The sequence below is a fragment of the Myzus persicae genome, unplaced genomic scaffold (genome assembly GCF_001856785.1).
Source record: "Myzus persicae strain clone G006 unplaced genomic scaffold, MPER_G0061.0, whole genome shotgun sequence".
Lineage (NCBI taxonomy): Eukaryota > Metazoa > Arthropoda > Insecta > Hemiptera > Aphididae > Myzus > Myzus persicae.
The window spans coordinates 160,940-224,627 of NW_019103918.1; the positions used below are offsets into that span (position 1 = coordinate 160,940).

At 29.3% G+C, this 63,688-nt stretch overlaps 6 protein-coding genes and 1 pseudogene across 6 annotated transcripts; 2 read left to right on the forward strand and 5 right to left on the reverse strand.

The window, feature by feature from the left end:
- Positions 1 to 11,669: 11,669 nt before the first annotated feature.
- Positions 11,670 to 15,805, reverse strand: LOC111036323. Its single transcript, XM_022318318.1, has 4 exons — positions 15,651 to 15,805; positions 15,355 to 15,513; positions 12,419 to 12,586; positions 11,670 to 11,924 (listed from the first exon to the last, which is right to left on the reverse strand). Exons 1-4 carry the CDS (start codon positions 15,738 to 15,740, stop codon positions 11,754 to 11,756), a joined length of 588 nt encoding a protein of 195 aa, XP_022174010.1. The 5' UTR covers positions 15,741 to 15,805; the 3' UTR covers positions 11,670 to 11,753.
- Positions 15,806 to 19,778: 3,973 nt separating this feature from the next.
- Positions 19,779 to 22,649, reverse strand: LOC111036316. The gene is made up of 4 exons (XM_022318310.1): positions 22,513 to 22,649; positions 22,235 to 22,396; positions 21,791 to 21,958; positions 19,779 to 20,193 (listed from the first exon to the last, which is right to left on the reverse strand). The coding sequence occupies exons 1-4, from the start codon at positions 22,603 to 22,605 to the stop codon at positions 20,020 to 20,022; spliced, it is 597 nt and encodes a 198-aa protein (XP_022174002.1). The 5' UTR covers positions 22,606 to 22,649; the 3' UTR covers positions 19,779 to 20,019.
- Positions 22,650 to 26,151: 3,502 nt separating this feature from the next.
- On the forward strand, positions 26,152 to 28,753 carry LOC111036318. The gene is made up of 4 exons (XM_022318313.1): positions 26,152 to 26,294; positions 27,172 to 27,330; positions 27,581 to 27,748; positions 28,430 to 28,753. Exons 1-4 carry the CDS (start codon positions 26,205 to 26,207, stop codon positions 28,598 to 28,600), a joined length of 588 nt encoding a protein of 195 aa, XP_022174005.1. The 5' UTR covers positions 26,152 to 26,204; the 3' UTR covers positions 28,601 to 28,753.
- Positions 28,754 to 38,651: 9,898 nt separating this feature from the next.
- LOC111036317 lies at positions 38,652 to 39,945 on the forward strand. Its single transcript, XM_022318312.1, has 4 exons — positions 38,652 to 38,791; positions 38,953 to 39,111; positions 39,317 to 39,484; positions 39,630 to 39,945. The coding sequence occupies exons 1-4, from the start codon at positions 38,702 to 38,704 to the stop codon at positions 39,801 to 39,803; spliced, it is 591 nt and encodes a 196-aa protein (XP_022174004.1). The 5' UTR covers positions 38,652 to 38,701; the 3' UTR covers positions 39,804 to 39,945.
- Positions 39,946 to 42,975: 3,030 nt separating this feature from the next.
- LOC111036319 lies at positions 42,976 to 44,628 on the reverse strand. Its single transcript, XM_022318314.1, has 4 exons — positions 44,531 to 44,628; positions 44,227 to 44,385; positions 43,799 to 43,969; positions 42,976 to 43,186 (listed from the first exon to the last, which is right to left on the reverse strand). The coding sequence occupies exons 1-4, from the start codon at positions 44,621 to 44,623 to the stop codon at positions 43,019 to 43,021; spliced, it is 591 nt and encodes a 196-aa protein (XP_022174006.1). The 5' UTR covers positions 44,624 to 44,628; the 3' UTR covers positions 42,976 to 43,018.
- A 6,418-nt stretch (positions 44,629 to 51,046) lies between these two features.
- On the reverse strand, positions 51,047 to 52,519 carry LOC111036322 (annotated as a pseudogene).
- Positions 52,520 to 59,107: 6,588 nt separating this feature from the next.
- On the reverse strand, positions 59,108 to 60,723 carry LOC111036313. The gene is made up of 4 exons (XM_022318308.1): positions 60,634 to 60,723; positions 60,366 to 60,524; positions 59,929 to 60,099; positions 59,108 to 59,278 (listed from the first exon to the last, which is right to left on the reverse strand). The coding sequence occupies exons 1-4, from the start codon at positions 60,721 to 60,723 to the stop codon at positions 59,108 to 59,110; spliced, it is 591 nt and encodes a 196-aa protein (XP_022174000.1).
- Positions 60,724 to 63,688: the final 2,965 nt, after the last annotated feature.

Here is a 63,688-nt window from a genome sequence, read left to right on the forward strand (position 1 = left end):
ATATAATATTCTTATATCGATCTAGTATTAGTAACTTCTAACATTATTACCTATTTTTTCAGTCGTCAACTTACACAAATTATACCATTGATTATTCTTTCGTAATACGATTGATTTTAATTAATAACAATTAACAATTACTCATAAAGTAGGTATAAGTACTTCATAATATAATCATATAGATTATTGTAGATTATTGATTGATACCCAATACCTTCCTTTTTTTTTTGTAAATTTTAAAATCAATGACGCACGCTCCATTTCGAATTGTTATATTAATATATAATAACATATTGTTCCTTGAATTATTTATTTGTAAAACATTTATCAATCAGTACCTATCCACTTATAATACTAAAATAGTAATATGCGTTATTAAAATAAAATAAAAATGATGTATATGGTCCGCGCACGTCGTTCGAACGTTATGTGATCTGTGGAAACGCGACCAACGTCCGCAGCGTTTTTCCGATATTCAACCACAATAATTATAATTTCGATAATATTTATACGAATACAATATAGTAAGATGATATTATAATATACTATATACAAATATACAGAATTAATATGAGTTTATAAGCTTTTATTATTATGTAACACAGCCTTTGGCTTTTGAGGAGACGTTTTTTTTGTATCAAATTTTTAAAGGGTGTCATTTTATCTATAATGTCCAGGGCTCGGAACTGAACTAAAAAAAGGCTTAAATATGCAATATTATACAGAACAATACATATTATGCAGTTATTTTTTAAATAAACATGTAGGTATTTATGCATTTTAATAATCCTAAAAAGTAAAAAGTGAATAATTATTATTTAATAAGATTCCTACACATTTTTATTTTTGGTTTGTAGAATTTGTTAGTAGAGTTTGTTTGTAGAAAAACTCTTTGATCATTCACAGTCCTACATTTAAAAATATAAATCTATCAATTAATACAGCAAATATAAAATCATGTTACTATGATGCATTGGATCTTCTTTTCGAATCGACTGTCGTTTCACAATATTTGCAAAACAATACTTCAGAATCAACACTTCTTTTTAGGCATATTAACTTACTTTTCAAATATCGATGAAAATTAAATCACAATAATTAATTATTATTGTTTAATGGATATGTGTAAGCAGTGATTGTGTAAGCGTACACAGCCCACTTTTAACCTTGAATAATGTTCAAATTTCCCTTACGAATAATTTGTTAAAGGGGACGCTTTTTAACCACCGTCAGTCATCACTTAGCCCCTTGACCTCCCCCCCCCCCGCATAAACCCAGGGATCGGACATGCAGATATACTTCTCTAAATACTTATTCTGTAACATCATCTTTGGAAGAGCAAGTTAAACTTCCACATGTTGTTTTTATTAAATGTCAAATAATAATCGATTCACTGAATATCACCGATGGGTGATTTCTCCATACATGTTCCCATCACGATAATATTATTTTTTATTAGCTTATCACCTAAGAACTTAAATATTTAATGTTCGAATTTACAGATGGTATTTTACTATTTATATTGACTACGAAAGTGTGAAACAAAAATTATAATATTAATTATTGCGCAGTGTTGTCATATACCTGAATAGTAAATAGGTCGCTATAAAATCATCGTGACTGCATGTACTAACGTTAAATAGTCGATAAAATATTATACGTTTCAACTTTCGACGTGTTATAAAATGCAACAGTTGAACGGATTTATAATATGTAAATTTACCACCTGAACAAAATAATATCGATTGCGACGGAATTATACGGAAAGCTTATGAGTAGAGTATAACTTATAAGTACCTAGGACTTATATACACAAACGAAACTAAGTATAAGATACAATACATGTACCTACCTATTTACCTATATTATTTAAGACTTTAGAGTTTAGATATATTAATATTTTACATGTATCGTAATATAATCGTCACGGTATCGTTGTACAATATAATATTATTTTATATAATGTCGGTGGACATTTTTTGTTTTTTATTTTTAAATGTAAGCTCAAATAAAACGGCTGCCTCAGTCGCAAATTTGTTCTTTTTTGGTCAAACACCGGTCGACGTCTCTAGTCCCCCGATGGGTGACCAGTGACCACCCCAGTTGGTTTTAGTGACGAATCCTCGCTCCACTACGTACACGTGTTTCTCAATCAACCGTAACCTCCCTACGAAAAACGAATTGCCATAGTTGCCGATGCCTGAGGTCAATAATAATAATAATAACTAGGTTATTTGTGATTCGAACACAATTTGATATTGTTGTACAAGATCATTGATCATATATTATTATGTTATATGGTAATTGGTTAGACGCATAATATAGATATTAAGCGCACCAATAATATACCCGACAGTTTGAAACCCGACTAAAATGTGTAGGTATATTGTTCGTTTTCTGCAGGTGCGGGATGATAAAGAAATCGACCGCACAGCTCCGCACCACCACCCGTAAGGTTACCTTTTTTAGTAATTCGCATTTTAATTATACGTATTATGGTATTTTCTTCCTTTTATTATTTTAATTAATTTTTTCTCGTATACTTTTTTTGAAATTAATTTTCCCTTTATATTATTTTCATTAACAACTCGAGTATTATATAGTTTTACATAATGACTTATTAGGGTGTTTATTAAAGAATAATTTCACGTTAATTAAATTAAATTTTTGTTTTTTTTTTCGAAAGCAACGAATTTTGATTACATTATTTAAATTTCGAGTCATCGTTGTAAACGCTGCGGCCGTATGACAATCTTTGTACTTTTATTTCTTCGATCAATATACGTATAAGCACATCTACAGTTTCGTTTTATCGCTGTAGTGTTTTCGTTTTTCAACTATAATCAACAAAGGCATAATAATAATAATATTATATTCTTTAATGGGAAAATATTTTATGTTGCTACCTATAAATAATTTTAATCACGGCGCGTGACGTATGACCAGCGAGATTTACGAGCAGACGTTTATTTTATTTTTCAAGCCTTTTTTATGGGTAAGATACGGTGCATTTGCATCTATTGTTTTTACGAATTAAAAAAAATAAAATAAAACTCATTAAATTTTAATCAATTATACCGTTTTTCATACTTAAATAAATTATAATCAATTGCATAACTTATCGTTTGTACACGAAGAGCATCTTTTGAATCCTCGACCTGACCTGACCCAGCGAATAGCTGGTTTGTAGCAATACCATTGTATTACAATTAGGTGTAGGTATATATATCATGTTTTTTTTTCTAATAATTCTTACAAATACATAATAGGTATTATTTTAATTGTATAATTGTTCAGTTCATGAAATATGCATAGGAAGTATATTTTACGTATTACGTTACTTATTGCATTTACATAATATCAATTCGTTATTATATTTCTCAGCGATTAGGTACTTACGTTACCTCAGCATTTCTATTACACATATTTTAATATATGCTTAATATTTATTAGTGTTGATGAGGTAAATGGGCACTCGAAAGTCGAGTATATTTTGTATATATTTTGTTTTAGGATGTCGTGTTTATAGAAGAGAGATTTTTCTGTTTATCTTTTTCTTCCCAAACGGAGGGGTGAGAATTTCGAAAAAGCGACCGATGATTAATGGACGATAGAGTAAAAATAATAATTAAAATAATCATCATATCATACCGCTCCTCCGGGGTGTTGTAAAAATCGTTAATTACGCCAATGTCATCGCAGCCCACTAAAATAATATCAACTGCAGCAGTGTACAATATCATCACCAAGCGCACCCTTATTCCAACTATTATATACAATATACATACACAACCAAGGGACACGGGGTGATATTATTATATTATAACTATTATTATAATATTATGGTTAAGAAGAAGAGCCGCCCCGAGAATCACTGTTATTATAATTATACGCGGAAGCACTCCGCACAAAAGACGACCCCCGCCGATCGGTTTATTAAAAAACTACTTAAAAATATGATAATATTATGCCTCGGAATACAAACTGGTCGCGGCACACGCGAGTGTTGTTATTTTAATATCATTTTAATAACAATATTATAATACACGCCATTCGTGTGGTATTATACATCTTACGACAATATTATTACACTTTTTTACGCTTGGACAAAAAATCGAGTCGTATAAAAGTGTATACAATTACGAATCGGTCGAAATCTGGTATAATAATGCGGCGTCACTATATATGCCACAACGCCACGTAATATTACAATGTCGTTATAGGTAGGTACAGTAAAATTGAATACATTCTTACACATATTAAGTACCAATTTCAAATATGTCAGGAAAAAAGTATTTAAGCAACGACAAAATATAGTATTTTTTTCTCCTTTAACTTGTTTGTAAAATCGGTTTTTTTTTGAAAAATATAATCTAACCTTTTCAGAGCAATTCAAAATCGATAATTATTAATACTGAAAAAAATCCAAGGTGTATTGCTGCATATTGAAGTGCAAATTTAAAAAAATTGTTTGAAATAATATTTTGTCAAACAATTTAATGATATATTTTTTGGGCACTAATAGTGATCATTAATATTATAATAATATCAAATTATAAGTTTTTTATCATATTAAATAATGTATTGTTTTTTCTTGCATATTTGTTGCATATTTTCCACGATTTCAACTGCATATTATATGGCATATTTCGACACTTTTCGGTAAATAAAAGTATGCAGTCTAAAATCCTCGCCCTTCATATATGAATAATGTTATACAGTTTCGTCGCGCGTAGGTACTATGTTAATATAATGTGATAATATTTCCTCTCTCGAACATCGTTTATAACCACAATTATAATGACGACGACTATTCGACATTGACATTGACACCAGATTTGCACAAGCAGACGGGGTTTTCACCTTTGCTCTATATACGGCGTACACTGCTGCTAAACAATAACAACGAGAGTGAATGCGCGCGTCATTGGCGTCATCGGTGCAGTGTTGCACTCGTCGAGCTGCATTAAATTATTAAATATTACATGAAGGTATTATTAAATTATTTTCCACCATCGAAAAAATATTCAACACGAGTGTTGAGTGTAATTATCACTTGAATTTATTATTTTTTTAATGTGATTTTCTTAAATTATGAAGTTGTTGTTCTCGAGTCCGGCGGGGGTTTTTCTTTTTAATAAAATATTATATTTTGGCTATAAAACGGCGGGACAGCGTTATTATTATGTGTCGGGCTTAAAAACATTACAATTATATTGTTTTGTAATTGATATAGTAAAACAATTTAATTCCAAGAAACCGAAAGTATATTAATTGGATTTTATCGATTCTAAGAATTCATTTGTACATTTTTAATTAATAGAAGCTCTAATTTAAAAATGTAAATTATTACACAAATATTACAATCCATGACGATTTCTTGTAATATAACTAGAATCTAAATGGCCAATTCTATATGGCGGGTTTCATTTGAAAAAAAAAAAAACACAACAATTCACTCCTTTCTGTTCAGCAACTATTATCCACTCAGATTCGATAAGTGTCAAGTTTTTTCACACATCATATGCGAAGAATTAAACAAATTAATAATTATATAATATTGCGTATTATGAATTAACCTATTCATAGTTTATACTAGACAAGTGCCGACTGCCGACCTAAAGAAACTTTATAGAATAAAGAAAACAGCGACCAAATCAACAGATATATATCGTAATCACCATCATATTATATAATTAATTCTAAAAACCCATTTTAAAACATGTTTCGACTAGAATTCAATGAAATGTAATGCACTGTTGTGGTAAAAAAATGTAGACGTTTGTTTAACATGATCTGGCTAATAAGCTGAGGGATTGAAGTCCAAAAATATGAAATACAAAAACAAAAAATAGAACCAAATTGTGGGGATTGAAATATTAAAAAAAGTCTGCGTCGCCACGTTGATGATTTATAACTACAAAAACTAGAAAACTGCTGGAAAGTGTCAGATAATCGAGAATGAAAAAAGCGTGGGCGGGGGATATATCTTACGTTTCTTTTAATTTTTTAAGTATATATAGGTGCTTTCGGCGGGCTCTTAAATTACGAATCTATCCGCGTCATTAGCGCAGTCGGGTCAGTGCACGGATTGTATACGAGTGGAAAATATTACTATTACCCAAACCAATTATACACACACATATATATATATATTCAAGCGACGATGACGGGGATACGCAAAAAAAAAAATAAAAAAATCGCAGTCGTAGAGATAACGAAAAATGAAAACTTTTTTCTCCAAATTTTATTTCGTATTTCGCGTTGTTCGCGGCTTTTTTTTATAACCGTCGTCGCCGTAGCGATATTTTAATTAAAAAATATAATACAACGACAACACTACGCTGTGCAAAACGACAAAAGAACATAAAAAGAAAGAAAAGGAAACATAATAATATTTTTATACGCCGCGCGAGGAGATGAAGGACGAAAATAATGTACGTAATTTAATGGGGGAGCAGACTGTGTACCTAATAGGACAAAATATAATATTATTATAATATAATATTTCGCAGCGATAAACCGTCGCCGGTTATGTCTGCGGGGATTGCGGGGGCTGGGGGAGACCCGCCCACCCTGTACAATATTATGCCCTTAAAACGGTATACATAATAGGTATATACATACAGAGGAACTTGGGACAAGGAAAACTCGGCGACTTTTCGAGTGCTCGGAATATAAGACACGCGCGCGCGTGAAATGCAAATAAGGGATGACCGGAAAGAGGGGCGTTATAAAATATCCGTTCCTCGGAGTTATTATTTTCGGCGGTAATTGAAAATCCACCCTCGCCGCCGCCATTCCGGCCAGGAATTTATTTATTTATTATTATTATTATTATAACCATATCTCGCATCGTAGCCGCCTTCGCGTCTCCCGCGTTATTATATTATATATATATTAATATCGTCGTGCTCTCCGAATAACGGCAATAAACCTCTCCCGATATATTATTATATTATTATTATACTTTGTATTTTATAGGGCGGCCATTTAATGTCCGTTAAACCAATTCGAGGACTTAAATACGGCCGCGCGGGGACCGAGTAAATCTCGCCCCGAGGTCTTTTATTATCGCGTATTGTTTATTATATACATAAACTGCCTATACCTATATATAGTATATGTATTATGTATATACACAACTTCCTTCCGCCCCGACGCTTATATACGATATTATTGGTTTATTACCCATATATATACAGGTACAGATACATTTGACGCGTTTTCCAGGCAGTCTTTTGTCGTTTTGATTTTTAACGGTTTTAACAAAACACCTATGCAACTAACACTCAACACCATACTTTTTTGAAACTCTACGTTTTAAACTTATTTTTTTTTCAAACGAAAAGTTTACAAATTTGCGTATACAAATATACAATTACCGCGAGCTCAAATCATTTTCAAAAATACAACAAAGTACCTACCTATGAAAAAGAAATTTCGAAGTATTTTATCACAAAATCATAATGTAATATGCGAACTGCAGTAGGTGGGTATAAAAATACGACAGTATGATAAACACTACGAAAACATAATAATATTACAGTTTCGGTTATAACACGGCGGGAGGAAGTACGCGTCACTTTTTTCCCCGTTATATACGCGCATTACGAAAAAATATCGTACACACACATACAGGTATAGTAAAATAACAACAGTAATATATTGTGTATACAACATTATCATTATTGTGACGATGGAGCCTTTCGGAATTAGCATAGAAATGGAATGCGCTCGACGCGCACTTTTGATGTTCAAAATAAACATAATACACAACATATAACATTATATAATATACGCGGGAGAGGCTATATTATTATTATATAATATGCAAATGTCATATTATGTGCACGCACTCGCGTAACGATCAACGTCAGACAACGAATCGTGAAACAAAATACTATATTATATTATATATATATTGTATATTATAATATTATACCTACGTGGCTGATGGTAAGGGATGGATGGATGGTTTTTGTTTTTATTTTTTGATTTAATGCGATGCGGTTTTTCTTCGTTGTGGTGACGAGCCCCGACTGCAGCTGCGGAGGGTGACCAATGATGCACACAGGTTATAAAAACAATAGATAGGCCATTAGCCCTTATCATTCGTCCTCAAATAAATTCATGTGGGTGCTTTTTTTTTTCTGTCGTGTTATGGGCGGCTATGATATCTATTACATCAGCGGTTCTCAAACTGTGGTAAAAGACTACATGTTGGTATACGGAACTTCCGTGACGGAATGATGAAACCAGATGTTTCATCGCTAATATAAAATCTATAAATCCATGGTTCTCATTGAACATTTGTTATTTAATTCGTACCATAAAATAAATGTATTTAACTATGTAAAGTTTGTATCTTTCTATTTTTAATCATCAGTGGTACGTGACTGATTGATAATATACTTAAGTGGTACGCGAACAAAAAAAGTTTGAGAACCGCTGTATTATATGACAGGCACCTATTTATGAGACGGAAAATAATAGAAGGAGAATTTAAAAATCTTATGGAAAATATTGCGAAGGTACCGAAGATTTAACTTACTTATTGATTAGGATATAATTAGAATAGGCTTGACAAGCTTAGGTATTTTTAAAAATAATGGCGGCTTCGTCCCCTGCCCGTCTTGCCCTCTTGAAATTAAAGCGCTGCCTGTAATATTCCTGTGATATACTTGGAGTAAGTCCACAATATACGATATTGCAGTCATAACAACAAAACAATTATATTTGACACCATCGCCAATCTGACCAGAGATATAGGATAGGTTTATATTATGTATGTAGGCTGGCGAGTGCAAAACTGTGTAAACCATGTACTTACATACACAATAATAATAATTGTTTTTTTTTTTGTAGGTAAGCAAAAGTTTCGACATCACAGGTCATTTGTTTTCCATGTGATGATTGTCATTATTAAAATAACCAAAAGAAACTTATAATGAGCCATAATAAATAATGTGCTGACTACATGCTCGCACTAATGTGAGAAATGACAAAACTGCATAAATCTAGTGTATTGTGGTCCAATAGGGAGAAAATATGGTATATCTATGAAGTAGGCATCAATAAAAAAATGTGATGACAATAGTGTAATTATTCTATTCGATATGAACATTGAACATGAATAATACTATTATAGACTATGGTCTTATTGTAATTAAATGTTTAATTGGTGTCCCAAGGCCGTTTCACCTCTAGAACTGCAATACAAGGCTTCATGATTTTTTGATAAAATGAGCACGAAATCGGTATTTTCTAAAAACAAATGTCTTAGGAAAATTGATTGACATGAAAACAGAACTCAGAAGTATCTATGCCAGGTGCTTTATACAATTCTTGGAAACATAAATAAATCATATTATTTTTTATTTTTAGTGAAGCAGACACATACTTTTCCTGTAGAAGAAATGAGAGAGATTTGGTGTACCTACAGATTGACAAGGTTTTATTTTAATTTAATTTATTTTGATAAGAGCACATAATTTTATAGTCCGCTTAAAAATAAAATTGTTTGTAACCAATACATTAATTGCTTATAATTATATGTGAAATTCAATGTAAAAATATTAGGTAGTATCTTTAACAAAAAAAAGGTCCATGCAATATAATTATATTCAGAATCGACCGCCGAGGATTAGTTTTAAAAATTCAAAAATTTAATGGTGCGATTGTCCATAATAATTCGTGGTGTTGTAATGGAGACTAAAGTCTCTCAATATATGTACAATAAAATTAACCATACCATTTTTAAGTTTATTATAATGTTTTAATTAATATGCCATTTCCATACCACAGGAAGAGGACAAAAGGTGTTGTAGATTCTTATAGCATCCATGATTAGAGGAGGCCAAGTACCTCCAAAGAACATTTTAAGCGACTAGCAAGCTTCGAAAAAAAGCATTCTCTTTTCAACCTCCAATATAATCTTTTACCTAAAAATCGAATTCCGACTATAAAGAGCACTATTTATCAATTTTGAACTGAATTAGATCAGTTATGGCACGATAAAACCAAATTCCACAATTCAGTTTCAATTTTTATAAGCCATAGAAAATCTTTGATGTATAATAAGTTCGATAATCATAACAGTAACTATCCTTACATCGAGGAAATCATCCAATGATACTCCATGTGGTATGTTTCCTTTATTTCTATGGTATTGACAGACTTTTATTTTAATAATTGACGAGATAGAAGGACAACTCAATATTTCTAAGAAATTTAGTCAATATTTTCCCTGAAGAAAAATATATAATCGTATATTAGTCAATATCATATAGTACCTATTAGAGAACATTTTTTTTTGTTACAATGTGATGATATTGCTAATGGAATGGGTAAGACTGCAATTAACACATAAAAAATATATTACTAGGCTAGTCGAGCAAGTTAATGATAATTTTTAATTGAGTTTTTAGAAAACATTTTGAATAGATTAAAATTATTCTATTTTTATTTGAACTCATTTAAATTAAAGGTTAAGTTAAAAAGTTAAAATTAACTTAACTTTAAATTGTTAACTAGTTTATACTCAGGATTGTTATTATGTCGGTAGGTACTATTACCATTGATAATTTTGGTAAAAACAAATGTTTTCTTGTATCTGAATTAACGGCAGTTACAAAAACAACAAGATTAATAATTGGTAAACACTTCATTTTTATTATTTATATATTTATATAATAAGCACTAAGTGTCAAATATCAACGCAGTTTATTGTTCGTCTGTTCTTCAAAGTCAAATGAACGATTTAAACGAATTGTAACTAATAATTTTTCATCTGTAATTAAATACATTTTTTATAATATTGTTTTTGTTTATTAACCTTGCTTTCAGTTGCAGTAAACACTAGTAACATATTGTTATAATACAGATTACAGAGTTTAGATGTTATCTAAACATAAATAATCTACAATCACACAATATTTACAATTTTGTAAAAAAAATGATATTTATCGTTAGGCTTAACTAAGCCTAACGATTATGTTCTATTCATACGTAAGTAAAATATTATAATTATCAAAGTTGAATTTAATTTAAATTAAATGGTCGTTAGCTAGATTTCCATTCTACCGTAATCGTTGGTTGGTTGAAAATTGAAACTTTTAGTTTTATTTCCCCAAAAAGCCGGCTGACATTGTATAGCATTTTAATTATTTTCAATGTATAAAAATATATACATATATATAAGCAACTCATTTTCAAAACATTTAAATGAATTTAATTCTTTTTCCTATTGATATCATGAGCCTATTAACTCATTTCTACGATGAGTTGGTATTAACTTAAAAGTTAATAACAAAATCATAAATTATATAAAATATATTATACCAATATACCATTAAACATTATAATAATTTAGTAAATTAAATGTTTTCAACATATGTTAATTAATTCCGGCCGTATTATTGCTAGTAGTAAACTGTATTACTATGATAACAGCAATGAATATTTTATATCATAAAATATACTTGATGTAATATGTTGACTTGATAGGTCTCCATCTTTTTTCAGTTCATTTTTGGTACTCATTAAATTTGAATTTAACACACATACTAAAATATGAAATGACAAAACTATATAATTCTATTGTATTCTGGTACAATAGTAAAAAAAATTGCATATCTAAGTCAAATCAAAAGAATAAATTTAATGACAATCGTGTAGCTAATAATTTTTTGTTTTTTTGTAATTTTATTGGATATGAATTATACTATCATAGTTTTACTGTAATTTAATGTTTAATCAGTTTCCCAAGGCCGCTTCACCTCTAAAACTGCACCAAAACAACCATTTTCTTCTTGATTTTTGGTAAAATGAGCACGAAATCTGTATGTTCCGTAAAAAAATGTCTTGGGAAAATTGCTTGACATAAAAAGAGCAGTATCGAAGCCAGGCCCTTTATAAAAACCCTGTAAACATAAACAAACCATATTATTTTATTTTTAGTGAAACAGAGATGCTTATTATTGAATGAATTGAGATGAATTTGGTTTTGCCTACAGACTGTCAAGGTTTTCTTTTAATTTCATTGATTTTGATACAAGCATATCATTATATTATGCTCACTTAAAACATCCCTTTTCATTTTTTTGGGGGGAGATTTTTTTAACATAAAAATACTTCCTGGATGTAAAAATACATTAATTTTAAAGTTCTATATCAAATTCAATGTAAAAATGTTAGGTATCTTTAGCGAATGAACTCAAGTTTTTAACAAAAAAAAAGCACCAGGCATATAATTACATCCAGAGTCGACCACCGAGGATCAGTTTTTAAAAATTAAAAAATGTAATGGTTCAATCATCCAGAATAATTCAAGGTGTAATTAATGACACTAAAGCCTTAACAATACATGTACAATAATATCAACCACAATATTTTAATTCATATAACAATTCCATGCCTCTTTAATAGGACAAGTGGCGTTGTAGATTCCTACACCGTCCATGATTGGAGTCCAAGCATTTCCAAAGAACATTTTGAGTGCCAAGCATGCTTTGGGAAGCTTATAAAAAAAAGCATTCTCTTTCCAACCTCCAATGGAATCTTTCACCGCGAAATCGAATTCGAACTATAAAGAAAACAATTAATAAATTTTGAACTAAATCAAATCGATTATGGAACGATTAAATCAAATTCCACAATTCAGTAGGTATTTAATGTATCAGATAATTTCTTATAACATATTTCGAATTATATTATACTATATTTGAATTGTATTATATAATTATTACTCTCATGACAAAATGTAGACATATGATTTTTTTGTATTATTTTGAATATTATACCCATTATACTTATTACGTATACTTTTATATTATAAATTAAAATAAACATTAATTGGTTTTTTTTGTATTAACATTTTGATATCGATTTTATCTGTATTTCTAGGAAGCAAATAAGGGTATAAAAAAATTCGGCGCATCCGAGTTGGGTCCCGAGTATTAGGGTTAAATCGCAGGTACTACACTAGTTGGGTCCAGGATATTGTTAGGTACTATACTAGTTGGGTCCGGGATTTTTTTAGATACTACACTAGCTGGGTCCGTAATTTTTAGAGGTACTATACTAGTTGGGTCCTGGATTATTATTTAAAATATTATACAATAATATTAATACAATTTTATTAAATTGAAAAGTAAATGAAAAGTACTTATACGTATATAATAATGTGACTATTATCGGATATTTCTCTCATGGATTTTTCGAACATTCGTGTAATAATATCAGTGTTATCGGTAATATCTGATAATTTTTGACATATCTTATAATAAACTATCTGGAACAGCGATAAATGCCGGTTAAACCTCGACGAGTTATCTATCAACATAGCTTACACGGTGCACACCTATAGTTACATATTGGTAGTAAGTGTTCTGCATTCTAACCACTAGCACTATGGAAGATTCTAACGTTATGTTCAGTGAAAAGGGCAAAAAAATATATATTATAGAAGGATATAAATTTTCATTTCACAAACTTCTGAAAAATGATATTGAAAGATGGAGATGTATTCATAGATCATGTAAGTCATTTTTTAAATATAACGAAAATCAATTTATTGATCAAAATTTGACACATAATCATAATTGTGATTCCGAAAAAATATTAAATAGGCAGATATTAAATAATAATTTAAAGAGAAAAGCTCAAGAAGATATATGTGAGAAACCTTCTAAATTATTACATTCCGAAATAAAAAACAATGATATAGATACATTAACACGTTACGATTGTACACTTATTAAAAAAAATATTCATAACGCGAGAAAAAATATTCTACCAAACATTCCACAAAGTTATGACGAGGTTCACAAAGTATTGAACGATTTAAATATAAAAACTAACAGACAAGAAAATTTTTTATTAATTAATGATAATCAATATAACATAGTTATTTTTTGCACAGTCGAAAATTTAAATTTTTTAAGTAACATGAACACATTTTACGTAGATGGCACATTCAAAAGTTGCCCAAAAATATTTATGCAAATGTTTACAATACATACAATACATAATAATCATTATATTCCACTTATTTTTTGTCTACTCCCAAATAAACAAAAAGAAATTTATACTCAAACTTTTAGGATGTTATGTAATGAATGCGAAAAACTTAATTTGAAATTTTTACCTCAAACAATATATGTAGACTTTGAAGAAGCTATTCATAATTCTATTTTATCAGTATGGCCGGAAATAAATATTAAAGGGTGTAGATTCCATTTAGGACAGAGCTGGTGGCGGAAAATTCAAAATTTGGGACTAACAAACGAGTATAAAAGTGATTCTGAATTAAGTAAATATCTCAAATATTTTTTTGGCTTACCATTTTTACACCCAGAAGAGGTGGAAAATTGTTTTATTGAAGATATAATGAGTATCCAACCGAACGACAGTAAAATTCGAGAATTCACTGATTATGTTTTTGATAATTATATTAATGAAGAATCGAGATTTCCACCAAAAATTTGGTCAGAATTTAATGCCTCTACAATGCGAACCACAAATTCCTGCGAATCATTCCATTCTCATTTTAATTCTATGTTCTACACAGCACACCCAAATATTTATCAGTTCCTAGAAATTTTAAAAAACGTACAAATGGATACTTATATCAAAATGAGAAGTGTAGAAGTAATGAAAAAAAGAAACTACATTTTGCTAAAAGAAAAATTTATAGCTGACAATATGAATAAAAAAATTGCAGGAATAATCAATCGATTTGATTTTGTAAAATTAATGTCGTATAAATTTTTACCAACACACATGTGATTTTTAATATTTTTTAATTTACACCTATATGGCTATATTTATATTATGTAATATGTATTTTTATACTTTGTTTTTAACCTTTTAAATATTTTTACCAACACAAAAGTGATTTTTTTTTTTATAAAATTCTAATAACTTATATTTTAATGGAAAAGAAACAAAACAAAAAAAAAAAAACTGTAAAAAACATTTTTAACCATACCTGTGGTCTAAATAGATCATAGACAGTCCTAAGTCTGTTGAAATGGGAAGGAAAATGTTAGTATAGTGTAGTACTTAAATCCGGGACCGAACTAGTGTAGTACCTATAAAAATCCGGGACCCAACTAGTGTAGTATCTAAAAAAATCCCGGACCCAACTAGTATAGTACCTAAAATAATTCGGGACCCAACTAGTGTAGCAATTATAAATTTGGGACCCAACTCGGATGCAGCCAAAAAATTATACCGGGACACAAATAGGATATGACCCTTTATAAATATTTTTTGCGGAACGCAGCTCACCTATACTGATAAAAATGTTGGACGCAAGTAGTATGCACCGATAATAATTATTATACTTACATTGATTGAATCATCAACCTTTATCGATGTCGAAATATTTCCTTTGATTTCTGTAGTATTTACTGATTTTTTGCTTAGGTAAAAATTAAATTGAATTTTGTTATTCGACTTCACAGAATCGCAACGCGTCATTGCTAAGAAATTTAGTCGGTAATTTCCCTGAATAAAAATATAAAATCTTTTTAATTAGAATCATGTAGATAGAGATCATTCTTTTGTTACAATTTTATGTTTGCTAATAAAATATGTAAGACAATTGCCTCATCTAAAAATATCAAGTTAGGGTAAGTACTTACAACCGGCAATTTTGGCAAAAACAATGTTTTTCTTGTATCTGAATTAACAACAACTACAAAAACAATTAGATTGATTAGTAAACACTTCATTTTTGACTTAAAATGTTATAAACAAAGAAGTAGTAACGCAGTTTATTTTTCAATGGTTATTCCGAATCAAATGATGAATGGTCCAATGTTACCAAATATTTTTAAATTTGTAATTAATGTTACCATTATTTATTGACCTTGCTTTTAGCATTGTTACAGTTTTCACCTATAGGTAAATTACTATTAATTATAATATAGTATTATAATAGAGATTACTCAGAATTGATATTACCTACAAAGGTAATTAAGCATTATACATATTATTTTCAATTACTTAAAAACGATATTTTATAACCAATCTTAGTTTAAATGTACTATGTACATTATAGTCGTTAGCTAGATTTCTATTTCACTATAATCGTAATATTTCAAGTAATATAAATTATACAAAATAGTTTGCATGTTCCCTTTTACGTACTTTTACCTAAATTTGAATTTAAAACGATTAAAAAAAGTCGTGCATATTTTTTTAGTATTTTTAAATAGTTATATAAAATAATTTTGCTTTAGGATTCTGAATTAGGTATATTTTGATTTATGTTAATTTCGACTTGCAGTCCTTAAAGGTACTGTTAGTGTAGTTTCTACGATAAATAATTTATGAATAATCACGAAATAACAAGAAATGGATAAATCATTATAATACAAGTTTCAATACACAATTTCCTCAAAATTTGAATTTCTATATTCTAATGCTGGCTATCATTTTATGTTTAATTTCCAGTAGAAAAAAAAACAATGTGAAATCTTGTACTAGAAACACGTGGACACAAAAATAAACGATACACTTCATTCTAAAACCGATACATTCATCGCTCCTCTCAGAATTTGAAACTTTGAACAATTATTCTATGAGTATAGGAAAGATCAGCTATATTTGTAACACAGTCAATATTCACCTCCATGGCAAATAAAAAAACATTTATTAAAAACACTCCAGTTAGGTTCTATTTGGTTATACATTATAACACTGTATAATTGGTATAATGAACGAGAACAATATTATCTTTTTATCAATAAAATAATATTACTTTTATTTTACGAACAAAGTAATATAATGTGCTTATGACAACAAAAAGTGACAAACACTGGTGCGTGACGCTGGCACCCGGGTGTTTGAAATTCGGCTAGAAAACCACATCAGTAATTGTTACACAATTTGAACAAATTTTTAACCACAATTCCATACGTAGATTTTCTGCTGCCAGTCGTCATCTAAATATGAAGAAGTCACAAGAAGGGCAGTTTCGGGTTAATTTTTTAACTTTTGAAGGCATACCCAGCAGGGTTCAGGGTTTTATAATATTACCGCATGAGAATTTCTTCGTTTGATGATAAAATATTAATTTCTATTTCTGTCTGAATCGTCGCTCGTAATCAACGTCATCAATTACTTTCATGCTTTTAAGCTCAAATTTTTCAACTATATCCAACTTGATACCAGCATAATCCGCACTCGAAATTGGAGTTCGAAACATTTTTCTACCTTAAAATCTATACCCAGACAAAAAAAAAAACGTAAAATTCATGATCGACAAAAACTATATTAATCATATATATATATAAATATATATCATAAAACAATGAGTATTAACTATTAATAAATAAATGAATTGAATGACAACAATAACAATTATAAATGTGAATAATGTGCAATATTCTTCTGTTTACGAGAACATGAATAATACTATTATAGTATTATTTTAATTTAATGTTAAATGTTTATTATGTTACCCAAGGCCGCTTCACCTCTACAACTGCAGTCTGCAATAAAACAACCATAAACTTCATTATGTTAGGTAAAATGAGCACGAAATCTGTATGTTCCGTAAAAATATGACTTGGGAAAATTGGTTAACTTGAAAACAATTGTATCGATGGCCCTTTATAAAAACCCTGGAAACATCAATAAACGATTATTTTTTTAAAACTTTTTAGTTAACTAGAACATAATTTATAAAAAAAAATATATATCTATGATTTCAATATTTTATTTATTGATTACTTTTTATACATCATATTATATTAGGATTAAAACTAACTTACAAGCTAGGTACTAATTAACTAATTATTAGTAAGACTGAATATTATATGCTAATCGAGAAAAATTGATTGATTATTGTAGTATTGTTACTTTAACAATTTTAAGAGCGGTTTGGTTTATCTGAAAATTTAAAATTGTCTACATATTATCTTGATCATATTAATTTTGACAAGTGTAAATCATAATTTTATGGTCACGTATTCTAAAGTATTATTTGCGGATTTTAAGATTTTTTTAAACAGAGAAAATATTGTAGCTGTAACAATCCAATTTCCAATTCAATAATATATTATTTCATTTATTACTTGCAATAACTATATACTTACATTAGAGGAATGATCAAATTGTTCGATGAATGTGTCATGTTTTCCTAAATTTCGGTGGTGTTGACAGACTTTTTACTTAGGTAAAAATTAAGTTGATTTTTTTTATTCGTGGGGACAGAAGCGCAACGCATCATTGCTAAGAAATTCATTCGGCAATGCCCCGAAGAAAAACATTTAATAGTTTTTATTAATATCATATAGTAACAGCCATTAGAAAACATCATTTTGTTACATTGTCGTTATGCTGTGGTAGGTAGGTACTTACAACTGGCAATTGTGGAAAAAGAAAACGTTTACTAGTATCTGAATTAACAGCAATTACAAATAAAATAAGGTTGGTTATTAAACTCTTCATCTTTGGCTTAAACTTTAATATATTATAACCACGCAAGCATCAAACGCAATTTATTATTCTACGGTTATAGGCGTGTTACATTCAGAGTTCTAGGTTTATTGATTCAATATATCCCTTATCTTTTTTATTTTGTGATATAATAATTTTAGTAAATTATAATTAAAATTATTATTTCGACCTTGCTTTCAGTATTGTCCCATTAGATACTTTTGACAAATTATTGCCAATTACATATTTTTTGTTTTGATATTATGGTATATTTTTAGTTTAAGTACCTATTATTTTAATTTATGACGGTGAAGTTTTGGTGTTCTATACTGATTTCATTCATGAATCTGAAATTTTTTTTTTCATTACTGATACTAATTATTAGGAGCAATGCAATTTGATAACGATTAAAAAACTTAATTTTCATGTGTTTAAAACGTATGATAACATGTCTGTGGTTATTTTGAGGTGACAGACATCAAGGAAATTCAGAACCTGTAGAACCGAAATCTAAGTCTCCTGTATGGATTCTTGAAGGGATTTTTAGTCATTCTTCTCAGTCTTTGTTGAGTTGTACCGAGCAACCCATAAAGAAACTACCAGTATGGACGGTAGGCATCCGGTTTGGATAGACACAATCAGCAAAACTGAATATTTCAATTGAGAAAAATGATTAATCGATGTATATTAAACAACTTTGAGAGTTGATTTGCTTTTGTTTGTATTGTGTTTTAAGAGAGTGTAAGAAAATGTATTTGAGTGTATAATAAATTATAATAATATAGATTATAGATTAAAATGAGCATGCGCCGCCCACTCTAAAAAATTTAGAAGTTTAGACAGTTTAGAGTCTAAGTAACTAAACAGCATGCCTTTGGACGTGTCACTATTCAAAGCGCAGAAATTGACATGGAGAACGTCCTTTAAATCCATGGTCGTCGACGCAACCATTAATCGTAATTTTAGTAGAATGGACAGCTTCAGATGTTCCTTTCAGACTTCTGGGAGAGATTTCAGAGATTCTTCTAAGCTTTTGTTGCGATAGCAGAATTATAAAGCGATATCGAATGAAAAAACTCGTTCTGATGGACATACTTATAGACAGTCAGTCAGATAAAACGGGAGGGAAGCAAAACCAAAAAGAGATATAACAGGTGTATGTAAAATGCGGTTACTGACGACTTTGACAGCCAAAATAGACTTTATAAAAAACAATTTGTTTAATATTTTATGTTTAATTGTTGAATGTATAAAAACAATTCAATTTTGATAGCTGATAACAAAATAAAAGTAAACAAAATGATTTTAATAAGTTTGTACAGCCCAACTAAAATATGCTTGGGACAGAATCACTACAGATGATAATATTATGTCAAAAGTATAAAACATAAATAATGAAACATGAAAAACGTCATATTGAGTATTGTATCATAATCAATAATTGTACATACGTGGAGTAACATGAAAATAAATACAAAAACATCAAATATTTCAATGTTATTAATTAGGTGCACGGACATGGATAATATTAAATGATATTGTTACTGATTAATTGTAATTTAATTCTTAATTATCAGTTTCCCACGGTCGCTTGATCTCTATAACAATCATAAAACAGCCGTAGACTTCATTGTTTTTGGTATAATAAAAACGAAATCTATATGTTCCATAAAAAAATGTTTTGGGAAAATTGGAAATGTTGAATAGTTCAGAATCCACTCCTTTCATTTTATAAAAACCCTAGAAACATAAACCATATATTTTCATATTTACATTACAAGTCATAAAATATATACCTATTACGAGTATGCATTATCATGAGCAATTAGAAACCAACTTAACTAATATTAAATATAATATTTAAAACTTTCAGCAACATACTATTACCCACCACAATGAGAATGGTTTTCATAGCTCAGTCAATTTATTCATATGGTATTGGGAGTTGGAGTGGTGCCTGCAATATACACTTAAATTCACTTGAAACCACTATAAATTCTCTCATTAAAATATCTTTTAAAAAACCCTTTATGATGAGCAATGTATTGTTATATAAAGAATGTGACCCGTTAAATTTAACTCAATTATATGCACGACATATATTACCGAATATGTTTTTCCTTGATATTCAACAATTTGAATTTAAACATGAACATTGTACAAGACTACAAGAGTGAAACAAACCAATATGTATTTAATTCCTATGTGTAGAACGGAATTTGAAAAAAGAAACCCATTGAATTCTGGAATTAAAATGGCAATGGATTTAAATATTGACGTTGGTTTGTTAAAAATCTTTAGATTATATAATGTGTTAATTTAATTATTTAGTAAATGTACTGGATATTTTTAAGAACCTTGTCTCCACGACAAGCCTCGCTTACGGAGTCATTCATTTATGTATAATGCCATATTATAATAAGTATAAATATTTGTATAAATTTACATGTAAGTATACATTTCTATTTTTAAATGAAAATAAATAAATAAATAAGATAAATATTGGAAAAATATAGTGATACATGAATTTAGTGAAGGTAGGTTAGAAGATATATTTTACTGTTCGTATTAATTTTAGAGAGGTTTGTATTATCTTAAAATAGTCAAAATTATATTTTAATAAATGTGCCAGGTATGCTCACATTTTGACCAGTATTTTTCTGTTTTTCTTTTTTGAGTTTTTTACTATACTAAGTTGTTCATTATAACAAAATACATATTTTGCAAAGTTTGGTTTCTAATTAATTGCAAAAAAAAGACTATATTTTTAACGAAAAAAAGCAAAAGTCAATGTTTTAGAATTCTAAACTAAGACATATTAGTTTTAAAAATGCCAAACAATTCTTTAGGGCTATTATTAATTTTTAGTAATTTAATTACAAATAAGTTAATCGTCAATAGTAACGATGAGTAATCTATAATATCTATAATACATGCACGCTATAAATTCATTAATGGGGGACGAGGTGACCGAGTGGTCTGACTCTTCCGCTGCGACGCAGCCGGTCGCGGTTCGATCCTCGGCCACCGGGCGGCATTTTTCTCCGGACAAGTCGCGGTGACCGGAGAGCAAGTGCTGCCATCCCCCACCCCCGGGGCATGGCAGAAACCTACGGGTGCCCCATTCGAAATTCTGCCAAAACAAAACACACACGTGTTCCCCCTACCGTTCCAAAAAAACCTACAAACCATCAATACAAGAACCTTCAGTACCTACTAATAGCTAATGGCCACAGTTGCCGGGCTCAGGATCAATTAAAAAAAAAAAAAAAAAATTCATTAATTATAATATTTTAACGTAAAAAATATTTTTTTAATGTATATAACAATTTCATACCGCGGGGATAGGACAAGTGGCGTTCAAGAATCCTAGATTATCCATTATCGGAGTCCAAGCATTTCCGAAAAACATTTTGAGTGACGAACAAGATTTGGTTGACTTATGTACATGAGCATTCTCCTTCCAATCACCAGTTGAATCTTTTATCGCCAAATTGAATTCCAACTATTAATTTATCAAATTGTTTAATTGAACCAAAATCGGGTTGACTAGCATAATATGAGTACAACAAAATGCAACAACTTTTCAGTCACCAATCGTTGTATTCGCTATTCAAATTATTTTTATAAGGTACATAATAATATAATCTCAAATTTATAATTTGTTCAATAATAAATTATACCTACACCATATTATATCATACTCAATTTAATAATTTTAACAACTACACTTATATCAATAGGAAATATAACCGTGAATAACAATTATAACTATACTTACATTAAGAGAATCATCTACTGGAATTAAATTGGTTATGTTTCCTTTGATTTCTGCGATGATGGCAGACTTTTTGCTTAGGTACAAATCAAATAGAATTTTGTTCTTTGACTGGATAGAAATACAACGGGGTATAATTGATATGAAATTTAGTCGGTATTTACCCTAAAGAAAAATATAAAATCATTTTAAGCAGTATCCTATAAGGTATTAGAGAACATTTTTTCATTACAATGGGATGTTTGATATATTTACATAAATATACCAGATTCGGTACTTACAAGTGGTAATTGTGGTAAAAGCAAATTTATCCTTGTACCCGAATTAACAACAATTATGAAAAATACGAGACTGATTAGTAAGCAGCACTTCATGTTTCGTCTACTATAGTGTCTATATTATAACCATACAAATATCAATGCAGTTTGTTGTTCTACATTTATTCGGAGGCAAATGATTTTTGGTCCAATGGTAATTACCTAATATTTTGAATCGATCAAATAATAATTTGTATGTATATTATTATTATTTGTTGTCCTTGCTTTTAATACTGTTGTAGTAGATAATTTATGCATACCCATCACATATTTTCAATTTTTTAGATGTGATATTTAATTTTAGGTACCTACCTATGATTAAAATTCTGCATGACTATTAAATTGCTTGTGTTGATATATTTGTTTCATTAGAATACAATCATACAAATCTACCATTTATCTTAAATTACAGGGTCAATGAGTGTTATCATGTTTAATGTACCTTCATGTCAAATATTTTAATTTCCTGTTCCAAATGTTAAAAACTTACAAATTAATTTTTGCGTACGTTGGAAGCAATGCAAACAACCACTTTTCGACCTCTTCTTCCTCTTAGAACTATAATTTGAATTCATGACTTCCGTCATTTGTTGAGTTCAAATTTAAAATTTGTTCAACAAGTGAGATGTCTACGGGAACATAATTATATACCTAACTGATATTTGTATAGTAAGATACTTATAGATTTTCGGGACACTTAAAAAAAAATGTATTTGCTTAAAACGTATTGGAAAGTAGATTAACTGAAAAATAAAATGAATGAAGAACGGTATGTAGGGCGCGCGCAAATTGCGTACCATGTTAGAAATCACAATTGTTAAACAACTAGGGAGAGTTTACACATTTTCAATTTCCTTCGGGTAAACATAATGTCGACTCGGGAAAGCTTATATATTTCCCTCAGGTAAACATAATATTGACCCAGAACAACCATGCCGTTCTGGACTTACTAATAATGTCAAGTATTAAGTATATCTTTAGATATGACTAAACTAATCAAAAGTAACAGTCAATTACAATTTTTTGATTTTATGAAGTAATTGCGAACACTAAGGTTCAATTATAATAGAATACTGTAGTTACTTATTTATTGGGAAGTCCTTGTAGTTCACGTGCATGAAGTTAACCCCCCGACTTTGTCACAGAGACTCCAAACTAATGGCAATATTTAGCATTCTTCTAGCAACTTTTATCAAGCAACGTTAAAAATGTGCAACCTACGACTTCGTAACCAATATACCATTAAATAATACATTTTTATGGAGTTGTAATGTAACTAGTACCTATACTAAATTATCGTCCCACCTGTCTGCTTTCTATTATACACAAAATGTTCAAATCTGATTCTCAGGTTGACGCTATTTACATAGACCCTAGTGTCACCATTTCCAAAGTTTTAGGACAACTTGGGTAGGGTAACTTAGTAACTTTGAAAGCTGTTACCGGCCACTCGGGTTAATTGCAAATTTCAAAAATACACTTGCAAGTATTCGCTCATCATTAATTTTGCTGTAAGAGTGTTTCCCTTAGATGCAGTAACATTCATTGGTAAAAGTAGTAAAAAAACAAGTTTCAAATTATTTTAAGTAGGTTGAAATTAGTTGCTAATATGTTGCTAAATAAGATCACAAGTCCGGAGTCGGTGGGACAACGTCGGGGGCTAACTTCATGCAACTCTTATAATCATTGTATCGATCATACAATTTACCAAAAAAAACTGAACGAAAATCATTAAATTTTTAGTATTAGCCATTATGGATAATGTTACTAAGTACCCACATAAAAATTAAAATGTGCTTATGAATTAATAATCAGGTTTAATAATTATTCAATTATAGGTAGGAAATTCTGAAATAGTGCTACCCTTATTTTAAGATAAGAGTGAGATGCGATTCATATAATGTCCCCGCGGTTAACGCGACGTCCTTATTAATCGGATATTATGAAAACATTAACGACGATTGACGTGTATAACACTAGTCGCTATTTTTAAATATTTTAAATAATCTAGACGGTCGGAACAAAAACGGCATACCTATAACTTGACACGTGTTTGACGAGCATTTTGAGCGTTTCCAGTGACATGATGTCTCGGCGAGCGAAGAGTCAAAGGGTTACATCATCATCATAATATAAAAGTGAATATATGCGTATATCGTTCGTGAGTTCTATGACGTGGCGTCGGCTTCGGCGGCAACACAAACACATAAGACTGCAGCAATGGGACGTAAATACAAATCATTTTGTAATAATAATAATATATTGTTATGCAGCCGAGTGACGACAAAGGAGAACGGAATGTGACGAAAGGACTCGAAGACACGCGCTGCCGGAAGTATTATAATGTATAATTATCTCGGCATAATAACATTATAGCTGTGATGAATATTATACGAAAAAATATTTTAGTAAAATAGAAACGTCACTGTCGCGCCACGTATGACATCACATCAAGCTTGTTTAGTGAACATATATAATTTTACATAACATAAGTATTACATAAATATTGTCACTCTTGTAACTCTTCCAGCTGCTATACAAACACGATAATCGTCCTAACTAGGCTACACGGTTTAATATATTTTTTAGTGGCTCGTACAACAGCTATCTCGTCACTGCAATCGACGAAACTTGATATGATAACATATTATATGATAGCCAACAGGTGTATACAATTTTATTGGATTTTATTATTTTAATCGATATGATTTGATTGGTATTTTTCAGCAGCGGTAGGTTAGGTATGCTCTTCTCGTTAATATTCAACTACTTTCGTTGGCTACATAATGCATTCCAACTGTATATACATATAGCAAATACTAAATTATTAACAGTGTTGCTAATATTGTACAAAATAATTTCAATGTATATTTTGATTTCACTGAGCTCAAATTATAATGAAATATATTAATATATTATGACTTTAGGTATTTCAAGTGCGATCCGTATAATATGAAATTAGGTAGGTATCAATTGATCAATACAATAAACTTATATAATTATATTAGAGTAAAATTAATACATTTCAGATTCATGAATCATTCCGGTACCTATCGAGCACTTTAATTGTCATGAACTGGTACCTATTGTCGTACACGCCGATCGCTTCCGACGTACCTACACTATTATAAACACGCACAATAATTAAAATATAACACCATTATATAACCGTTTTGTCTACCAGTGACGCAGTGACCGCATCAAGCGATCACCCCTGAAGGACCCTCATTTGTCTACGTCCATCACTTATTACAGCTTAAACTAGTTTCTATTTGGCAACATCTGTCAAGACTTACTGACTAAGACTTAATACTTCATTTTATTACACATCACATACATTAACCTGGTTAGTAATTTGAATAATATTCATAAAGCTTATGTGTACCTATATATTATTGTGCTTATAACACTGTACAATTATTAGCTTAATATTATCTAAAAAAAAACCAAAAAATTTGACATGGTTATTAATAGACTTATCATCTTCATCAAAAATACTTGACTCGAGGTCAGATAAATAATAATAATATAGATACAAACTATAGTTAAAAGTTCAGGTACCATTGGGCCAAAATTGATTTGACTCTGAATAACAGTAGAACAACAAACTGCGTTGACGCTCATTTGGTTATAATATTTTGGACAAAAGGACAAAGATGAAGTGTTTACTAATCAACATTGTTGTTTTTGTAACTACAGTTAATTCAGATACAAGTAAAAGTTTGTTTTTACCACAATTGCCGGTTGTAAGTACTTACCTCATTATAATATATAATATATATATTATATTTTTTAATCTTGTCAATTGTCTTGCTCATCCCATTAGAAATCATCAAATTCTCTCAAAAGAATGTTCACTACGTTCTCTTATATTATATTATAAACTGTACAAAGTAAAATTTCACAGTAACTTTCTAAATAACAGGAAAAATAATCGAGAAAAACGGGGAATTTTTACTCAATACCTACCAGTTTCCAAAAATATCAGTATTGTATTTTCTTGTGGAACTCAAAAACTAATAACAGAAAAAGTAGATAAATACTTGGGACTTTTCTTGTACTATCATTTTCTGTTAATTATAAAAATGTAAAAATATTTTGATTATTTTTGATCTATTTAAAGATTTAAGTTTTAAATTCTGAGCAGAGCAATGAATGTACTGATTTCACAATGATGTATACATTTCTTATTCTGTATACATTTTTCTATTAGAAATAATACTTTGATTTTCAACGCCAGCATATTTACTGATAGGAAAGTGAATCTAAAGTTAGGCCTTTTGAGAGTTGAAAATTGAAAATTCAAGGTGGTTTTCAAAAGCGTCTGCAAAAACAAAACAAAATAGGGAACTTTTCCCAAAATCAGTTTTCGACCAAATCGATTTGGTTTTTTTTTGTACTTAACTTAAAAACGAATACCGTAGAGATTAGAATTTTCAATACGCCATCCATTTTTTAAAAATATTTTTAATTTTTCGAGCTATTTATAGGTTTGGTTAACATAAAATTCAATTTTTAATAAATTCTTGCCGATCAAAAATATGTTTCGTTGTATTTTACGAGTAATTACATTAAGCCTATATTATATTTTACTGATTATAAAATGTTTATATTTTTTTACAGGGTAAATACCGAATAAATTACTTAGGAATGATGCGTTGTGTTTCTGGCAGGTCAAATGAAAAAATTCAATTTAATTTGTACCTGAGCAAAAAGTCTACCAACACCACAGAAATTAAAGGAAACATTACAATTTACGTTCCAATAGATGATTCACTTAATGTACGTTTAGATAATATTGTTTGATGATACTCTAGATGTATTGTTATTTTTATTATTAAATGGTATTTTTTATCTTAGACACACCTAACTAAGTTCAGTTGTTATTGTTATTATTGTATTAAATAATATACAACTTATGATTGAACGAATTATATATTTGATTTTGTATGGTTCATAAAAAATATTTGAATGCCTAACTGCCCTAACTCATAAACTTTCGAACGAAATAAATTAATTGTTTTCTTTATAGTTTGAAGTCAATATGGCGGTAAAAGATTCTATTGGTGGTTGGAAGGAGAACGCTTTTTTTTATAAGTCACCCAAAGCTTGCTCTACACTAAGAAAGTACGTCGGAGATGCTTGGATTCCATTATTACAAAGTGCAGGTGTCAACAACACCAATTGCCCTTTTCAAGTGGTACGGAAGTGTAAAAAAAAATATTGCAAACATTAAAATAGTCTGATCTTTGGTCTTATAACGTATAATGTATTGCAGTTATCTCGTTAAGATTAAGATAAAAACATATTTCTAATTGAATTACAATTCTATTATAGACTTGGCAGAAGATTTTTAAACTGATCCGATGCTTCCCGCTAAAACTATAATTATTTACATTAGAGTGTGGTTTTTTCCCTAATACTTGTCATTCCGTTCAGATGCGAAACCAATACGCTTACACTTTGAATTCGAATTGGAACTTAATAATACTGAATATACTATATTGTCATCTACAACGGGGAAGTCTATTTTTGAAAATAATAAATCCCGAAATAAAGACAAAAAAATATCTTTTAAAGTTTGAGCATTTAATAAACATTCAAAAAAAAAAAATTCATTTTAAAATCTTGATAATTTTAGGCAAAACAAACTCCAGTTAAAATTAGTTTTATTTTTGCTACCTATCAATGCTATTATTAATATTATTTCTTCTCTGTCATAATACAGTCATGCCTATACCACACTCATATATTTTTTTCCCCCAATTGTATGTTTATATTAGAAAATTTGTACCTAATTTCTAATCCTACTTCATAGTGTACAATATATTTATGATTCAAACTGTAAATAAAGAAGGAAAATTATGGTTTATGTTTCCAGGGGTATTATGAATCTACTGGCATAGATACTGATGTTTTCAATGCGGCCAATTTTCCAAAGACATTTTTTTATGGAACTTACCGACTTCGTTTTTTTTGTACCAAAAACAATGAAGTATATGGTTGTTTTACTGTAGTTTTAGAGATAAAGCGGCCATGGGAAACTAATTGACCATTAAATTACAATAAAACAGTACCTGACAACATTATTTAAATTATCTTTCTTCACACACATTATTAGTAAGATTTTTTACAATGTTTTCAAGTGGTAAAATACTTAACTTGATTTATATATATTTTTTTATTTGTATTATATATTTATAATGTAAAGCTATAACTATTGCACATGCATTTGTTTTTAGACATTAAACGATTAAACATAAAATATAAAATATACATGCTGTGTTATTGAAAATTTAACATATTGTATTGGACCAGGTGGCTGCCATTAGTTATGTTTGGCCTTTCGTCACTGACCCATTATTTTCACTGGCCCACCATACCTACGAATAGCTAGGATTGCGCCTTTTTACATGATTTACATGAAAAAAAAAACAAAAAATGAATTAATATTTTAAAGTTACAGGTTAGGCTGACATTAAACATACACTATAGGCTTGTTAATTTTTTTTCATTCGACCTACCTACTGTGTATGTATTAAAAAACTGTTTTTGCTAATATTAAGCGAAATAATGATAGCCACTTAAAAGTTTATTTTATTGAGTACAAAAAAATCCAAATGTATAGAAATATATGAACTGTGTAGGTTTCCGTGAGCTGTAAATTAATATGTATGAAGTTTTGGTATATCAGGGATGACCAATATAAATATTTTGCAATTAAATTTGGTATAAATGAATTAATATTTTACTTAAACAGTTATATTAAGAAAAATAAATTTCAGCCTCGTGAATAATACACAAGGTTTTTAATAATTGTCAAGTATAGTTATAGTACAGTATAGTTATTATTAGTTATACTAAAAATTAAAATAATATTTATTAAATATGAAAATATGTTGTGGATAATAATATTCAATTTATCTACTGCATCAATACTGAAATCAAGGTCAATAAATAAAAATACTATACAATCAAATTATTATTTAAGTAATTAAAAAATAATAGGTAGGTACCATTGGACCGAAATTTAAATTACTCCGAATAACAGGGAAACAACAATATGCGTATGGTCATGTTTTGTAATAATATATTTTAGAAAAAATATGAAGTGTTTACTAATCAATATTATTGACTTTGTAACTATTGTTAATTCATTCAGATACAAGTGAAAGTTCATTTTAGTACCTACCTCATTATAATGAATATAGCAACCATCACGTTGCAACAAAATATTGTTTTCTAATACTTTAGGACTTAAGGAGATACCTACTGCTCAAAACGAATTCATATTATTCTTCAGTTTGAACTACCATCTTAACTTCCTAGAAGTGCTAGATTGTGGCTCTACCCAGTTAATTAACAACATTTCATTTCATTTTTACCTGAGCAAAATGTCTGCCAACGCCACAGAAATTAAAGGAAACATAACCAATTTTGTACCAATGGATGATACTCTTAATGTAAGTAATTATTGTAGGTACATAGTTATAATTGTTTTCACGTTTTATATTTTCTTTGATATACGTGGTTAGTTATAATAGTTATTAAATTATGTATAATTACGTTTTATTATTAGATAAATTATAAAAGTTAGATTTTATATGGTTCACAAAAGTAATTTGAGTTCCTAATACAATAACTTAATGACTAATGTATACCTTGTGTCCTTAATAAATTATTGAGCTTTGACATAGAATTACGGTGGTCGACTAAATTTTAATCTATTTATGTAATTTTATATATATTTATAGTTGAAATTCAATTTGACGATAAAAGATTCAATTGGTGGTTGGAAGGAGAAATCGCATACATATATATATATAATATATAGGTTATACAAAGCTTGCTCGACGCTCATAATGCTTGGACTCCAATAATGGGTGGTCTATGAGTAAGCAACGCCACTTGTCCTCTTCCTGCAGTGGTATGGTAATATTACATCAATTTTAAAAGATATTCTAAACACAGTATAGTCGACGATTTTATAGCATATGACGTTCATATAGGACTTGTTACTATTTGAATATTAACTTATTTGTGATTAAATGACTACAAAAATAATGACACTACCAATTATACATTTTTTTTTAAATTTCAAAACTGACCTCTGAGGCTTCTACTCAGCTGTTTTTAAACCGACTTATTCTATTTTCCGTTACAAATATTAAATCACCATAGAATTAATTATAAATGAAACTTTGTAAGATTTGTATTATTAAATTGAAGAAGTTCTTTCTAATATTTCCCGTTATAATCTATTATATACAATGATGTGTGTCTTAAACTTGCTTATGTGTATATTTTAAGGGAACGTCTGAACGTAACACTGGAATTTGTTGTCTCTGTCCAAAAAGTGCGCACCATAGCAGATTTACGTTCAGCGGATCAAGTATAGCTTTGGTAATTAAAAAATTAGAACGAATCGAGGAACAATATCATTCAAAAACTGGCAAACTCAGAACGGGGAGCGGATACTAACATCCCTAGAATATCAGTATTTCAGAACTCCTACTTTTTGTTCCAGATACTCTTTCCGTTTCCGCATTCCTTTTAGCTGCTGTAATTATTTATCTAATCCCCCTAAGCTGGACCCTCAATTCTTTAGTACTTCGTGTAATTATTCTCTGTTCATTCTTAAATATATGTAATTTTTTTCTTAATTATTATTTAATACAAAACAATGTAATTGGACTCGTTCTGTATTTAATATAAATAAATAAATATCAACAGTAGCACTTACATGATCGGTGGCAGATTATCGCTCACCTGTATTTCTACAAAGTGCTCATACAAACAAAGTAGATACTTCACCCAACTCTGCTATGAAAATTATTACTGAAGCGGTTAAATCTACTTCCACGGAATGGCTGCGTGTATTTAGTAACTTAAGTCCACCCCATTTACATCGATGAAACTCACTAGTACGGAAGAGAACCAAATGCGTTTCGAACGCCCTGTTTTCAATACACAATGATATAAAATTAAAATACTGTTCCTAACGTAAGAGTAAAATCAAGGAAACCTACTGGAGGCTTCGTCGAAAATAAATCTCGAAAAAGTGCAATGTACCTAAAAACGAAATAGAATAACTAATGGAAAGACATAAATCCTGACAAGTCGACCTAATTCATAACCCAACGGAAGGAGTACTGTTGCCTGACCTTCCGAGAAGGGATTGAGTAATACTGAATAGACTTTCAACGGGTCACAGAAGGACAGGATACATACTCCACAAATGGGGATCTAACCAGGATGTGACTGTGGACACGAAAAGCAAGCTGCTACACACATTACTGAATGTAATATTCGACGATTCCAAGGAGACATGAAATAATTATATCGAGCCATAACAGACGTAGTATCATTGTTGAATTCTTTGGACATACAAATTTAAAATAAGATTAATTTAAAACACAAACCCATTACTAGTCAACATATTACCTATATTATCATCTGTTACCGTTTATAATTTATTTACTCACTTCACTTATTTACTTATGTTATGTTTAAACTTAACGAAATACAAATAATAACAGTAATAATTTCATTATGAAACATATCGGAGTACTGTAAGTCACTCATATTAATATGATGATTTAATACAATAGTATGCAATATTATCGGTTTTTTTTTAGGTCCATAAGATCTTTGATAAAAAAAACTTTTATCACATTCTAATCTAATCATTCAATGGCCAATAAATTCTATACATCGTTCAGTATCGTTTGATTGCAATAATTGTTCTACAGTTGAAGTAGCCATTTATTGTATGTGTGAAATTAATTTTATTTGGATGTATGTTATTTGACATTAGTAAATATGGTTTACCTAATTCATCTATAATTGTTATGTAATATTTAATGTTCATATCTCATACTGCTTGCAATGGTATAGATACACAAATAGTGCAAAACAGTGCAAAACAGTGAATATTTCTATTCTTTCATTATTATTATTCATATTCTATTCATAAACACATTATAAGAAATGCTGTACACTTACCTATCTTTGGTTTGTACAGTGTTTTAGTTATTATAAAGAGATATTTTGTTTTTATAAACCATTTCATTAAATATATCACCATAGTTATTTAACCTTAAAATTAAGACAGTGGGAGAACTTATAACAAATAATGTAAAACTGCACAAAATAACAAAACTATATAAATAAATTATATAACAAATATTATACATCTAAATTATTTAGAATATAATAATTGTATGAAAACCTGGAACATATTTTTAAAAGTATTCAGACTTCATATAAAAAATTACTCACAAAAAACAAAAAACTTTACTCTTGAGTACATTCATTGATATTTTAAAAAAACATACACAAATTATAAATGACAGTTAACTAACTGTTAGGTAGTTCGTCAGCTGGTATAATAACATTATAACAAGATAATAAATATACAGACAACAAATATTTGTGCATTGTATATTGTAGGTTGATATCTACTTAACACGAATGACATTAAATAAAATTATTAGTAGGGCCGAGGACTTATAGTTTTTTCATACTTGTCTAGATAAACTTGTCTAATAGCGTAAGCAGCACCACATTCATTATATCATACAAAACCAAAATACCTTCCTTTTTATATTGTGGAGTTATAGTGTATGATAAAAAATAATGAACATTAAACTATACCTACGAGTGGCCACTATTTCACATGAAATTTTACCAGAAAAAATAAACACTTGCACGCCGAGTGAAAAATGCTAATCTTTTCATAAATTCCAATTTTTTTTAATGGAGCATACACATTTTGGCATTTTCATACCAGAGACAACGATATGGGTTTTTTTATTATAGATTTAGAGAAAACGCGGCTATGGAAAGATTAAAATTGAACATTAAACTACCATAAAATAGTAACAACATAAATTATTATTATCTATGTCTAATGTCAATGCGCAATTGCTACATTGGAAATATTTGCAGTCTTAGTTTCTTAAAATTTATTTTTTGTTATCACACCATACACATACATGACAATTGTATAATCTATTTTTTTCTTTCTTATGTGATATATATGTGACTTATAAAGTTTTGTTATGTTATGTTATTTGTTTATGACGTAATATTGTACTACGAAGTACACATACAGTTGATTTTATACATTAAACAATGAAATAAAAAATATTGAATTTCTTTTTTTTCAACTAAACATATTGTATTGATCCTGGCGAATTCAAAGGAAAACGTATCGTCGATAGCGTATTAGTATATTACCACCTATTACCAACGTCCATTAAGTGCTTTTTTTGTTTGTCCTTCTCCTCCTTCCTTTTTTATACCTGTGTGTTTGCGTGACCTTAGGTTCACTTAGTACCACTTTTGCAAGTGTTTTTAGGCTCTTTATTGGGCGCAACGCAACAAATCCTTAAAATAATCTCTGAAATTCCTTCCAGAAGCCTGACAGAGACTTGGACGCAGCGATTGCTCTTCATAGGGTCCGTTGACGTCGTCGAGTTGATGCATCACAGAGTTGAAGAATTTGTCTTTACCTGTTTTTGCGGCAGAAGTCACTGGAAATTAAAATATATGACAGGTAAAAGTTTGTCTTCTACACAATTCCCGGTTTCAACTTCATACCTTATTTACTCTTAAAATTTTCATTTTTTTCTTTGTTAATAATGTATGAGATTTTCATGTAGATTGTTTCAGATTTCCGTGTTTCGATTGATTACAAAATCATTTCCAGCTGCTGTTGCCCATCTCTGTATATGAACACGTTTAAACATTTATGACATTTAATATTTCAAATAATATTTAGGACATTTAGGTAATAAAACATTAAGGTTAGTGCAAATTTCGGTCATCTTGTTCGACTGTATAAAATACGGGCCTTTGTGTAAAGAACCTATATATAAATAGTGGTGTCTGTATGCACACCGCGATAATGTAGTCTTTCAATGTCTTTTTATTTATTTTTTTTTTACATATTATACTCATAATAACAATCGGGTACCATAAACTGGTATCGCGAAGTCGGCCGAACACAAAAGAACCGAAATATAATACGCTTTTCTGAATGACTCCGTGGATGACGAAGTGATGTATCTCTCTGCGTGTACCTACCTACATTATACTGGGAATGGGGGTGTACGTATATTATACGATTGCCTTTATTTACGGTTCAAAATTGTCAGCGGGTTATTATTATGGCTACTATTTTTTTTTCTCCACGATATTTAATGTAACGATCGGAATGCGCGTTACCCGAAATTCGGGGAGGTACATAATATATCCCCATTTGTCAAAATTCGAATGCGTTGTATCGCGTGCATTATACATTTTTACGCCACACGAGTAGTATACACGCATACAGAACTGTCGTACGTGTATATAAATTGTATGCGGACCTCACGAAAATTCTCGAAAACTGTAACACAACTTCGAAATGAAACACGTTTTTGATTTTATTATATTATTGTTATTGTTATGATGATATAATATATATATGTACTCCTATAATTCACCGATCGTATAATATTATCACCATTATTGCGTTGTGTTTATGTAGCGCGGCGGCAATATTGATTTGACCACTGCACGGCGTGTGTCCGTTTGCCATGTACTTAAAGTAACGTATATAATAACTCGCCCTCATACAACCTGCATGCCCACGACAATGATAATTATATACGTATGCCAGGTATGAGCGTTACTATGTATAGGTAATATAAAAATATATACTAAAATATTTTTTTTTTTTACATTTATGTGCTATCGAGGGTGTCCTGTACTGGCATATCGGACAGAAGATCAGCTAGGTCTAATATCGTATATGTATGTCGTATTGTGTACCGAATCCTATATAGAATATAATAAACGCACAAACATTTTGCAGGGTGATTTTATACAGGGCGTTTCTGATGAATTTATTTAAACTCTGATTTTTGTACGTTTTAAATAATATGTGCTCAAAGGACATTTTTTTTTAATTCCTGAAATTTTTTTGTACTCTAGGAGTATTATGTATGCCTATCGACATATTTCTGTTTATACTTTATACTTCTGAGAACCCCCATCTTTACGGTAAATCAATTAGAGCAGGGGTGGCCAACCGGTCGATCGCGAGATGAATTCAAGTCGATCGCGACACCCTTTCGCATTTTCTTAAATTTTTGAACAATTTGTGTATCTTTGTATATCCCACGAATATAAAAATTAGATTTAGAAAAAGACAATAAATAACTATGAAAAACAAGACTATACACTGATATCTATTAACTATCGTATTATAGGATGGATAGCCCGCATTACTTCCTATTAATGGCCTTTATCGCGTTCGTATAAACTGATAATTTGTAATCAAATATATTAAAATACGTGTAGTGTTATAGTGTTAAACTGCGAATTTATATTGTAATTAAAAAGTAATAAAATAAGTGTAACACGCCTGTACATATAATATATTTTTTGTTTATTGACAACCTTTTTTTTTTTTTGTCGATCGCAGGTCTATCAAAGTTGGACACCCCTGAGTTCAACGTGTTTGAAAATGTTGATTTATGTGGCCCCAGCTAGGTTACCTAATTCAAAATTCGAACGATTGGTTTCCCAGGCACATTACAATTTTTACGCTAAGGACAATAATCCTTAAAAATGGTTTTTCTAAAAAAAAATGTAAGTATAGGTACACGCAAAAAAACATAGGCTGGTCCACGGTATATTTCTTCATTCGGTATAGTTCAATGTTATTTTATTAATGAATAAGGTCTTGAGTATATCAATTACCATATCATATGTGTACGATTATCATTTGATTATATTAACATATATATATGTTACCGTCAATGATGTAAATTAAGGAATTAATGTTAATGACTAGTCAAATAACGATATTTCCGATCAAATTAGGCAGTATACGATATTGACTAGGAAATATCGTTAATGTCTGTTATTATCAGTCAGTGATGTATTTAGAAATATTTCCTAGGTAATGATGATAACTCCGGGCTTTTTCAGGCGTGATGGGTAAAAATATAAAATCATTTATTTGTTGGTTTGATTAGAAATGTTCTTGTGTTGTAAAATTCTAGACGATTATCATGTAGGTACGGAGTATGGTATGCTAAAACATAGGATCACTAGATCACAACTGGTTCCGTGTCCTGAAAATATATTAAACTATGAAAAGACAATCGCGACTGCCGGAGTAAAAAAAATTACCGTTCGTGAGGCTGCTGGATACGGAATCGCGGGATCACAAGGCTATACTAGATGTATTTGTAAAGCAGGATGCAAAACTAATAGATATGCTTGTAAAAAAACAAATGTTTTATGCAATTCAAAGTGTCACAGTACAACAAATTGCAAAAATAAATAATTATGTATAATTTATCTTGTATTTATAAATTTCTTACTTAAAATAAATATTTCGTTAAACATAATTATCAACATCGTCTATCAGTATTAAACATTAAGGTAAGTTTCTAGACTTCTAGTCATAGTTCTAAATGTGTTTACAAGATATTTGAGTTTTACAACATTGCCTATATTGTCTGTTAATGCCTAGGCATTGACAATATCGACTACTAATGTTAGGAATTTATAATATTGGCTAGTCATTTACGTTATGAACTAATTTACATCATTGACGGTAACATACATAAATATATCAAACATAATAAAATTTTAGCATTAAATCAGATGTGTACCAGTCAACAGAAACGGTCGAACTCGTTTTGAATATTCGATTGCCTATCTTTTTTTTTAATTTGTAATATTATTATGATCATGTGCGTGTATGTTATTATTATTGTTTACTGACCTCGCTTTCACTATTGTTACTTCGGATGTATAGCTATAACATGTAGTATAGATATTATGTTTTGGTACAGTTTTATTGAAAATGATTACGAATTTAATATTTTCATTTTTCAATTTTGTAAAAAATTAAGTTAATTATTAGGTATGATTTTAATTTATGACAATGAAGTGCACCGTGTTCACTAATATTGTTTATGACGTACATTGTTTACCTTCTGATACAGGTAGTAATAATACAAGCATTTACAACAAATATAATAAAAAAATTAACTGCCGTATGACCTGGACTACGATATATTTTCTATGAATACGATACATATGTACAACAAGAGTCACACCTGAACGTTACGATCGACAACATTTGATATGATAACACGATATCCGATAGGTTACTAATCGGAGTCTTTTCCGTAAGATGATATGTACCTCCTAATCGCTTTATTCGATTGCAATTATCCGACTTGTTTATGTATTTTTTCAAATTGCATTCGATAGAATATATAATCAAACAAAATATATGCAGTTATCAATAATTCTGTTACAAAAAACTCCCACATTTCCACACCCATCATAAAATAAAAAACCAAAACACTTACCTTCTTTTGTGAGTAGGTATAATGTCTTATATATATATAAAAAAAAAACAATGGCTCCGATTGTGTACTTTGAAATTACTTATCTAAAAAAAACTCAATAAAATGATTGCATAAAAATTAATTTACATTTTCTTTCCAAATTACATGTTTAGGTACAAGTATGCCTATAAGACTAGAAATTAACAATTGTCATGTTAGTTTGTTAATGTTTTCATTTATATTTGAGATAATATAGGTGCCTATACCTACAGTGTACTTTTTTTTTATTCAATAAATATTATTATTTTTTTTTTGATTTAAGCTTCGGCAACTGAGGCCATTAGCTGAAATATATTTTTTTTTTCTAGTATTGTCAATGTAATGCCTTCACATGTTATAAAAGTATATTTTAGACAAAAAAATCTTAATGAATCTGCCTCTCATCTGTTTCCTTGCGCTTAAATGACGCTGAAAGTTGAAATATGTAACGGTTAGAGTATTAGACACGCTTGATTATTTTAGAACGAAATAAATACATTCCAGGTTGATGAATATGGATTATGAAAATACTTTAATCGTCATGAATTGTAATCATATGTACCCGAAAATAATCTACGGCATTAATATTAAAAATCAAGGTCAATGTATAATATCATGCGGTCATTATAAATGAACAAATTAAAAAGTAATGGTAATACCATTGAACCTCTAATGATTTGACTCCGAATAATAGTAAAACAATGAACTGCGTTGATGCTGAATGGTTATGGCTATAATATTTTAAGCCAAAGATGAAGTGTTTACTAATCAATCTTATAGTTTTTATCAGTGCTGTTCATTCGGATAGAAGTAAACCTTTGTTTTTACCACAATTACCAGTTGTAAGGAGATACCTAAATAATATATTTTGTTTTCAGTGTGTCAATAATAATTGTCTTAAGACAAATACTTATTTCGTTAACAAGCATCGTCTTTTAGCGAAAAACATTTCTCATAGTACTATGTTTGATACTAGTTAAAAAATTTTTATATTTTTCATCAGGGCCAATACCGACTAAATTTCTTAGGGATAACGCGTTGTGTATCTGTACGTTCAAATGAGAAAATTCAATTTAATTGGTACCTAAGTAAAAAGTCCGCAAACACCACAGAAATCAAAGGAAACGTAACAAATTTCATTCCAACGGATGATTCTCTTAATGTAAGTTTAGTTAACATTTGTATTATAACTTACATTTTCTATTGATGGAAGTTAAATATTCACCTAACTTATTGAATTGTATATATTTTATTATTTTAATTTACAACCTATTATTGAACAAATTATAAATTTGAGATTATAATTTTATCAACATCTGATCCGATTTAGATCGAAATAAATATACAAAAAATTATTTTCTTTAAAGTTGGAATTCAATATGTCGATTAAAGATTCTATTGGTGGTTGGAAGGATAATGCTTATTTGTATAAGGCACCCAAAGCTTGTTCGGCACTCAAAGTGGTCTTAGGAGATGCTTGGACTCCACTAATGGATGGTCTAGGAATTTACAACGCCACTTGTCCTCTTCCCGTGGTATGAAAGTGTTATGTACATTAAAACAATTACGTATAGCAAAGCAGTACCTACTTGCCAAACTTTTTAATTATTGCAATGTGCAGTAATATTATTATTTATGATTAGTAATCTTAAGAAGAAAATGTTTTGATTATATTTCCAGGGTTATTTTATAGCTTCTGGAGCAGATACTAATCTTTTTCATTCGGCCAATTTCCCCAAGACATTTTATTATGGAACATACAGATTTCGTTTTTTTTATACCAAAAACAATGAAGTTTATGGCTGTTTTATTATAGTTATAGAGCTTAAACGGCCGTGGGAAACTAATAATTAAACATTAAATTAAAATAAACCATATTAACACTATTAATGATTATTGATTATCCTTGTGCTTTACATCATCAACATTGAAACATTTGTTATCTTTAAATTGTTCACTTACATTAGTAATATTGAAATATTTGTTGCCAATTTGTTTTCGGATTTATTTTTTCGTTTTGCACATGTATACTTTTTTTTATATACATTCTATACTAAACGTGATGACTTATTAAGTTTTTTTATGTTACTTTAATTAAGTATTATGTAACTTGATATGTAACACACAACCATTGGTTTTCATACAACTAAACATAAAATAACATATGCATTTGACTGTATTGAAAACAAACATATTAAATTGGTCCAGGTGGCTGCCAAATAAAATAAATAAAGGCAATAGAACAAATTCTTTTTAACTGTGCACCTATTAGAGTATTTCTCTCTTCTTTTACATGTTTGGCTGCCCATCCGTTGCTTTTAAAATTTAATAATTTTGTTATAAGATATGATAAGAATTCAAAATATGTAGTAATAATATTATTTCAGATTATTTGGAACTATATTTTATTAATGCGTTAGAAACCTGACCATCCGGGTGGTGGGGACTGCGCACCACACTATCATTATTTATACCTACCGGCTACCTCAACCATGTTTGTACTAGTATTTTATACCACTGTGTCATACGTCGTTGTATTGAATTTTCAATTTTGTATGTTGTATCCCTACTCGTCTTGTCCTTTTGTAATGTACTCAACAACTTTTCCTTTCCCTTTTCGGCCGACGAAGCCACCGACCAGCATAGCAGCGTCGTCGACTCGGGTCGACAAGGTCCACGACCTTTTGCGTGTTATTACTTTATGCCAGAGCTACGAAAACCTAGTTTTCTAGTCCCATAACATTCAAAAGTGTCCCTAAAGATGTACACTCAAATATTTACAATCCACAAAATGTATAAAAACCTTTACGTTCCTTTAATTTTTTGCTTACTTAAAGATAAATTCACACCAAACATATTCGCAAACTTTTCAGTTATTAGTCTATGAATGTATTAAGATTAATTTAACTTGTGAACCAAAACGCAATTTATTTAGGCGCTCTTTCAACGTGGTGACAAATTATTATTAAAGGCTGTAGGTTTCATATTGCACAAAGCTGGTGGAGAAAAATACAAACTTCAGGCCTTAGTAATAAATATAAACGAAATAGGTAAAAAAAACAAAATTAGGTAAATACTTGAAGTATATTTTTGGATTACCATTCTTAAGGGCTGAGGAAGTTGAAGATTGTTTTATAGAAGATCTAATGTCCATTAAACCAAATTATCAACAAACACAAAAATATACGGATTATATATTAAACAATTATACTGACTCGGAAGCAGTTTTCACTCCTAATATTTGGCCAGACTTCAAATCATCAACAGTGAGAACGACAAATGCCTAAGGATTTTTCCAAGCTCATTTCAATTCAAAATTCTATTTAGCAAAGCCTAATTTATGTCAATATATTGAACTTTGAAGTCTTGAAAACTGTACAAATCGATAGTTACATCCAAATAAGGAGTGGGCAGAACAAAAGGAAAATTATAGTATTAAAAGAAAATTTTATTGAAGAAAAAATAATTTGAAAAATGTTGGGTCCAATAAATCAATTTGAATTCGTAAAAGCCTTTTCGTTTAAATTTTTACCAACCATGTGAATTGTATGATATTTTTTAACATTTTATACTATATACCTACTAATATTGACATTTTAACATTTTTTTAACTAACTTAACGAAACTTAAAAAATATACATTTTTAACTATACCTGTGTTCTAGTTTACAGACCACTGACAGTAGTAAGTCTGTAAAAACGAGAAGGAAAATGTTTTTTTGAAGGGACCCAACTAGTGTAGAAAAGTAGTGAAAAACACTGAGACCTAACTAGGTAAAATAAAGGTCTTTCGGATCCGACTAGTAAATGCCAATCTAACTATGTCTCTTAAGTTCTTATCACACACTTATCATACACTCAATTTAAATTACATTTTTAAATACAAAAAACTAATTTACTGATGAAAATCGTGAATAGTTCATTTGAAATGGAAAAGTCAAATCCAGAATAAGTATCTAACATCAAAATTCTCTCTTAGTATTGATTTTACCATTCTTATTTCATTGGCTTTAGATAGAATACGAAGTGCACTTTCTGAAGTTACATTGTCGTATGTAGAAAAGAATTCGTTCTAAAAATAGGGAACAAGTTATTGAACCATATTTCATATTTGATTATCTTTGAAAGAAAGGGAATGTCCATTTTCTCCTTAAGGGTATACAAAGTATCGAGATCAAGACTTTTGGACATATTTTAAGTATTAAAGCCGTAATTATTTAATATGTATTTTAAAACCAATAAAACGTATACATATTTTCTGCAGGCTTTCCATTTTTTTCAATTTGAAAAATATAAAAAGGCCCCATACTGATGATTCATATCCGAATAAAGTAAGAACTAAAAATCAAAAATACCATATACAACCAAAGAAATAACTGCTCCAGATGGTTCCAGCAAATTAGAGGATGAATTAGCGTTAATTTTAACTTGCTGATGACGATCATTTAAAAAGGACTTCAACCAATTTTAAGTGATCCTAAAAAGCTCAATCTAAGATCAGTTAATAAAGTGAATGAATTGATAATTTTTTCTTTAGATTGTTATTTTAAAACTTAAGCATCCAGTTTTTAATTCAGTATTTTCTTTTTAAAAATATTGATTCAATTTGTATAGTTGAAATGAGTGACTCTAGTAGACTTCAATTAAATATAGTCTATGATGTCTTTTCATGAATTAGTAATTTTGATTTAATAATTCTGAATTTCAGAATAAATTGTTTTAAATGTGAACACAATATCTTTTAAGGATATATCATCTGCAATATTTTTCCCTAAAAGACTTGAATAATTAGTTGATTAAGGTGGACGAGGTTAAATAATTGCAAACATTTAGTAAAATCAAAAAACAATAAAATGACAATATAGTTGATTAGGAAGCCGTTTATCTAAGCTAACATAATAAAGTAAAATATTTTCAAATTAAAAGTAAGTTCTATAGATCAACAACAGAAATTTAAACACATAAAATGACCGGTCGTCTTACCAGTCTTATCAGCAACTAGCAAGTAATATGTACTGTGTGGTATATTACATAAATATAAACTATTATAGTTTTATTGCCATTTGATGTTTAATCAGTTTCCCAAGGTCGCTTCACCTCTATAACAGAAGTTGCACAGCCATAGACTACATTGTTTTTGGTGAATTGAAAACGAAATTTGTATGTTCCATAAAAAAATTGCTTGGGTAAATTGAAAAACGAGTGATTAGGACTCATGTCAGATGCAACATAACAACCCTGCAAATATAAATCATTTTTTTTCTTCTCTAAATTACACAATACACATCATATGTATACATGATTATATATTGTGGATTATAAGCAATTGGAATTAAAATATCTAATATAAACGTACAATTAATGAGGAATCAATCATTTCCAATTGGAATAAGAAGCTGAAAAATAATCAAAATATCTTTCAATTTTTGTCATGATGTAGAGAAACTGTCACGTAAGCGTAAAAATTTCGGTTTTAAAAAACTATTGGAAACTTTAACCAAAAACAGTGCTTAGTATCTTCACACTTCATTCAGTATTTTACTGTTATTTCTTTATTTTTTTTTAAATACCCAAAAACCTAAAAGCTTTATAATTGCTATACCTATATGCATTTTAAATGTAATTTTTCCCATTCAATATATAAATGTGTTGAGTCTAAGGTCTTAGATATGTTCATATTTGAACAAAAAAAAGTCATTCATCAACGTAAAACCATACGAGAGTAGAGACTATCACTAAGGCTCAGTTTTAAGAAAGACTTTGGTTCAAAATCAAAAAATCAACCTAGAATCAAAATGTAGAATATATTAACGATTTTATTATTGTTATTTATATAATGCTTATTCTTACCACGGGAATAGGACAACCATGTATATTTTGCATTCCTAAACTTTTCGTGACTGTAGACCAAGAATTTCCCAACAAATTCTTGAGTGAAGAGCAAGCTTTAGGTGTCTTAAAAATATGAGCATTATCCTTCCAACCACCAATAGAATCTTTTACCGCTAGATTTACTTCAATCTATAAGGAAAACAATTTAAATATTTTGAATGCCATCGGCTCAACCAGCATAAAACGATAAAATTCAAAAATTATTTTAGAAGTCATCGCATTTGGTACTGAACTTATTACATGAACTAGATATATAAAACAACAGATTTATAATTTGTCCAGCAATAAATCTATACTATACCATAGACAATTTAATAATTATAGCAACTAAACTTACTTCAAGATAAAACCCACAATTTAATGATTATAATAACATCTATACTTGCATTTAAAGAATCATCAAGCGGTACATAATAAGTAACGTTTCCTTTAATTTCTGTGGTGTCGACAGACGTTTTGCTTAGGTAAAAATTAAATTTAATTAAGTCCTTCCATTTGATTGTTTCACAACGTACAATTGCTAACATTTTTACTCGGTATTCACCCTGAAGAAAAGTAGAAATTTGTTACGGAATTAGAACACATTATAATTTAATTAGGTAAGAATAAGGTACAGAGAACATTATTTTTTTACAACGTGGGTTACAATTTTGTTGCTATGTTGATACATGTACCTAATTAGGTGCTTACAATCGGTAATCGTGGAAGAAGCACACGTTTAGTTGTATCTGAATTGACAAAAATTACAAAAACCATTACATAATATATTAGTATACACTTCATCTTTCGTCTTTAATATTATAACCTCAAAAGTACCAATGCGATTTATTGTCCTACTGTTTTCGCGCAGAGTAAAATAATTTTTTGTACAATAGTAAATACCCGTCTAATCTAATTTAGTTTTAATTTTCAATGGAATCATGTGTATGGATTTCATTATTTATTGACCTTGTTTACACTAATATTACAGTAGATGGCTATAAAATGCAATATCATATGTATAACAGATGTACACAATGTGCATGGATTTTTATCATCTAGACCATGCAGATTATATTATTAACTGGTGGCGTAATACCCTTGGACTTAAATATGTACAAAAAATCCCAAACAGCCGGATCACTATTTGTGCTATTATAAACTCTCCACAATTTGCGAAGGTTATTATGCATTGTATATTATTATATGATAAAAGCAATCGAAATTGGATTTCATTAAGAGTATCTCATTGTTTATTAAGCGTATATCAATAGAAACCATTTAATTAAACATTACAATATAAATTAAATTTAAAAAAGTTAAAATTGACTGAAATTAAGTTTTTAACACTCTTATGTCCACGCTCGATTGCACATGCTATTTTGCACTCTTGTGTATTTATATATTGTATCTATATTATTAATAAATATCAGATTGAAGTATTACTAGTTTAATCTTATATATTTGCATGATCCTGTGTGGAGGGTTCCCACATTATATTATAAGTTATTGTATCACTTTAAGAATATATCTTGGAGCACATTACACTATAAATATATTTGTACTGGTTATATCCAGCGCCACGGTCATGGCCCGAGCCAAGTAAAAAACAATTACCGGTGTCACAACAACAACGAGTTTAGTAAAAATTCAAATCTTTGGTTTCGATTTTATGACCTCAGTAGAAATTAAGATAGATGCCCTCGTGGTGATAAAAACGCTCCTATAATAATCATAGAGTGGACAAATTAGAACAAAAATTATTGATGTAAAAATTTGTGATATCACAGAAAAACTCTTTGTTGAACCACGTGTGGAAAACGCCTAGTAAAATAAAACAGATCCCTAGCACTACAAAGATGTGATATCATAAATAAATGTTGAGAAAGTTGAATTAAAGTACACATATTCTCAATAATCTAATTACTTGGCGAGAAATTATTTTGATTAGAAATTTCTGTCAAAATATTTTAAATTAAAATAAGCTTTATTATGCCTTTTGTCAATTTTGTTCACGTTGTTAGTGTGCCGCGTCATATGAAGTATATAATTTCTCACGACGCACAGTGGGACAAATCAAGGTTTTAGGAGGTCAAAAATAGAAAATTTTAGTGTCTTAATCAGCGGCTATAAACTGCAATAGTTGTTGCCTCTTATCTCACGATGCCAAATATATAGCAATATGCGATAATCATTAAAAAATGAGCTGATAAATGTAGGTATGGTTCACAAAAATTTGTGCATTTCATGCATTCACACCGTGTGCACGTGTATTATACATTTTAGTTTTTCTTTATTGAATATTATACAATTTGTTTTGGAGTTTTGTGTATCAAAAATGGATCAACATATAGCACCAAGTAAGTGTATTGATTAGTATTTATACCATATATTAAAATTTACAAATATAAATGTACTCGTATATCACGCAATTAAAGAAATTATACTTTTTTTGTATATAATTGAGTAGAAAAATTATTTAGGGGCTCTTAGAAGTAGCAATTATTATTCGTTTGATGCATAATCATATTTAATATATAATACTAAATTGAAAAGTTGCTCAAATTTGCCCCTTTTTAAATTACGATTTTATTACAATAATTTTTTTTATTTTTTCTCATAGATAAAACTGACATTGTAAAAAAAGTTAAAAACCGTTGTTTAATTGAAGAATTAAGAAAATCTGGATCTGCTTTACATACAAGTTCTTGTGAGGTCCGAAGTACCTTGACCATGTATTTGCATAATACATTTGGTGACGAGTGGGACTTATGAGGACTTTGAAAAATGCGTTAAAGGGAAAATTGAAAGATTTTGTAGTACAGTAAATAAAAAATGGAAAGAATCTAATCGATGTATGTCAAAATTTTTAATTAAAAATGAAAAATGGCTACAATTAGAATTTAACATTCCATTTATAGCAAAAAATGAAATAGGCTGCCAACCATCAACAAGTCGAGGTAGGCCAAGTAAATCTTTTTTTGATTTAAGTGAACGTTCAAAACGTAGGAAAACCGAATATTTAAGGAAAACGACAACAAGTGAGGTATTGATTTGTGCTGCGAAAAATACTTTGCACTCTGAAGGGAAACGAGCAGCTGCTCAAATGTTGTCACAAATAACTGAATACTCTCCTCGTAGAGCAATTAAAATTAAAAATATGTATAAAAATAGTTCTAAAACTGTTATGCCTTATACTGAAGATGAGGCTCTAGCTTTTATAGTTGACACACGCATGACAAAAGATGCTTATCAAATAACTAGACTTGGGGCCAAACAACGTGGAGCTAATATTTATCCTGCATATCATCGTATTCGTTTGGCAAAAGAAAGATGTTACCTTGAAGGTATAGAAATTCACGAGGAAAAATCTTCTGTTCCACTCCAACATTTGTTAGATCAAACACTAACTAGATTATTTGAAACATTTAAATTTGATAGTAATATGAATCTTGATGAAGTGTATAAAGACCTTAATTTTTTATGCAAGTGGGGTTGTGATGGAAGTTCTGGACATAGTGAGTACCACCAAACATTCAACGATCAAAATATAACAGATTCAAGTGTTTTTTTATTTTCTTTGGTCCCATTACGACTAACCGGAATTTCGAAAATTTCAAAAAATACAACAATTTAATGGAAAAATCCAACACCTTCGTCTACGCGTTATTGTAGACCAATAAAATTTATGTTTAATAAAGAGACAGTAGAAAACACCAAAAATGAAGTGCAAAAATTAGAGAAAGAAATTGCAGAACTAAAACCCTTAAAATTAAATATAGGTAAATAATAATGTTGTGTCTATTAGTTATACAATGGTTATGACGATGATTGATGGAAAAGTAATAAACACTTTAACAGAATCTTCAAGCCAAGTTTGCTTTATTTGTAAATGCAACCCGACAAATATGAACAATTTAGACCAAATGCACACATTTCAAATCAATGAAGATAATCTTAAATACGGTTTATCCACATTACATGCCTGGATCAAATTTTTAGAGTGCACTCTGCATATTGCATATAAATTAGAATCGGCTCCTACAACAAAAAGGACAACTGTTGAACAAAAAATTTTAATTTCAGAAAAAAAGAAAGAAATACAATCTCGTCTTTGGGAAGAGTTGGGCTTAAAAGTTGATAGAGTGGTTCAGGATATGGGTACATCAAATACGGGGAATGTTGCCCGAAGATTTTTTAAGAACCCGGAAAAAGTCTCAGAGATTACAGGAGTTGATGTTCGACTAATCCATAGATTTTCAATAATATTAGCAGTGATTTCTAGTGGTCATGAAATAAATTATAAAAGATTTGATGAATATTCCAAAGAAACAGCTAAACTTTATGTACATTTATATAATTGGTACCGTATGCCTCCAAGCGTGCACAAAATTTTGATACATGGCTCTTTAGCGATAAAACATGCCCTTGTTCCCATTGGACAGTTATCTGAAGAAGCACAGGAGTCACGAAACAAAGACTATATACGATTCCGAGAACACCATTCTAGAAAATCGTCACGTATTAACACAAAAACAGATTTATTTAACTTCCTTTTGATAACATCTGACCCAATAATAACTGGATTAAGATCTCAGATTAAAATTTCATCAACTCAATTACCTTCAGACGCAATATATTTATTGAATATTGAAAGCACCGAAGATTACGAGTCTAATGAAGAAGAAGCTGAAAGTAATAGTAATTAGAATTAATTTTAAAGCTTGTTAGTTGATTAATTAAATTATTAAATTGTTTTTTTACACATAAAATGACTTTGGACGTCTTCCGGTACTAGAAAAATAAGCTTATTGTACTTATAATATTATATACATATAACCTTTTTTGGTTTTATTGCGATTTGATGTTTAATCAGTTTTCCGACGTAGCATCACCTCTAAAACTGAAGTAGAACAGCCATAGGCTACCTTGTTTTTGGTGGATTGAAAACGTAATTCGTGTGATTTGTACAAAAAATTGCCAGGGTAAATTTGAAAAGTAAAATAATTTGGATAATTTTGGAATAATAAATAAACATTTGGCTTGGAGGTCTCATTTCGAACCCTGGAATGTTTGAAATTCCAGTTTCAGTGTCTAGAAATTTCACATCACTCATGAAAATCGGCAATTAAATAATACGATTCTCCATCGTACCTATGTCCGGTGCTTTTTCGTATTTAAACAAACTGTATGTTTGAAATTCCTGTTTGAGTGTAGCAAGTCAGCCATCACAGGTATAATACGAAACCATAGTTATTAGCAATCAATCGGCATATATTACGAAAAACACAAATAAGCTTTCAAACTGTATGTGACTATGTGAGCCTATAGCTACTAGCCATTAGCTAGTAAAACAACATAATAAATTATAACTGCACAAGCCACACCGAAATTTATTGTTCTACCGTCATTTTTAGTAAAATGATTTTTGGTACTATTATAGTGCTTAATCTTTTTTAATTTGTTATATTATAATGTGTATGTAGGTATATATTGTTATTATCTATTGACCTCGATTTCACAATCGTTTCTGTATACATATAATATTATCTAGATAATACCATTATAGATATTATATTCACAATATAATTGAGAATTACGATAACTATACATTTCAAAATTCGTAATTATGATAATGGGTCTGATATTTAATTATTAAAGTGCATGTTCGCTAATCCGTGACGTTTTTTCCTCCTAATTTAGTGATGTGAGCATGATATTAAATAATTGATACCCATTAATTCCAGATCGTTGGAAATTTGTCACGGTACTAGAAATTCATATGTTTCATTTTCATGTTTCAATTCGATCTACAATTGCTAAGTTTGGAGAACTTTCGATATCAACCATTTAAATGAAAAGAAATATTTATTTAGTTCTACTTTAGTCAAACACAAAGGACATGAAATAACATTATGACTGGGGCTAGTTTTTCATATGTGTCCTTTCACTACATTTGAACTACGCATTTTGACATATTTATCACATTGTACCTATACTTGAGTTGAGACTTGAGTCAGCGATTAGTTGAAATATATTATAACTTGGAGTGTTATACACGATATTCGACTTGGATAGGATAATAGTTCTTAAAGAATATATCTAAAGAATACGGATTATATAATAGTTGTAAAGAATTAGAAAATAAACCAAAAAGATAGTGAAAATAAACTATTAGGCATCACATAAGCATGTATAAATGCAGCGAAATAGTGGCAACTGCATGTCATCGATTATCATAGGGCTTCATGTCTATGATATGTTTGTAAAACAGTCGTCTACAAAAAAATACTTTCAGATATAAGTTTGGCAGTCCAAAGAATAATTATAAGTATTTTCCAATTACTGATTTATTTTTAAAATTTTAAAACTTATTAGCTTCATAACATTTAATTAATTAATTTTAACCATTTTAAAGAGTATAAGGCAGTCAATTATATTAGAGATGGTGTAGTAGAGTTTAAGGTCTTCTGAAAATAGTTGAAACTGGTAAAATTTAAAACAAGAACTGATATCCATCATAAGTACAATAAAAACCCAGGTTAAACTATGTTAACCTTAGTAATAACTGTTACCGATGATTCCAGCAATTGAGAGAATGAATTAGCCTTGATAATCTCTTGCTAATGACGATAATTCAAATATGATTTAAACCAATTTTAAGTGTTCCTAAAAATTAACAATATTTTTTTTTGATTGTAAGTTTTGAAAAGTAAAATTCATCAATTTCAGTTTTTCAATCAGTATTTTCTTTTTTTTTATATTTATTTGATGTTTATGATTGAACTATTAAAGAGATACTTTAGTCAATGAAGGATAGTAGACGATGACTTTTCATAAATTAGTAATTTTGATTTAAGAATTCTGAATTTCTGAATGGACGTTTTAAATGTATACATAATATTTTTTAAAGATATATCATCTACAATATTTTTTCCTAAAATACTTGACAGGTAGATTCAGGTGGACAAGATATTAATATTGTAGACATACAGTAAAATTCAAAAACAATAAATTGACAATATAGTATAATAAATGTAGGAAAACGTTCATTTTTAGTCAACAATAATAAAGTAAAATCTGTAAATCAACAACTGTAATTTAAAAACTTGAAATGACATTGGTTATCTCGCCACTTATAGTAATAAAAGCTTGTACTATGTGATATAGTATACATATATATATTATATAAATATAAACTATTATAGCTTTAATGTGATTTGATGTTTAATCAGTTTCCCAAGGTCGCTTCACCTCTATAACAGAAGTTGAACAGCCATAAACTACCTTGTTTTTGGTGAATTGAAAACGAAATTTGTATGTTCCATAAAAAAATTGCTTGGGCAAATTGTAGAGCGAGTGATTATGATTCGTGTCGGATGCAACATAACAACCCTGCAAATATAAACCATATTTTTTCTTCTTAAAATTACAAATCAAATTTATAAATGTAGATATAATGTAGATAATAATAAGCAATTGAAATTAAAATATCTAATATAAACATACAATAAAAGGATAATATTTCTAATTGCATTAAGAAGCTGAAAAATAATCGAAATATCTTTTAATTTTTCTCATGACTTAGGACTTAAGGGAACTGTCATACAGGTGTAAAAATTCCAGTTTTAAAAACTTTGGGAACTTTGACCAAAAAATTAAGTGAAAAGAAGATTCACTCTCCAACCAGATAAGATGCTGAAATAGAAAATCAAAGCATTATCAAAAATATGTTGATATTTAGATCTTACCGAGTTTTATACAACATAAAGGTATGTTAGAAAATCAATATTTAGAATGTATTAATGATTTTATTATTTTTACTTATATAATACATATTCTTACCACGGGAATAGGAAAACCATGTATATTGTGCATTCCTAAACTTTCCGTTACTGTAGTCCAATTATTTCCTAACAAATTCTTGAGTGAAGAGCAAGCTTTAGGAGTCTTAAACATATGAGCATTATCCTTCCACCCACCAATAGAATCTTTTACCGCCAGGTAGACTACAACCTATAGAGAAAACAGTTTACATATTTTGACAAACATCGAATCGACCAGCATAACATGATAATGTTCGACAGTTATTTTAGAAGCCAATGCATTTGGTACTCAACTTATTATATGAACTAGGTGCATACAATTTCAAATTTTTTATTTGTTCCATAATAAATCTTCATTAAGCTATATAAAATTTAACAATTGTAACAATTAAACTTACTTCAAGAGAAAATACACAATTTAAAAATAACAATAATAATAATAACACATATACTTACATTAAACGTATCATCAAGTGGTACATAATAGGTTACGTTTCCTTTGATCTCTGTGGTGTTGGCAGACGTTTTGCTCAGATAATAATTAATTTGAATTAGGTTATTGGTCTTAACTGATTCACAGCGTATCATTGCTAACATTTTTACTCGGTATTCACCCTGAAAATATATAAACTTGTTCCAAGCTGTTTCGTATTACGTATACGGAATTAGAACACGTCACGTCATTATAGTTAAAGTAGGTATGGAGTGGGTATAGAGAACATTATTTTGTTACAATATGGTAGTTGCTATATTGATGCATACGTATACCTTATTAGGTGCTTACAATCGGTAATTATGGTAGAAACAGACGTTTAGTTGTATCCGAATTAACAAAAATTACAAAAACCATTAGATTGATTAGTATACACTTCATCGTGCGTGTACAGTATCAAACTTCAGAAGTATCAATGCGGTTTATTGTCCTACCGTTTTCGTGCACAGTAAAATAACTTTTTGTACAATAGTCAGTACATACATAATCTCCTTTAATTTTAATTTTCAATGGAGTCGTGTTTATGGATTTTATTATTTATTGACCTTGTTTACACTATTATTACAGTAGATGTCTATAAAATGCAATATCATGTATATAACAGATGTACACAATGTGCATGGATTTTTATCAACTAGACCATACAGATTATATAATTCGTTGATGCGGTAATTCCCTTGTACTTAAATATGTACAAAAACTCTAAAACGGCCGTGTAAATTGGTAAAATAAATTATAAGCTCTTTAAAATTTGTGATCGTCGAGGGTTATTATTATGTTATTATTATTATTATGTTATTATGTTATTATGTCTTATACACTATGATTTTGCGTTGCATAAGTAAAGTGTTATATACTACTATTGTCTATTATGGATACTAAAATCATGATTTATGGAAAGAAAAATCGGAAAATTTTAAGGGAGAGGTTCTCACACAAGGATTTAGACTTTAGAGACTCACGTTGAAAATCGGAAATTATTTCTTGCTTATAAATGATTGCATGCAAAACATGCATAAAATCGTCGCGTTTATAACCTTGAATTAATATATTATATCTGAAAACAAATATGAGAGTTGAAGACTTGAAGTTATTTGCACCATGAAGAAAAGAATAAAATTATTTTGATCAGTATCAATTATATACATATATATCTATTTACAACTATGTACTATGCTATATTTAAGAGAACATAGTGAACATTCTTTTACAAGCAGGTGATAGTTACTATCGAAGTTGGATTTCATTAAAAACAGCTCATTGTTTATTAAGCTCATATCAATTGAAATCATTTAATCAAACATTAAAATTAATGGCGCTATATTAGTGGGATATATTAAAATTGTTGTTACTAATATATAATGTACATTATATATTATATAATAATATGACATTCTACCTACAAAGTAATATTATATCAATTATCTTCATAATATATTATCATAATTTATAAATTAGGGGACGAGGTGACCGAGTGGTCTGACGCGTCCGCTGCGACGCAGCCGATCGCGGTTCGATCCTCGGCCACCGGGCGGCATTTTTCTCTGGACAGTCCCAAAACTCTACAGTACCACACAACCTACAGCTAATGGCCTCAGTTGCCGAAGCTTAAATCAAAAAAAAAAAAAAATTTATAAATTGTAATTAACAAATTAATTAATAATAATAAATATGATTTATGATAATATTATATACTATGATATATTTATATTTTAACATAACAATTTCTATTATTATTCATTTTAACCGATATGCTCATCTGCAAAAACTGTCACAGATCACGTGACTTTCTACTTCAAAAGATGTGATGTGAAATCAAAAGATAACATTTTTCTAATTTGTCGTTGGGCAAACCATACTATCTTAAATCTATGCAACCAAAGTAAAGTCGGTATTTTCAAATTAATAGTAAGTTCTGTAGATCAACAACAGTAATTTAAACACATGAAATGACATTGGTTGTCTCAGCAGTAATATCAAGCTTCTTCTAAGTGATAAATTATAGTAACTATTATAGTTTTATTGTGATTTGGTGTTTTATCAGTTTCCCAACGTCGTTTCACCTCTAAAACAGAAGTTGAAAATCCATGGAGAATCTAGTTTTTGGTGAATTGAATACATAATTTTGATGTTCCATACAAAAATTGCATAGGTAAATTTGAAAACGAGTCATCATTATTCTTCATGCAACATAAAAACCCTACAAATATAAAACATATGTTTATTTTCTTTAAATATAAAATCATTTATAAATTGTGAATACTAATCAGCAATTGCAATTAAAATTATGAATCAAAACATTAAATTAAACAAAAAATATGGGTAACTACTTGTGGGTATAAATGTACACGAAAGACGTGACAAACTTATATTTTATGATACAAAAGTATTTTGAAAGAACGTCGTTTATGAAGCATGTTCACGCGTTCACCTTCATATTTAGTGGACGATACACGACAGGTGTCTGCTGGGAGAAAAACGCCGACCGTGACCGAGGTTCGAACCGGCGACCGTCCACGCTGCAACCGACGCCTTAGTCCACTCGGCCACTCCGTCCCTGAAATTTAAAGGATTGATCATGAACGTGAACGAATTCATTTTTTTAGTTCTGCACACGGGATATTTATTGCCTTTAAAGGAATTTATTTTACCATTAAACATTAGTGAAATTGCATTTTAATACGTCATTGTGTGTATAAAATTTAATATTTTAAGTAAGTAGGTACTTTAAATGTTTCGTCAAACAAATCTTCAAATCGTTTGAGGAATATTATTTTAAATATTCAAATTTAAAATTTAAAATATAAAAATGAATATTTTTATAAATGTTCAACTAAATCATGAAAATATATTGAACATTTAGACTACACTTTCTTTTGAAATCACACTGATAACAATTTACACTGAGAGTTGTGCTAAATTTTCAAGATACCTACTTAACAAAGTACAAAATATTAATTATTGTCCAAAATTGAAAGACAAATAACAAAAATAAAAATTTCCAATTGCATTAAAAAGCTTCAAAATCCTATTTTAAATTCAATGTATAAATGTTTTGAGTCTCAAACTGTTAAGCTCTTAACCAAAGTAATAATTTGTACAGAATAAGGCAATAATGTAAAATCGTTAGAGACTATCACTAATGCTCAATATTTTAAGAATGGCATGTGTTTGATTGGTCATATTAAGTAATCCAATCAAATATATGTTATTATTTAGATGTTAATGATGAGTGTTATACGTTACATTGGTACGTTATAAAAACATAATTAAAAATATATTAACGTCTATATTTTTTTTATTCATATAATACCTATTCTTACCACAGAAATAGGACAACCATGTGCATTGTGCATTCCCAAACGATCCATTATTTCAGTCCAATGATTGGTGTCTTAAAATTATAAGTCTTATCTTTCCAACCACTGACAGAATATTTTACCGCTAGATTGATTTCAACCTATAAAGAAATCAATTTACATATTTTGACCAAAATCGGATCCACCAGCACGAAACGATAAAATTCAACAATTTATTATTTTAAAAGTCAATGAATTTGGTACTCAACTTATTATGTGAACTAGGTATATAAAATCACAAATATTTTATTTGTTCAATTATAAATACATTTTCTCCTTTACATTCTTTTGTTACAATGTGGTGGCTGCTTTATTGATACATATACCTAATTAGGTACCTACTTATCATCGGTAATTGTGGTAGAAACAAGCGTTTAGATGGATCTGAATTAACAATGACATATTATACTTTAAGATTGATTACTAAACACTTCATCTTTGGTTTACTATATTACAAATTTTTCAAAATTGAAGTGCATGCTTACTAATATTGACCATAAATCTAATATACCTTAAATCATTTTTCCTGCTAATAAAGTGATACAAGCATAATAAGAAATAATTGTTACCAAATTTCCAGATAGATGGATATTAGCACATTGGTCATGCTTGAAATATTTGAACTTCATATATTTCAATGGTTCAATCAACAATCATTCTTACAGTTGCAAAGTCTGAAGAACTTATATTATTTTTATTTATGTAATACTTATCCATACCATGTTGATAGGACAAAAATAACAAAACGATTAGATTGATTAGTAAACTCTTCATTTTTCGTCTATAATATTATAACCACACAAGCGATATCAATGGGGTTTATTGCCGTACTGTTTTCCTGCGGAGTAAAATAATTTTTGTTACAATGGTAAGTAGTACCTGCGTAATCTCCTTTAATTTAAATTTTGAATGGAATCATGTGTATGAATATTATCTTTTACTGACCTTGCATACACTATTGTTGCAGTAGATGCTTGTAACATGCAATATTATATGGATAACAAATGTACGATGTGCATTGATTTTTATCATCTAGACCATGCAGATTTTATTATTCGCTGATGGTGTAATATCCTTGGACGTAAATGTGTATGAAAAATCCCAAACGGCCGTATAAATTCGTAAAATTAACTAAACATTAAATTTTTAACATGTTTATGTCCAGGCTTGATTATAAGTGCTATTTTACACTCTTGTATATATTTTGTATATTTATTACATATTCATGTTAGATTGTGTTATTACTGGCGTCATCTTATATATTTCTATCATCCTGTGTAGAGAGATCCCACCTATATTATTATTTATTGTATTACTTTAATAATATACCTTGTGAGCATTGCACTGTAAATATATTTCCATTGTACTTAATACCATTTATATTAATTTATTTTGTAACTTTCTCTCGTCCTCAACATCACGTTAACCGCCACTTCTTAAGATCGATTCAGGAGCTAACACGCATGTTTTTTAATAGGTTTCATGAATCTTATGATTGAAACTCTAATAAATCCATATAAATCGAAAATCCAATGCAAAGAAGATAAAAAAAGATTGTATGGCTCCCCAAGATAAATGTAGTTAATTTTTTTTAGACATATTCTATCTTAGCAATTAAATTTAAGTATAAAGTATCTAGCATTTGATTTTTCCAATTCTATTATTGGATAAAATGAAATTAAGTGAATCAGTTTCAATCAATAAAAAAATGGTTTGGTCAAGTTGGGCAACTATACTCCTTAACATCAGAGAAATAGTAAAGGTGATCATGCCTTTTTCTTAATATACCAACTATTCCAAGGAAAATGGGTTCAGGCATCGTCAGTTCTTTTGAGTAAAGGTTGTGCTTCAAGTACAGTGTTGCACAGGATCGTTATTGAATGTGTTATTGTTTTGGAGACTCCTGGTTTCCATGCGCTCGCCATTGCATCTGATGGTGGTACATGGAATCAAAGTATGTGGACAAAGTTTGCGGGAATTTCGTCTGAAAATGTTAGGTGTGAACACATTTATGATTCATCAAGAAAATTATGGGTTTTATCAGATTTTCCTCGCATTATCAAAATTTTTATAAATTCCATATTAAAACAATGTGAAATTTGGGTAATAAGATTATATGTTTTTTAATATTAGATGAAAGTACAATGATTCGTTTAACTAATTTCTATTTTTTTTTATGGTTTTTATTTTGGAAACCTGACTATTTATGTTTAATAACTAATGCTCAATCACATCTATTTTATTTACCTACCGCACTAATATATTATCACATACCTAAATATGTCTAAGTATAATTTCATAATTTATATTATTAACTAGCTGAGATTTGCGGTCTGCGGCCGGGCCGTCAGTCGATTAGCTATTATTAACATTCATATTTATTTTTATAGATTTTTATAGTTTGTTATAACAAATCCGTTAGAGCACGTATAGATATAGATGAATTATTTATATAGAAGATAGAAAATAGAAAATTATTTCTATTCACCAAGTATTATTAATTTATACATAATTATGCTATAATTTTATTTATTAAACATAAATAGGTTCTTATTTGTCAAACACCAATTAATTAAAATACAAATTAAAAAAATCATAGCACATTGCAAAATGCTGGTCTGTATACTTTAAAGATACATTATTTTAACATTTAAACATAATCATAGGGTTTCAGTCACCTTTACTTATTGTACTGATTAACTACGCCAGATGGCATAGTGAAACTAAAACATTGGGATGCCATAATTACTTCTGAAAATTCTTTTGGTTTTAATTTAAAAATATGTCCTAGTTTAAGTTCTAAACCCTATCATAAAATGAATGTTGGCAGAGAATACAGTGTATATATCAATAATTTTATAATAAGTTTATCATTTTATTGTACAGTTTTTTTGGTAAAAATACTGCTATAAAGATGGAAATTTATTGAGAAAACAATATTCATTTCATTGATTATGAACCATCAGTTATACATATCCAATGATAAATAGTTTAATTCAAGGTATATAATAGTCTTAGAAAAACTTCTCCAATAGATTGTGAATGCTTAATTTTAAATGGAAAAAGTCCAATAAAGAACCATTATCTCACATCAAAATTCTGTCAAAGAAGTTATTTTGACCATACTTAGTTCGGTGGGCTTAGATAGAATATGAAATGTATGTTCTAAAGTTGTATTCTGGTACATGAAAAGGAATACGTTCTAAAATATGGGATGAACTATATCGAACCATTTATAAATAATAATAATAATATGTTTTATTTTTAACCAATAAACCCTAAAAATCTATTCTGAAATCTTTTAATTTTTTCCGTACATTCCCTTTAAGGCTTAAATAAGTAATAGAAACGGTCGAGACTCTAAATAGTCTAAATATATGATAATATTAAAAAAAATTTAAATTATAATTTAGTAGATATAGAAAATGGTTTATCTATGCAACCATAATAATGCAAAATCTGTATTTTCAAATTAAAAGTACAGGATCAACAACAGTAATTTAAACACATAAAATGAAGTTGGTTGTCTCACCAGTAATAGCAAGAAAAGCTTCTATTATGTAACACATTATACAAGTATAAGCTATTATAATTATATTGTTATTTATGTTTAAGCAGTTTCCCAAGGCCGCTTCACCTCTACAACAGAAATTGAACAGCCAATGACCATCTTGTTTCTGGTGAATTGAAAACGTACTTTATATGTTCCATAAAAAAATTGCTTAGGTAAATTTGAAAAAAAGTCGTCACTTTTCTTCATACCAGATGAAACATAAGTACCCTAGAAAAAAAGTATATTTTTTTTCATTAAATTATAAACTGTTTATATATTGTAGATACTAATCAGTAACTGGAATTTAAATAAGAAATATAAGAGTTAAATTTAACAAAAAAAGGTGGTTTTTACCGCTCTGCTGTACATTAGGCATTATGTATTTGTGTGTGTCAAAACCCATTGTACATGAGATTTATATATTATGTACTAATAAGTATATTTTCTGATTTAAAAAGAACGTCGTTCGATAAGCAAACGTCACTAGTTTTTATTAAACTGAACTGAAAGTGAAAAATATTATTTTCTTGTTCTAATTTCTATTATAAAAAATTTTGAAAAATAAATAAAACAAATAAAAACCTCAAAGTCCTATTTCCAATTCAATGTACAAATATTTTGAGTCTCAAGCTGTTAGGCTCTTAACAAAAGTAATATTTTGAACAAAATAAGGCACTTTATGAAAAACCATTGGAAACTATCACTAATGCTCAGTTTTAAGAATGACTTTATTTCGATTGGTAATATCAATTCAATCAAATAAATGTTGGAATTTAGATATTAACGAGCGATATACAGTTCATTGGTATGTAATAAACACATAATTTAAAATATATTAACGTTTACATTATTTTTATTTGTATAATACTTATCCTTACCGCGGGAATAGGACAACCAGGTGTATTGTGCATTCCTAAACTTTCCGTTATGTTATGCCAAGTATTCCCCAACATTTTCTTGAGTGCAGAGCAAGCTTTAGGTTGCTTAAAAATATGAGCATTTTCCTTCCAACCACCAATAGAATCTTTTACCGCTCCATTTATTTCAACCTATAATGAAAACAATTCACATATTTTGAACAAAATCAGGTCTACCACAATAAAACGATAAAGTTCAACAATAATTTTTACAAAAATGTATTTGGTACTCAACTTATTATGTGAAATATATAAGTGTATAAAATCCCAAATTTCTTATTTGTTCAAAAATAAATCTATATTATATTGTATTTTATTATATATATTATAATCATAACTACTAAACTTAGTTCATGAGAAAATATACAATTTAATAATAACAGAACTGCTATACTTACATTTAAAGAATCATCAAGTGGTATAAGAAAGGTCATGTTTCCTTTCATATCTGTGGTGTTTATCGACGTTTTGCTTATGTAATAATTGAGCTTCATTAAATTATTCGTCTGGCTTTGTTCACAACGTATAATTGCTACCATTTTTACTCGGTATTCACCCTGAGGAAATATATAAAACCATTATAAGCTGTATCATATTACGTATACGGAATTGGAGGACATTCTTTTGTTACAATGTGGTGATGCATATAATTAGTTAGGTGCTTACCATCGGTAATTGAGGTAAAAACAAACGTTTAGTCGTATCCGAATGAACAAAAACAACGAAAACAATAAGATGGATTAGTAAACACTTCATCTTTTGTCTATAATATCGTAACCACACAAGTAATATCAATGAGCTTTATTGTCATACTGTTTTCCTGCAGAGAACAATGATTTTTTGTACAATAGTATGTACTTAAATGTTCTCTTTTAGATTTTAATTTTTAATGGGATCATGTGTATGTTTATTATTTATTGACCATGCGTATACTGTTGTTGCTGTAGGTGCATTTAACATTCAATATTATGTGGATAACCGATGTGCAATGTGCATTGATTTTTATCAACTAGACCATACGGATTATATTATTCGCTGATGGCGTAATATCGTTGGACGTAAACATGAATAAAAAATTCCAAATGACCGTGTAAATTTGTAAAATTATAAACACATAATTTGTTGTGTGTGTCAAGTGATGTAAAACCATTGTACACGAAAGAAATATTTGATGTACTAACTATATTTTATTATCAGTGTTTGGAAAGAACGCCATTCATGAACGTACGTTCACACGTTCACGTTCATATCCACATTTAGTGAACCTTGCTCGTTTTCATTAAATTAGACGTGAATGTTTATGTTTTAATGAATTTGAACAATATTTAAGACGCTCAATTTATTTGACATTTAATGAATATATTACGTTTAAAACATATTGATTATTTATATTATGTAATACAATTTCCTTATTTCAATTAATATTATAATACAATTTAAAAAAAACCAAATGAACGTTTTTGAACGCATTCATTTTTTCAAAGAACGTGAACGCTAATGGGTTCATTTGAAAAAACAAACGTTAACGTGAACTAGCGATTGCTATATTGATACATATTATACCTTATTAGGTAGTTACAACCTGTAATTGTATTGAACCTTTTCTCTCCTATTTGAGGATATTATATAATACCAAAATTAAAGATCGTTGGATATTTTTCACGGCTGAAATACTAGAACTTCATCTAATTCAATTTCTTGTTTAAATTCGATCTACATTTTTTTACATACGATTGCAAAGTCAGAAGAACTTTTAACATCAACCATTTAAAGGAAAAAAAATATTTGTTTAATTCTATTTTAGACAAACACAAATAACATTAAATATAGCATTATTACCAGGGCTAGTTTTTCATATGCGCCCTTTAATTACATTTGAACTACACATTTTGACATGTTTATCACATTGTACCTATACTTGAGCTGAGACTTGAGATATCGAATAGTTGAAACATATTAGGACTTAGAGCGTTATACATGATAGCCAATACACTTTAAAGAATTAAAAATATCAGCCCAAATAGATCAGGGAAATAAACTGTAAGGCATAGAGTCTTAACCTTCTCTGGGCCGTGGACCCCTTTCAAGTATAAAATGTAATCACAGACCCCCTCCCTCCTCAAAAAATAAATATTAATTTAATGATAGTACTAAGACTTAATACAATATTAAATTATTGTGATTAATAACTTTTTATAATAGTTAAAAACAAGTTTTAATGTGACATATTATGCTGTTTTTTTGATTGCAATATTGCCTTGAAATGTAGGATGGTACTGGACAGAGCAACAAGAATATCGTCCTTAAAGTCCAATTGATTTCTTGTTTTAGTTTTAATTGTGACCATTGCAGATAATCCAGACTCGCAGAAACATGTATACACTGTTTCAAAAGAGAATATACCAGATTCACATAAGAAAACCGGTTTTGCCCGTGGCCGCCTGGTATGTTCTCTTTTGAAACAGGGAATATAATCAGAACTCACAAATAAGCCTTCGTCAATGAACACCAATATTCAATTACATTTTTTGTTTGAAACCGGGGCTGCATTTTTGATCTCAAATCAATTGATTCATATTTAACAAGGTCTGAATAATTATATTGCACTTAAGTCTACTAGAAAATGACAATATTTCTGCTTTCGAATATGTAAAATCCAAATAATTGCCGAGTACATTTTTAAGCACGTCAAGATTTGCACAAATTTGCGTTTTTATGGAACTGCATAAAGCAATGTTATTTTTTGAAAAAAAAGTGTCGAAAAGTATGCTAAATTTTCCAATTGTGTACATAATATTTTTAAAAGGTAAATCATCTGCAATACTTTTTCTTAAAAGACTTGAAGAGTTAGTAGAATTTTAAGAGGACAAGGTAGGAATATTGTAAACATATAGTAAAATTCAAAAACAATAAAATAACAATATATAAGATGCAGAAAGCCGTTTATTTATGCAATCATAAAATCTGTACTTTTAAATTCAAAGTGAGCTCTGTTGTAGATCCACAACAGTAATTTCAACACATAAAATGACGTTGGTTGTATTAGCAAAAATTGCATGCACGGTGTCAACAATGTTTACATTTTTACAATGTAGCTTCCCGCCGTCTGTCTGCCTCAATGTATGCTTAGACTTTTGAGACTATGCAATAGATTTTGATTCGGCTTTTTTTAATTGATAGATGCATTCAAAAAGAAAGTTTATATGTATATAACATGTATGGCTATCGAACGATTGAGAACGTTATACCTTTTTAGCCGAACGATTGAGAACACTTAAAAATAACAAAAAACTTACCACTGACCCTAAAAAAACTCAAAAAAGAATACGATTGAGAACGAATTTACGTGCAACGTTGCCATATCATTTATTATTTATTATTTAACAAATATTCTAGAAAAAAGTCATATGTAATGTAAATATGTTTTAAATTTTTTTAAAAATGTAGTATTATAAAAATATGTAATAAATATGTAAAAAAAAAGTAAACAATATAATACCTATGTGTAAAAAATATAATGAAAAATGAGTTAGGTACCTATGTATTAGTTATAGCGGGATAGCGTAATCCAACATAACCTAACCTTACGTTTATACGAGGACTAGTGCGACGAAGTCATTCTCTCGTATATCTGGTATCTAAGTTATAAATAAGATCCGATAAACGTCCGATAAATATTATATATCAACCGCATCAATCGTTCAGCCCAAAAGGTATAACG

What these genes read in the sequence shown, in the direction of transcription:
- LOC111036317 (XM_022318312.1), top strand. Translation starts at nt 38,702, where the DNA reads ATGAAGTGTTTACTAATCAATCTTATAGTTTTTATCAGTGCTGTTCAT. An exon ending in TTTTACCACAATTACCAGTT is followed by an intron (nt 38,792 to 38,952) that starts GTAAGGAGATAC and finishes ATTTTTCATCAG; the next exon opens with GGCCAATACCGACTAAATTT. An exon ending in CCACTTGTCCTCTTCCCGTG is followed by an intron (nt 39,485 to 39,629) that starts GTATGAAAGTGT and finishes TTATATTTCCAG; the next exon opens with GGTTATTTTATAGCTTCTGG.
- LOC111036316 (XM_022318310.1), bottom strand. Translation starts at nt 22,605, where the DNA reads ATGAAGTGCTGCTTACTAATCAGTCTCGTATTTTTCATAATTGTTGTT. An exon ending in CAGTAGATGATTCTCTTAAT is followed by an intron (nt 21,959 to 22,234) that starts GTAAGTATAGTT and finishes ATAAATTAATAG; the next exon opens with TTGGAATTCAATTTGGCGAT. An exon ending in CCACTTGTCCTATCCCCGCG is followed by an intron (nt 20,194 to 21,790) that starts GTATGAAATTGT and finishes TTATGTTTCTAG; the next exon opens with GGTTTTTATAAAATGAAAGG.
- LOC111036318 (XM_022318313.1), top strand. Translation starts at nt 26,205, where the DNA reads ATGAAGTGTTTACTAATCAACATTGTTGTTTTTGTAACTACAGTTAAT. An exon ending in CAATAGATGATTCACTTAAT is followed by an intron (nt 27,331 to 27,580) that starts GTACGTTTAGAT and finishes TTTTCTTTATAG; the next exon opens with TTTGAAGTCAATATGGCGGT. An exon ending in CCAATTGCCCTTTTCAAGTG is followed by an intron (nt 27,749 to 28,429) that starts GTACGGAAGTGT and finishes TTATGTTTCCAG; the next exon opens with GGGTATTATGAATCTACTGG.
- LOC111036313 (XM_022318308.1), bottom strand. Translation starts at nt 60,723, where the DNA reads ATGAAGTGTTTACTAATCCATCTTATTGTTTTCGTTGTTTTTGTTCAT. An exon ending in TTTTACCTCAATTACCGATG is followed by an intron (nt 60,525 to 60,633) that starts GTAAGCACCTAA and finishes ATATTTCCTCAG; the next exon opens with GGTGAATACCGAGTAAAAAT. An exon ending in CACTTGATGATTCTTTAAAT is followed by an intron (nt 60,100 to 60,365) that starts GTAAGTATAGCA and finishes TTTTCATTATAG; the next exon opens with GTTGAAATAAATGGAGCGGT.
- LOC111036323 (XM_022318318.1), bottom strand. Translation starts at nt 15,740, where the DNA reads ATGAAGTGTTTACTAATCAATCTAATTGTTTTTGTAGTTGTTGTTAAT. An exon ending in AGGTTGATGATTCAATCAAT is followed by an intron (nt 12,587 to 15,354) that starts GTAAGTATAATA and finishes TTTTCTTTATAG; the next exon opens with TTCGAATTCGATTTCGCGGT. An exon ending in CCACTTGTCCTATTAAAGAG is followed by an intron (nt 11,925 to 12,418) that starts GCATGGAATTGT and finishes TTATGTTTACAG; the next exon opens with GGTTTTTATAAAGGGCCTGG.
- LOC111036319 (XM_022318314.1), bottom strand. Translation starts at nt 44,623, where the DNA reads ATGAAGTGTATACTAATATATTATGTAATGGTTTTTGTAATTTTTGTC. An exon ending in TTCTTCCACGATTACCGATT is followed by an intron (nt 44,386 to 44,530) that starts GTAAGCACCTAA and finishes ACTTTTCTTCAG; the next exon opens with GGTGAATACCGAGTAAAAAT. An exon ending in ATGGTTGTCCTATTCCCGTG is followed by an intron (nt 43,187 to 43,798) that starts GTAAGAATAAGC and finishes TTATATTTGCAG; the next exon opens with GGTTGTTATGTTGCATCTGA.